Source organism: Rutidosis leptorrhynchoides, chromosome 3, assembly GCF_046630445.1.
Source record: "Rutidosis leptorrhynchoides isolate AG116_Rl617_1_P2 chromosome 3, CSIRO_AGI_Rlap_v1, whole genome shotgun sequence".
In the NCBI taxonomy this organism is placed as follows: domain Eukaryota; kingdom Viridiplantae; phylum Streptophyta; class Magnoliopsida; order Asterales; family Asteraceae; genus Rutidosis; species Rutidosis leptorrhynchoides.
Genome location: NC_092335.1, coordinates 119,414,580 through 119,486,668, shown reverse-complemented (window position 1 = coordinate 119,486,668; position 72,089 = coordinate 119,414,580).

Here is a 72,089-nt window from a genome sequence, read left to right as displayed (position 1 = left end):
AATTGGGTTTGAGACATTTGTCTTTGAAACTAACCAAATTGATCAACGAAAGAGTTAGGCGTACGAGGAACTTGAAACAGACCAAATGGATTCCATTGATATTGAGAATGGATTGTTCGAACTGTACAAGTTATTTGGATGGTTTGCATTATTTTGGTACGACATTTTTGTTGGGGAAGAGCTGAGAGAATTGTTTGAAAATGTGAAAAATGAAAGATTTAAGTTGTATTTACAAGATACAATAGTATTAATTGTATTATTTTTCAATATTATTTATATTTAAAATTCGGATTTTCGAAATTGGCATCCTAACGCCGACCCGGAGTCAGACGACATCCGATGCCGAAGGTCGACTCCTTGTGCTTTAACAACCTGCAAAATTTGGTCATGTAACATCGGTTAGGTCTGAGACCCATCTACCAAACGAAAAATTTTGGGGTCTAAAACCCAAATCTTACAAAGATTTCGGTGAAGGTTTACAGACCTGGTTGTGTCTGGCGTAATCAAACATCAAATGATAACGATGAATATTTGCAAATATATAAAGAAAAAAAAAATTTATGAAAATAAAATTAGGCTTTTTTGCAGGGCCGTGTTATCGATTTTGAAGTCCCTGTTCGCTTCGTAAAATTGGTGTAGTGACTCGTCCTAATCCATCTGGACGAAGTCTTCAACAGCTGATTCCATTGCGATGATCGACTCCAAATAATATCTTTAAAATGAGCAAATGCACAGTGAAATGTTTCTTTCATACATGAGAATAAACATGCTTTAAAGTGTCAACCAAAAGGTTGGTGAGTTCATAGGTTTATCATAACAATCATTTTAATATATTAATAGACCACAAAATTTCCGTTTATAAATATATGTACACTCGCAAGTGTATAAAACCGTTCTGCTTATGTTGAGGCCTCAGTAACCAACCTTAACAATAACATAATAAGTCATCTTCGCAAAGATGGATATGTACAATCGCAAGTGTATAAATAATCCTCGAAGTACTAAACATCCGCCCACTAGTTCTTATGTCTAGTGCAGCCTACAGGATGGGGGTGTTAAGCCCGATAGATCTATCTTTAGGATTCGCGCTTACATGCTCTTATAACATGTAACTAAATTACCTAGCACATCAATCCGCAGAATATTATTTTTAATCACTTGTCTCTATTTCGTAAAGCATTTATAAAAGCAGCGCATGTATTCTCAGCCCAAAATTATATATTGCAAAAGCAATTAAAAAGGGAGCAAATGAAACTCACCTAATGTATTTTGTAGTAAAAATACATATGACTATATTGAGCAATACAGGGTTGGCCTCGGATTCACGAACCTATATTAAATTACATATATTAACACATGTAATGGTAATCGAACAATTTTATATTTTATTTAGTGATTTAATTGTTATTTTAATAAATTATATGTTTTATCAATAATTAATGTAAATATTTTTATTTTATGTATTTTAACTAAATAATTAGTATTTATTATAAAACGTTAATATAGATATGTCATATGTATTAACAATAGTGTTTATATAACTAAAAATCATTTGATAAAATAATATTAATAATATTAACTAAAAAGTTGTATTGTTTTATAATAATAATATTAGTAACTATACTTAATAATGATAATAATAATAATAATTATGATTCTAAAAATAATAATACTTATAATGATAGTAATATTAGTAGTAATGTTGATAATAACAATAATGATAGTTTTTAATGATAATCATACTTATAACAATAATGAAAATGATAATTTTAATAAAAATACTTTTGTTAATAATAATAAAATAAAATAAAATGAATATTTTGATGATAATACTAATAATAGTATTAATAATAATAATAATAGTAATGATAATCATAATACTTATTTTAATGATAATAATAAATATAATATTTATGTTAGTACAGTAATAATAATAATAATAACAACAATCATATTAATAATAATAAAAATATCAAATTATACCTTAGAAGCATAAAAAAAATATAAACAGCCTGGGAGGGGACTCGAACCCGCGACCTCCCGCTCACACAACCACACCCTAACCATTACCCCAAATCTGTCTATCTGTTTATATTTATATCTTGATTTTATTTAACTCGATTTTTCTGTCATCTTCAATACTCTCATTCATGAACATCACATATCATCCTTATCTATTTCGCATCACCATCATCATAAGCTTATCATCTAAACACTATCATCATCATTATCATGTTCTTCATTTCACAAAATCATCATACATCATACGGTATACATATCATCATCAGTTATCATCATTTTCGTTTCCTTCGTATCATCAAGACTCATTTTAATCACTAACATCAACCTCACTATAATCGTTCTTGTATCATATCGCCATCTTTATCATCACAATCATCATCAAGATCATCATCTTAATCATAAATCCTAAAATTATCACCTTTATCTGATCATCATATCATCGTTTATCATCATTTATGTATTTGTATCATTACGCATCGTGTAACAATATCTTCATCATCATATCGTTAACGTCATTCACCATCATAATCTATCATCATAATCCTTGTTGTTCAACGTCATCTTCACAGAAGAAAAAAAAAATATAACAGCTACAAGAGGGATTATTGGGCTAATCTATAATTAATTTAGATTAACTGGTCCGTTTAGAAATTGGATCTCGGCCTAACAATACACAAAAAAAATTCCTCGGCCCATAAAGAAAACATAAGTATGTCGGCCCAAATCTACAAATGTATGTGGTGGGTTCTCGATCAATTTTAGAAACGGCATAGGTAATAAGCAATAGCAACCAAAATATTGATCACCAAGTTGTACAAGTGGGGTTACCACTTTAGGAGCTATCGGTCAAAAGAAAAAGAGAAACACGCACCATTCATTTTATGTACCCTTCATCATCTTTATTCATTGTATAAACATCATCTTTCTTTATACTTTTCGAACAGGGAATAACAAAGCAACAGGTATCCAATATGTGCAGCATCCGAAATAACAAAGTTGGTGATCATGGTTTCTAATCTTCCTCATCATCACTTGTTATGCTCTTCGTTTACAACAAATAAAAAAAATATCTATATAAGAGAGAGAGAGAGAGAGAGAGAGAGGTAAGAGAGACGAAAGAGATGGTGGTAATGGAGGTGGGTCTCGTGGGTGATGGATTACGGTGGTGGCAATTGTTAAGCCTCGGGCAGAAGTATACACGAACCTACTTTGATAGTGGATGTGATTGTGGAAATATAAGAAGAAGAAGTGGTGTTGTTGGCGATATATGTCTTCGATTTAAAATGGAAACGTGTAGCAATCATGTTGATTGTAGAACGGTTTTAAAGAAGAAAATGGTGGTTTCAACAAGACATTATCTAGGAGAGAGATAGATAGGTGGTGGTATCATGATTTTGAGTTGAGAAAATTGATGGGTCTTGATGAGTTGGTTGGTATTCGATTCTGATTAGAACAATAAAAGGAGTTTGAACATATGGTGGTGACAGGTATAGCAATATGTGAGAGTTTAATGATGATTGTGTGGGGTGATAATTGAAATAAAATTAGAGACAAAAGATCACAAGCACAATAGGAAATTAGAAAAAAAAAATTAAAAGTTGAAAGTGATGCTTAACTGATTTTGTTCGTATTGTAAATGTAAATTTGAGTTTGATTGGAACAAGATTTGAGATAGGAACAAAATTCTACACAGTTGATTGATACATGAAATTGGTTTACTTTAAAAAACTCGTTTGTTATCATAAATAAATGTAATAATAATTCTATTAATATTAACAATATTAAATGATATTAATAATTATTAATAATAATGTTAATAATGATATAATAAAGATAATAATAATAATATTACACTAAAAATAATAATACTTATAATAACAATAATATCATTTATTATTTTATTTACATAATTAATTAACTCCTATAATATTTTAATTTTATAATCAATAATATATATATATACGTATATAAATATATGTATCTATTTACAAATAGTGGTTCATGAATCGTCGGGAATAGTCGAAGATTAAATGAATTCATGTAAACAGTTTCAAAATTTTGTAACTCAATATTACAAACTTTGCTTATCTTGTCGAAATCATATAAGATTTAAGTTTATATTTGATCAGAAATTTTCGGGTCATCACAGTACCTACTCGTTAAAGAAATTTCGTCCCGAAATTTGAGTGAGGTGGTCATGGCTAACAATAAAAATGTTTTTCATGACGAATATGAGTTGGTAATTAGAGTTTTATTACCATAGAGTAATAAGGATAAAATAATTCGATTATTCGAAGAGTACGAGTAGTTATCACGAAAGAGTGAAATGAATAAATATAGGTTTGTCTTAACCGGTGACGTAGTCACTATTTATTTCCGGAATTCAAGGGATTCAAAGAAATAAAGAAAATCTTCGAAATCTATAAGATCTGATTCTTCGAGATTTAAGGAGAATTAGGATTTCTTTAATTAAATGCGATGATCTGCCCCGATTGCTATGTCTGATATTTCCATTATAAATTAAACTCTTCCGTTCCATTATTTTCACCATTCCTATACTTTTTCCTCTATTCCTACTTCCAAAATATTGTGGAAATGCTCCATCCAGTTCTGATTCTTGATATTTTCCTAACTATCGCTTCTGTCATTCTTTTGTTCCATTTACCGCCGGAGGAATCTATTCACTTCTACTATTACCTTGGGGTTATTGTGTTCATCATTCTCCCGTGTCTTTATGTTGCGATAAACATTGATATACACGGTTTGTAATTTATGTGTTGTTGTCGGGCTTTATATTTTCCCTTATATTTCGAGGCTCTATGCTTTTGTTTTCTCGTCCCGACTTCAAGTCAAGCGAATAATGGTTCAGAATTCGTAGATATAGAGTTTCGAGTGTTTATAATGTTCTAAGCAGGAAGGAACGTGATAGCACGATTTGATTTTCAAATTTATCAACGTCACGGAAGATAGAACCATCAAGAATACATTTTCTTGATATGTTCAGAAGTTAAGTAGAATGAAAGAGTTATGTAACATGGCACATGATGACGTTATGATCTGTGAATCATCATGTTCCAATAGAACTTCCAGCATGACTTATGTAGTGACCCGAACTTTTCCATGTTTATATATATTAATTGAGATTGATATTTACATGATTAAATGCTTCCAACATGTTAAGCAATCAAACTTGTTAAGACTTGATTAATTGAAATATGTTTCATATAGACAATTGACCACCCAAGTTGACCGGCGATTCACGAACGTTAAAACTTGTAAAAACGACATGACGATATATATATATATATATATGGATATACATATGGTTAACATGAGATTATGATAAGTAAGTATCTCCATAAGTATATTAACAATGAGTTATATACATATAAACCAGACTACTAACTTAAGGATTTCGAAACGAGACATATATGTAACGATTATCGTTGTAACGACATTTAAATGTATACATATCATATTAAGATATATTAATATATCATAATATCATGATAATATAATAATTTAATATCTCATTAGATATAATAAACAATGGGTTAACAACATTAATTGAGATCGTTAACTTAAAGGTTTCAAAACAACACTTACATGTAACGACTAACGATGACTTAACGACTCAGTTAAAATGTATATACATGTAGTGTATTTAGATGTATTAAAATACTTTTGGAAGACTTCAAGACATATATCAAAACACTCATACTTAACGAAAATGGTTACAGTTACTTTCCCATTCTTTTCTTTCATCAAGAATTCTAGTCGTATTCTTACCCGTATTATACACAGCTTCAAAACGTACTTACTATGGGTATATACCAATAGGAACTAGCATGGGATTCCACTCTTGATTATGTCATGTATGACTAATTAATTTTAACTTCTACCATGAGCTAGTCAACTAACTAGAACTCCTTTTAACCCCACTCACCACTCACCAATTACCACTCATCATTCACTCCATTTCACTTCCAATTCTCTTTCTAATTCTCTCTCAACACACACACACACACTATTATGAACGTATTTTTCCAGTAGTTAATCATCATATTCATCAAAAATCACTTCAATAATCAAGCTATAATCATCATAGGAAGAACACTTCAAGAACACTTCAAAAATCCCTTCAAGTTTACTAATTTACTTCTAAGCTTTCTAATCCATTCCAAGTAATCATCTAAGATCAAGAAATCTTTGTTATATACAGTAGGTTATCTTTTTTATTCAAGGTAATATTCATATTCAAACTTTGATTCAATTTCTATAACTATAAACTATCTTAATTCGAGTAAAAATCTTACTTGAACTTGTTTTTGTGTCATGATCCTACTTCAAGAACTTTCAAGCCATCCAAGATCCTTTGAAGCTAGATCATTTCTTGTCACTTCCAGTAGGTTTACCTACTAAACTTGAGGTAGTAATGATGTTCATAACATCATTCGATTCATATATATAAAACTATCTTATTCGAAGGTTTAAACTCGTAATCACTAGAACATAGTTTAGTTAATTCTAAACTTGTTCGCAAACAAAAGTTAATCCTTCTAACTTGACTTTTAAAATTAACTAAACACATGTTATATATCTATATGATATGCTAACTTAATGATTTAAAACCTGGAAACACGAAAAACACCGTAAAACCGGATTTACGCCGTCGTAGTAACACCGCGGGCTGCTTTGGGTTAGTTAATTAAAAACTATGATAAACTTTGATTTAAAAGTTTTTATTCTGAGAAAATGATTTTTATTATGAACATGAAACTATATCCAAAAATTATGGTTAAACTCAAAGTGGAAGTATGTTTTCTAAAATGGTCATCTAGACGTCGTTCTTTCGACTGAAATGACTACCTTTACAAAAACGACTTGTAACTTATTTTTCTGTCTATAAACCTATACTTTTTCTGTTTAGATTCATAAAATAGAGTTCAATATGAAACCATAGCATTTTGATTCACTCAAAACGGATTTAAAATGAAGAAGTTATGGGTAAAACAAGATTGGATAATTTTTCTCATTTTAGCTACGTGAAAATTGGTAACAAATCTATTCCAACCATAACTTAATCAACTTGTATTGTATATTATGTAATCTTGAGATACCATAGACACGTATACAATGTTTCGACCTATAATGTCGACACATCTATATATATATATTTCGGAACAACCATAGACACTCTATATGTGAATGTTGGAGTTAGCTATACAGGGTTGAGGTTGATTCCAAAATATATATAGTTTGAGTTGTGATCAATACTGAGATACGTATACACTGGGTCGTGGATTGATTCAAGATAATATTTACCCATTTATTTCTGTACATCTAACTGTGGACAACTAGTTGTAGGTTACTAACGAGGACAGCTGACTTAATAAACTTAAAACATCAAAATATATTAAAAGTGTTGTAAATATATTTTGAACATACTTTAATATACATGTATATATTGTTATAGGTTCGTGAATCAACAGTGGCCAAGTCTTACTTCTCGACGAAGTAAAAATATGTGAAAGTGAGTTATAGTCCCACTTTTAAAATCTAATATTTTTGGGATGAGAATACATGCAGGTTTTATAAATGATTTACAAAATAGACACAAGTACGTGAAACTACATTCTATGGTTGAATTATCGAAATCGAATATGCCCCTTTTTATCAAGTCTGGTAATCTAAGAATTAGGGAACAGACACCCTAATTGACGCGAATCCTAAAGATAGATCTATTGGGCCTAACAAACCCCATCCAAAGTATCGGATGCTTTAGTACTTCGAAATTTATATCATATCCGAAGGGTGTCTCGGAATGATGGGGATATTCTTATATATGCATCTTGTTAATGTCGGTTATCAGGTGTTCACCATATGAATGATTTTTATCTCTATGTATGGGATGTATATTGAAATATGAAATCTTGTGGTCTATTGTTACAATTTGATATATATAGGTTAAACCTATAACTCACCAACATTTTTGTTGACGTTTAAAGCATGTTTATTCTCAGGTGAATATTAAGAGCTTCCGCTGTTGCATACTAAAATAAGGACAAGATTTGGAGTCCATGTTTGTATGATACTGTGTAAAAACTGCATTCAAGAAATTGATTTCGATGTAACATATTTGTATTGTAAACCATTATGTAATGGTCTTGTGTAAACAGGATATTTTAGATTATCATTATTTGATAATCTACGTAAAGCTTTTTAAACCTTTATTTATGAAATAAAGGTTATGGTTTGTTTTAAAAATGAATGCAGTCTTTGAAAAACGTCTCATATAGAGGTCAAACCTCGCAACGAAATCAATTAATATGGAACGTTTTTAATCAATAAGAACGGGACATTTCAGTTGGTATTAGAGCGTTGGTCTTAGAGAACCAGAATTTTACATTAGTGTGTCTTATCGAGTTTGTTAGGATGCATTAGTGAGTCTGGACTTCGACCGTGTTTACTTGAAAAATGATTGCTTAACAAATTTTGTTGGAAACTATATAATTTTAACATGTGAATATTATGTGATATATTAATCTCTTAACGCGTTTGATATTATGTGATAGATATCTACCTCTAGAACAAGTCCCATTGACTCACCTAATAATAATGAAGAGTCAAATGTAAATTGGAATGATTCGTGGACTGATTCACAAGTTCCCGAAGAGGAACCGGAAGAAGAGTCGAAACCAGAAGAAGAATCGGAACCGGAAGAAGAATCGGAACCGGATGAAGAAATAGAACCGGTGGGGGAAATAATAAAACGGTTGAGTAAAAGAAAATCCTCAACCAACCGACCAAGGTTAATTATGGTCAATGGTGTTTCCGCTAAGGAAGCAAAATATTGGGAGGATTACCAATTCTCCGATGAATCGGATTCTGACGAGAATTCCGATGATGTTATAGAAATTACCCCAACTGAATTTAAAAAGGCAAAAGAAAATAATAAGGGAAAGGGCATAAAAATAGAGAAATCTAATTCCAACCCCGATGAACTTTATATGTATCGTCAACCCCCGAAGTCCTTAAGTTGTAACAATGACCCGGGAACCTCTAAACCACCAGGTTTTTCTAAACCAATGTGGAAAACGACGGCTCGTATTAGGGGAACATCATATATCCCTAGAAACTTGGCAAAACGAAGCAAAACCGAAGAAGAAGAAACAAGCGAGTCGGAATAAGATAGTTGTATTCGTGTGGTGTAATATATGTAATATAGTGTGCTTATGCTTTATGATATATGTAAAAATTGCTTGTATTAATAAGTATTTTTTTTTATGAATCTAACTCTTGTCTATTTTACAGTATAAAAACACAAAATGGATAGACAACCCAATATTTTAAGAGACCTACCCGGAGACATGATTGATGAAATCTTGTCTAGAGTCGGTCAGAATTCTTCGGCACAACTATTTAAAGCGAGATCAGTTTGTAAGACATTCGAAGAACGTTCCAAGAATGCCTTGGTTTATAAAAGGCTTTCGTTCGAAAGATGGGGGATATCACATTGGGAAATCCATAAGTTACGATGTGTTTACTTTGACGCATATATTGCGGGGAACCCAAATGTTATTTTACGCAATGGGTTAAGAAATTATTTTGACTCAATATATCCGAATATTGGACTTCGTGATTTAGAAAAAGCGGCTAACATGCAACATAACGAAGCATGTTATGCTTACGGATTAGTAATGTTCGCTTCTCACCAAAGTGAGAACAAGAACATCGGCCTACAACTATTAAACAAAACGTTTCCACAAGTGACGGAGTCGGTAATTGGGGTAAGAAATGAGGTTTTTAGATTGTTACGGGACTGTTGGACATTACGTAACCCTCGTCCCTTTGACGACGTTACAACACGCTGTCTTATCAACGGCCATAACGGTTATGTTCCACAAGACCAAGGATGGGAAGTAGTCCTAGTAAAACCAGAATGCATGACTTGTTTCTGGACGTATGAATTACATGTCTTTATTGCCTTTGCTGAACGACTTGTGTACTAGCTAGAATTATCTTCACAACTATCTTGTATCAAAGTTATTGTGTGCTATATTTCATGCTTTATGTAAAATAAGCGGTATTGTAAGTTTGTAAAATATTGTATAAAAGTTTGAACGCGAAATATTATTATAATCAGTTTTTCATATAGAATTGTAGTAGTTGAATTGTATATTAGCTACTAAGTACGAACTTAACGGGTAGGTACTACCCGAATTTAAACTTATAAAACGCTAATATGAAGAAAAAGCTTTTATAAATGAGTTCATATTATGCTACGAAATACTATTAACTACTCTTAATATTCTGTATGATTAACTTGTTCCATTTGACTATTTTGAAGGAAATGACACCGACTACTCGACACACCGTGAATATGAATGAAGAGGAATTCCGTACTTTTCTAGCTTCAAACATAGCCGCAGTACAGGCTGCGCTACATACCAACAATAACCTTAGATCTAGCAGTACAGAAAATCGTGTAGGATGCACCTACAAAGAATTCACTGCCTGCAAACCTTTGGAATTTGATGGAACCGAAGGACCGATCGGATTGAAACGGTGGACCGAGAAGATCGAATCGGTGTTTGCCATAAGTAAGTGTACTGAAGAGGACAAAGTAAAGTACGCTACGCATACCTTCACAGGTTCTGCGTTAACATGGTGGAATACCTATCTAGAGCAAGTGGGACAAGACGATGCGTACGCACTACCGTGGTCAGCATTCAAGCACTTGATGAACGAGAAGTACCGTCCCAGAACCGAGGTCAATAAGCTCAAGACAGAACTTAGAGGGTTACGAACCCAAGGATTTGATATTACCACGTACGAAAGACGATTCACAGAATTGTGCCTATTGTGTCCGGTAGCATTCGAAGATGAGGAAGAGAAGATCGATAAGTTTGTGAAAGGATTACCGAAAAGAATCCAAGAAGATATAAGTTCACACGAGCCCGCCTCCATACAACAGGCATGTAGAATGGCTCACAAACTAGTGAACCAGATTGAAGAAAGAATTAAAGAACAGACTGCTGAAGAGGCCAATGTGAAGCAAGTCAAAAGAAAGTGGGAGGAAAACGGTGATAAGAATCACCAATACAACAACAACAGCAATTACAACAATAATCGCAACAATTATCCCAACAATCGCAACATCAATCGCAACTACAACAAATGGCCCAACAACAACAACAACAACAACAACAGCAACTACAACAATCATCCCAACAACAATAATAACCGCAACAACAACAACAATCAGAAGCAGCTATGCCAAAGGTGTGAAAAGTATCACTCGGGGTTCTGCACCAAATTTTGCAACAAGTGTAAAAGAAATGGTCATAGCGCGGCGAAGTGTGAGGTCTACGACCAGGGGTTAATAGAACGAAAGGAACAAATGGTGTTGGAACGAGTAATGGCGGAGCAAGTAGTGTCGGAGCAAGTTATGCCAATGTAGTTTGTTATAAATGTGGAAAACCGGGCCACATTATTAGAATTTGCCCGAACCAGGAGAACACGAATGGATAAGGCTGCGGAAGAGTTTTCAATATTAATGCGGCAGAGGCACAAGAAGACCCGGAGCTTGTTACGGGTACGTTTCTTATTGACAATAAATCTGCTTACGTTTTATTTGATTCGGGTGCAGATAGAAGCTATATGAGTAGAGATTTTTGTGCTAAATTAAGTTGTCCATTGACGCCTTTGGATAGTAAATTTTTACTCGAATTAGCAAATGGTAAATTAATTTCAGCAGATAATATATGTCGGAATCGAGAAATTAAACTGGTTAGCGAAACATTTAAGATTGATTTGATACCAGTAGAGTTAGGGAGTTTTGATGTGATAATCGGTATGGACTGGTTGAAAGAAGTGAAAGCAGAGATCGTTTGTTACAAAAATACAATTCGCATTATACGAGAAAAAGGAAAACCCTTAATGGTGTACGTAGAAAAGGGCAACACGAAGCTACATCTTATTAGTAATTTGAAGGCACAAAAACTAATAAGAAAAGGTTGCTATGCTATTCTAGCACACGTCGAGAAAGTACAAACTGAAGAAAAGAGCATCAATGATGTTCCCATTGCAAAAGAATTTCCCGATGTATTTCCGAAAGAATTACCGGGATTACCCCCACATCGATCCGTTGAATTTCAAATAGATCTTGTACCAGGAGCTGCACCAATAGCTCGTGCTCCTTACAGACTCGTACCCAGCGAGATGAAAGAACTGCAAAGCCAATTACAAGAACTTTTAGAGCGTGGTTTCATTCGACCAAGCACATCACCGTGGGGAGCTCCTGTTTTGTTTGTCAAGAAGAAAGATGGTACATTCAGGTTGTGTATCGACTACCGAGAGTTGAACAAACTTACCATCAAGAACCGCTACCCACTACCGAGAATCGACGACTTATTTGATCAACTACAAGGGTCGTCTGTTTATTCAAAGATTGACTTACGTTCCGGGTATCATCAAATACAAGTGAAAGAAGATGATATTCCAAAGACTGCTTTCAGAACACGTTACGGTCATTACGAGTTTATGGTCATGCCATTTGGTTTAACTAATGCACCAGCTGTGTTCATGGACCTTATGAACCGAGTGTGTGGACCATACCTTGACAAGTTTGTCATTGTTTTCATTGATGACATACTTATTTACTCAAAGAATGACCAAGAACACGGTGAACATTTGAGAAAGGTGTTAGAAGTATTGAGGAAGGAAGAATTGTACGCTAAGTTTTCAAAGTGTGCATTTTGGTTGGAAGAAGTTCAATTCCTCGGTCACATAGTGAACAAAGAAGGTATTAAGGTGGATCCGGCAAAGATAGAAACTGTTGAAAAGTGGGAAACCCTGAAAACTCCGAAACACATACGCCAGTTTTTAGGACTAGCTGGTTACTACAGAAGGTTCATCCAAGACTTTTCCAGAATAGCAAAACCCTTGACTGCATTAACGCATAAAGGGAAGAAATTTGAATGGAATGATGAACAAGAGAAAGCGTTTCAGTTATTGAAGAAAAAGCTAACTACGGCACCTATATTGTCATTGCCTGAAGGGAATGATGATTTTGTGATTTATTGTGACGCATCAAAGCAAGGTCTCGGTTGTGTATTAATGCAACGAACGAAGGTGATTGCTTATGCGTCTAGACAATTGAAGATTCACGAACAAAATTATACGACGCATGATTTGGAATTAGGCGCGGTTGTTTTTGCATTAAAGACTTGGAGGCACTACTTATATGGGGTCAAAAGTATTATATATACCGACCACAAAAGTCTTCAACACATATTTAATCAGAAACAACTGAATATGAGGCAGCGTAGGTGGATTGAATTGTTGAATGATTACGACTTTGAGATTCGTTACCACCCGGGAAAGGCAAATGTGGTAGCCGATGCCTTGAGCAGGAAGGACAGAGAACCTATTCGAGTAAAATCTATGAATATAATGATTCATAATAACCTTACTACTCAAATAAAGGAGGCGCAACAAGGAGTTTTAAAAGAGGGAAATTTAAAGGATGAAATACCCAAGGGATCGGAGAAGCATCTTAATATTCGGGAAGACGGAACCCGGTATAGGGCTGAAAGGATTTGGGTACCAAAATTTGGAGATATGAGAGAAATGGTACTTAGAGAAGCTCATAAAACCAGATACTCAATACATCCTGGAACGCGGAAGATGTACAAGTATCTCAAGAAACATTTTTGGTGGCCGGGTATGAAAGCCGATGTTGCTAAATATGTAGGAGAATGTTTGACGTGTTCTAAGGTCAAAGCTGAGCATCAGAAACCATCAGGTCTACTTCAACAACCCGAAATCCCGGAATGGAAATGGGAAAACATTACCATGGATTTCATCACTAAATTGCCAAGGACTGCAAGTGGTTTTGATACTATTTGGGTAATAGTTGATCGTCTCACCAAATCAGCACACTTCCTGCCAATAAGAGAAGATGACAAGATGGAGAAGTTAGCACGACTGTATTTGAAGGAAGTCATCTCCAGACATGGAATACCAATCTCTATTATCTCTGATAGGGATGGTAGATTTATTTCAAGATTCTGGCAGACATTACAGCAAGCATTAGACACTCGTCTAGACATGAGTACTGCCTATCATCCACAAACTGATGGGCTGAGTGAAAGGACAATACAAACGCTTGAAGACATGCTACGAGCATGTGTTATTGATTTCGGAAACAGTTGGGATCGACATCTACCGTTAGCAGAATTTTCCTACAACAACAGCTACCATTCAAGCATTGAGATGGCGCCGTTTGAAGCACTTTATGGTAGAAAGTGCAGGTCTCCGATTTTTTGGAGTGAAGTGGGGGATAGACAAATTACGGGTCCGGAGATTATACAAGAAACTACCGAGAAGATCATCCAAATTCAACAACGGTTGAAAACCGCCCAAAGTCGACAAAAGAGCTACGCTGACATTAAAAGAAAAGATATAGAATTTGAAATTAGAGAGATGGTCATGCTTAAAGTTGCACCTTGGAAAGGCGTTGTTCGATTTGGTAAACGAGGAAAATTAAATCCAAGGTATATTGGACCATTCAAGATTATTGATCGTGTCGGACCAGTAGCTTACCGACTTGAGTTACCTCAACAACTCGCGGCTGTACATAACACTTTCCACGTCTCGAATTTGAAAAAATGTTTTGCTAAAGAAGATCTCACTATTCCGTTAGATGAAATCCAAATCAACGAAAAACTTCAATTCATCGAAGAACCCGTCGAAATAATGGATCGTGAGGTTAAAAGACTTAAGCAAAACAAGATACCAATTGTTAAGGTTCGATGAAATGCTTGTAGAGGACCCGAGTTCACCTGGGAGCGTGAAGATCAGATGAAGAAGAAATACCCGCATCTATTTCCAGAAGATTCGTCAACACCTTCAACAGCTTAAAATTTTGGGACGAAATTTATTTAACGGGTAGGTACTGTAGTGACCCGAACTTTTCCATGTTTATATATATTAATTGAGATTGATATTTACATGATTAAATGCTTCCAACATGTTAAGCAATCAAACTTGTTAAGACTTGATTAATTGAAATATGTTTCATATAGACAGTTGACCACCCAAGTTGACCGGCGATTCACGAACGTTAAAACTTGTAAAAACGACATGAAGATATATATATATGGATATACATATGGTTAACATGAGATTATGATAATTAAGTATCTCCATAAGTATATTAACAATGAGTTATATACATATAAATAAGACTACTAACTTAAGGATTTCGAAACGAGACATATATGTAACGATTATCGTTGTAATGACATTTAAATGTATATATATATCATATTAAGATATATTAATATATCATAATATCATGATAATATAATAATTTAACATCTCATTAGATATAATAAACAATGGGTCAACAACATTAATTGAGATCGTTAACTTAAAGGTTTCAAAACAACACTTACATGTAACGACTAACGATGACTTAAAGACTCAGTTAAAATGTATATACATGTAGTATATTTAGATGTATTAAAATACTTTTGGAAGACTTCAAGACATATATCAAAACACTCATACTTAACGAAAATGGTTACAGTTACTTTCCCATTCTTTTCTTTCATCAAGAATTCTAGTTGTATTCTTACCCGTATTATACACAGCTTCAAAATGTACTTACTATGGGTATATACCAATAGGAACTAGCATGGGATTCCACTCTTGATTATGTCATGTATGACTAATCAATTTTAACTTCTACCATGAGCTAGTCAACTAACTAGAACTCCTTTTAACCCCACTCACCACTCACCAATTACCACTCATCATTCACTCCATTTCACTTCCAATTCTCTTTCTAATTCTCTCTCAACACACACACACACACTATTATGAACGTATTTTTCCAGTAGTTAATCATCATCTTCATCAAAAATCACTTCAAGAATCAAGCTATAATCATCATAGGAAGAACACTTCAAGAACACTTCAAAAATCCCTTCAAGTTTACTAATTTACTTCCAAGCTTTCTAATCCATTCCAAGTAATCATCTAAGATCAAGAAACCTTTGATATATACAGTAGGTTATCTTTCTTATTCAAGGTAATATTCATATTCAAACTTTGATTCAATTTCTATAACTATAAACTATCTTAATTCGAGTAAAAATCTTACTTGAACTTGTTTTTGTGTCATGATCCTACTTCAAGAACTTTCAAGCCATCCAAGATCCTTTGAAGCTAGATCATTTCTTGTCACTTCCAGTAGGTTTACCTACTAAACTTGAGGTAGTAATGATGTTCATAACATCATTCGATTCATATATATAAAACTATCTTATTCGAAGGTTTAAACTCGTAATCACTAGAACATAGTTTAGTTAATTCTAAACTTGTTCTGAAACAAAAGTTAATCCTTCTAAGTTGACTTTTAAAATTAACTATACACATGTTATATATCTATATGATATGCTAACTTAATGATTTAAAACCTGGAAACACGAAAAACACCGTAAAACCGGATTTACGCCGTCGTAGTAACACCGCGGGCTGTTTTGGGTTAGTTAATTAAAAACTATGATAAACTTTGATTTAAAAGTTGTTATTCTGAGAAAATGATTTTTATTATGAACATGAAACTATATCCAAAAATTATGGTTAAACTCAAAGTGGAAGTATGTTTTCTAAAATGGTCATCTAGACGTCGTTCTTTCGACTGAAATGACTACCTTTACAAAAACGACTTGTAACTTATTTTTCTGACTATAAACCTATACTTTTTCTGTTTAGATTCATAAAATAGAGTTCAATATGAAACCATAGCAATTTGATTCACTCAAAACGGATTTAAAATGAAGAAGTTATGGGTAAAACAAGATTGGATAATTTTTCTCATTTTAGCTACGTGAAAATTGGTAACAAATCTATTCCAACCATAACTTAATCAACTTGTATTGTATATTATGTAATCTTGAGATACCATAGACACGTATACAATGTTTCGACCTATCATGTCGACACATCTATATATATTTCGGAACAATCATAGACACTCTATATGTGAATGTTGGAGTTAGCTATACAGGGTTGAGGTTGATTCCAAAATATATATAGTTTGAGTTGTGATCAATACTGAGATATGTATACACTGGGTCGTGGATTGATTCAAGATAATATTTATCGATTTATTTCTGTACATCTAACTGTGGACAACTAGTTGTAGGTTACTAACGAGGACAACTGACTTAATAAACTTAAAACATCAAAATATATTAAAAGTGTTGTAAATATATTTTGAACATACTTTAATATACATGTATATATTGTTATAGGTTCGTGAATCAACAGTGGCGAAGTCTTACATCTCGACGAAGTAAAAATCTGTGAAGGTGAGTTATAGTCCCACTTTTAAAATCTAATATTTTTGGGATGAGAATACAAGCAGGTTTTATAAATGATTTACAAAATAGACACAAGTACGTGAAACTACATTCTATGGTTGAATTATCGAAATCGAATATGCCCCTTTTTATTAAGTCTGGTAATCTAAGAATTAGGGAACAGACACCCTAATTGACGCGAATCCTAAAGATAGATCTATTGGGCCTAACAAACCCCATCCAAAGTATAGGATGCTTTAGTACTTCGAAATTTATATCATATCCGAAGGGTGTCCCGGAATGATGGGGATATTCTTATATATGCATCTTGTTAATGTCGGTTATCAGGTGTTCACCATATGAATGATTTTTATCTCTATGTATGGGATGTATATTGAAATATGAAATCTTGTGGTCTATTGTTACAATTTGATATATATAGGTTAAACCTATAACTCACCAACATTTTTGTTGACGTTTAAAGCATGTTTATTCTCAGGTGAATACTAAGAGCTTCCGCTGTTGCATACTAAAATAAGGACAAGATTTGGAGTCCATGTTTGTATGATACTGTGTAAAAACTGCATTCAAGAAATTGATTTCGATGTAACATATTTGTATTGTAAACCATTATGTAATGGTCGTGTGTAAACAGGATATTTTAGATTATCATTATTTGATAATCTACGTAAAGCTTTTTAAACCTTTATTTATGAAATAAAGGTTATAGTTTGTTTTAAAAATGAATGCAGTCTTTGAAAAACGTCTCATATAGAGGTCAAAACCTCGCAACGAAATCAATTAATATGGAACGTTTTTAATCAATAAGAACGGGACATTTCAACTTACTGTAATATTATCACGTTGGCCGGACGTCATTATATTATACTAACTCATGCTTCAATTCCCAACACTTCTCCACAATTCATTCATAATTTATATTTCGATTTTACAGAAATTTTCAATATAATGGAATATAGAAAACATGAAGAGGTAGATAATTTCGGATAAGAATATTTATGAAAATATCCTCAGAAATATCGAAGATATTTATGATGATATTTTAGAATTTCTAAATTCGAAAGTTGATAAGGAAAAATTTTCCGCAAGATTTTACATGACTTCGGAGCAAGATATTCTCCAAAGATTTCGGCGGATCCAGAATTACCTGGATTCTTTGAATATCGGGTTTGGTCCTTGTCTTTGTCCTAGGTCTCCTTCATGGTTAGCTCAATTCTTTTTTCAGTACCAAATTTTTCTATCGAGCTTTCCCAATACTCCATTCTTTATCATCGACCTCTTGGCCATTTAGGTCATCTACAATTTTACTGTTTCGTCTGTATTTAATGCATCCATATCTGAATCGTCGGTTATCAATCCAAGGTGGTTTCAAGAGAATTGTGTTTTTAGATGATTAAACGCTGATGGTAGTCTGGTGGAATATGAAAGGTTCTCTGGTAACAATAAAAGAGCACGCATATATATCAAGGTTATAATAAGGTTGTTTTCAATGAAAAGTCGAAGTTGTCTTGCTGGAGCTATGACAAAATTACCTATTTTGAAAAAGAACTGCAAAGTTATTTTCGGTAATAACAATGCCAAAGGAGCTAGCACAGATACGAGTTAAACGTTTACTCAGGTTCCGAGTGTTTTCAGGTGCATAACTATATGCAATAATCTTTTTTTCCGTAGATGAAGTGCAGTTGGTTCATCCTTTCGATTGAGGCGTTTTCAAGAATCATGAAAGATTTGAACACGGATTGTAATCGTCAAGATACAAATGAGGTTTAAGATGAAATCCAGTGGCAAACTTGAAGAATTGTTTAGTTTCATATTTTATAATTAATATTTTAATTCATTTTAATTGTCCAATGTTGGTAGTCCTCAGTTGATAGTCCACAGTTAGCAATTCAATAATTCATATATAGTTTAATATATAACATTCGAATTAATTAATATGTATCGTGACCCCTGTACATGTCTCAGACTCGATCACAACTCAAAGTATATATATTATTGTAGAATTAACCTCAACCCTGTATAGCTAACTCCCGCATTACCGCATATAGAGTGTCTATGGTTATTCCAAATAATATATATACATGCGTCGATATGATATGTCAAAACCTTGTATACGTGTCCCGGTATTTAAAGTGCGTAAAATAAATAACAGAAATTAAATGATGATAAATAAAATTGCGATAATTAAATTGCGATAATTAAAATGTAACCAGTTAGCTAGGAACCGTTAGCGTGGATTCTTAACAATATTTCAAGTAGTTAATTCGTTTGTTTCTAACAAATTTTATTTTGTCCAATGTTTTCTTCATTATGCCACTTGTTGGATTCTGATAGGACAAAATCCAAATATGAAATTGAATGAAAATGGTTATTCTGCGGTGAACAGATACGTGTATCTGTGAATGTAAGTAGGATAGTAAATGACTGTTGAATCAGATTCGAAGAATGTACAGTGTACTTATTAATGTGAAATCTGAATATTTCCTCGGGTATTACCTACCCGTTAAAATATTTTTACCATTAACAGTTTGTACAAAAGAATTTTTAATTACAATCTTTATGAAAATATAGTTACATATATATTTTCTTCAGATGTAATCATGGATTTAATGAGTTAATAGGATATTAAATCTCATTTGATTTACCATCAAAACTGGAATACATAATCTCTAAATCATTAGAGATTACATAATCATCATGAAGAACGAAGATAATTGATATAGAACGATATGTAGAACGATGATTATACTCGAGGTACAGAATGAGTTGTTGAGGCATGGATTGTTGATGGTACTGATGTTGTTATTGATGGTACTGTAGATACTGGTGATGTTGCTGAAGCTGGTACATTTTGCACCATACTCTCCAAATTGATTACTCGAGCGCGAAGTTCGTTGACTTCTTCCATTATTCCGGAGTGATTGTCGGTCGAAACGAGCGAATGAATAAGATCTAGAATTGTGGATAGAATATAATCGTTGTGGGATATCCTGGCAATGAGGGTGAATATGGTGTTTCGAATAGATTCGCCGGTAAGTGCTTCAGGTTCTTCACTAAGAGGTGAATTCGGTTGATGAAAAGGATCACTTTCTTCTTGTCTCCAATGATTAAATAGACTACGTGAAAGGACCCGTCCTAATCCATTTGGACGAAGTCCACATCGATTATAAACGATTCACAACAGTTGATTACATCGCGAGGTTCTTGACCTCTATATGATACATTTTACAAACATTGCTTTCATTTTTAAAAGACAAACTTTCATTTACATTGAAATTTGACGACATGCATACCATTTCATAATATATCTAAACTATAAATGACTTAATAATAATCTTGATGAACTCAACGACTCGAATGTAACGTCTTTTGAAATATGTCATGAATGACTCCAAGTAATGTTTCTAAAATGAGCAAATGCACAGCGGAAGATTTCTTTCGTACCTGAGAATAAACATGCTTTCAAGTGTCAACCAAAAGGTTGGTGAGTTCATTAGTTTAACATAAATAAACATTTCCATCATTTTAATAGACCACAAGATTTTCATTTCTCATAAATATACGTCCCATGCATAGAGACAAAAAAATAATCATTCATATGGATTGAACACCTGGTAACCGACATTAACAAGATGCATATAAGAATATCCCCTATCATTCCGGGATCCTCCTTCGAACATGATATAAATTTCGAAGTACTAAAGCATCCGGTACTTTGGATGGGGTTCGTCAGGCCCATAGATCTATCTTTAGGATTCGGTCAATTAGGGTGTCTGTTCCCTAATTCTTAGATTACCAGACTTAATAAAAAGGGGCATATTCGATTTCGATAATTCAACCATATAATGTAGTTTCAATTACTTGTGTCTATTTCGTAAAACATTTATAAAAATTGCGCATGTATTCTCAGGCCAAAAAAATATAAAGGGTAAAAAGGCAAATGAAACTCACCTAATGTATTTTGTAGTAAAAATACATATAACTATATTGAACAATGCAGGGTTGGCCTCGGATTCACGAACCTATATCATTTGTATATATATTAATACACATAATTGTGATCGAATAAATATATTATTATTATTGATGTAATTCATTTATATAGTAGATTAATATATATTTTCATTTTATATATAGATATATTAATATAGTTAAGTTATGTGTATTGAATATATATTTATATATATAATCTTTATTTTTATGCTAATAACTTTAATAATGTCATTAATACTTTTATTTTCATAATCGTAATTACTTTAATAATAATGATATAGATAATACTGAGATCGATAATAATGATAGTTTTAGTAAAAATAATACTTTTAATAACAATGGTAATTTTTAATAGTTTTAATAGAAATTTCAGTAATCATACAATAATACTTATATAAATGTTTAATTGATAAGTCGATTAATGATACTTTTTAATAATAATAATAATAATAATAATAATAATAATAATAATAATAATAATAATAATACTAATAGTTACAAAAGTGATACCAACACTAATGTTAAGGAAAATAATGATAAATTGTATTATTTTCATAATATTAATAATAATAATAATAATAATCCTAATCATAATAATAATAATGATAACACAACTAATAGTGATAATAATATTCATACTTGTTTTTATAATCATAATAAATGAAAATTTGTATCATAATACATATATTAGTAATCATAATATTAATGATTAATTTTCATAATACTTAATAATAATAATAATTCTAATACTTAATTATACTAATAATATTAACCATCATGATAAGTGTAGTAATAACAATAATAACAATAATCATAATAACAATACAAATAATAATAATAATAATAATAATAATAATAATAATAATAATAATAATAATAATAATAATAATAATAATAATAATAATCATAATCAATTTAAAAGTTGCAAACTACCTCCAATATTCGGAATTACAAAAAAATGCCTCAGCCAGGTCTCGAACCCGAGACCACTCGCTCCCATATCAACCCCCTAACCATTCCTCCATTTGTTTTTCTCTGATTTATACCCAATCCATATATATATAACTCGTATCTTTCCTGTTTCCCATTCCTTCTTCTTCCTCACACTTTCAATCCATCCAACTCATGTTAATTGTAATAACACTTACCAATTCGCTTTTAGAATTTAATATCCAACACATAAATAATTAATTGAGATTAATAGGAAAAAGAAAAAAAATAAAAGAGTAAACCGCTGCTGCAGTGTCGCGGCCTTTTTTAAAAAAAAAATTTGATTTTCGAATTCAAGTACGTAATAGTCTATGATTATAATATGAAATAGTTTAGGAAACCTTCGTGGAAACTTTCCAAATCATCAATTTACCTTGAAACGAAACGAATAACACGAATTTGATTGAAGAACATTAGTTGACTTTTAAAAACCCAAATCTTTGACTTCGAAATTGAAACTCGATAATGAAAATTGGATGTTGAAACTTTCCAGATAGTTTGAATGAATGATTTCTAACAGAATGGCATCATTACATTTTAAAGTTTCATTCGAATTCGAGAATCGAGTAAAAAGTTTCAAGTACAGAGGTATTAAGCTTGTTCTTGAATTTTTTTTTTAAATGGGTTAAATTAAAAAGTTTACTTGTAATGTATAATTTATACTGAATGATAGAAGGGTGCACGAATTTGTATCATCTGAATTGATCAAGTTTTATAGCAAAAATGAAGTAGACAGGATGAATTAAATCAGTAGAAAATAATAAAAAGTGGATGGTGATGTACAACTGATTTTGGATTATGTTAGTGATTGATTCCTTGATTTGTACTGGCTTGGAGACTAAAAACAACACCTAACACAGTAGGATGGTGATGTAAAACGAATTTTGATTCCCAGTTTATATTTATATACAATTTTTATTTATAAAACATAATTTTAATAAAAGTAATTCTATTATTTATTAAATAAATAAAATACTGATTATTATTAATATTGATAACATAATAATAATATTAATACTAATTATCCTAAAAATAACAATTTTTAGAATAATAACACTAATAGTTATAATGATGTTCTTAATGATATTATTAGTAATATTATTAATACTTTGTATTATCGATATATAATAATAATATTAATAATAATACTATCAATAATTATCTTTTTAATATTAATACAGATTTCTTAACATGTATCTGTATATAACAGCATATTTATATATATATATATATATATATATATATATATATATATATATATATATATATATATATATATATATAAATATATCTGCATATCTCTATTTATATCCGTGTTTGTATATTTATATATATTTATTCATAGGTTATATCTAATCTTGTAAATATAACTATAATAATAGTACACTTAATAATGATCATAATACAAATTTATAATAATATAATAGTAATAATAATATTACTAATGATAATAACTACTATAAAATGTATACCATAATATTGTAATAATGATAATACTATTAATACCAATATTATTAATAATAACAATGATATTAATAATAATAATACTATACCAATCATGTTCATATCTTTAGATTATTAATAACACCAATGTTGATATTAATCTTAAAATTAATACAATAAAAATTATATTTATACTTGTTATATATATATATATATATATATATATATATATATATATATATATATATATATATATATATATATATATATATATATATATATATGTATCATTACTTATATAATAAAATATATTATATATTAACCTTTATTGATTAATTATTATCTATACATTCAAAATATATTACAAAATATATATAGGTTCATTCATAAATAATAACTTTTTATTTTTTTGTAATATTTTACATAATTAACTTAATTGATTAAGTTGTATTTTATTATTTCAATTTATTATATAAACTTATATTCGTGTGTATACATACATATATATATATATATATATATATATATATATATATATATATATATATATATATATATATATATATATATATATATATATATATATATATATATATATATATATATATATATATATATGGTTACAACATTCATTCGTGAATCGTTGGGAATAGTCAAAGGTTAAATGCATTCATGTAAACTGTTCAGAGTTTTAAGACTCAACATTACAGACTTTGCTTATCGTGTCGAAAACATATAAAGATTAAGTTTAAATTTGATCGGAAATTCACGGGTCATCACACTACGAACCCATCAGATGAATTGATGATGGCCTATTGGTTGATCCATTCCGGTTATACTGCTTTCGGAGCTCAAGTGTGTTTCCATATCGGAATAACTGTCAAAATAACTATCAGAATAGTTATTGGAATCTGAAGGACTCGAACTGGTTGAGGGATTCATCTCGTACTATTAGATGATGGATTTTCGATAAGAAATAGATTATAGGATGTAGATTAGTACCATGCAATACTTAATTTACATATACATATATAATACTCAAATCCCATAAGTTACGGAGGAATCTACGGAATACGACAGGCAAAGTTTACAGTAACAGGTACGCTAAGATATGGATTAGCAGATACGCTAAGATATGAATTTATCTATACACTGTCTATGCAATAGAGGCAGTAAGACGTGTCTAGACTTTAAGGATGATAAGCAAACAATTTTCGACACGAAATGATAAGCAAAACTTTTGACATGCAGACACAGTCGAAGTCCAGACCCACTAATTCATCTAAACAATTATCAGTTAGACACACTAATGCAAGACCTGGTTCGCTAAGACCACCACTCTGATACCAACTGTAGTCACCCGTCCTAATCCATCTGGATGAAGTCTTCAACAGCTGATTCCATTGCGATGATCGACTCCAAATAATATCTTTAAAATGAGCAAATGCACAGTGGAAGGTTTCTTTCATACCTGAGAATAAACATGCTTTAAAGTGTCAACCAAAAGGTTGGTGAGTTCATAGGTTTATCATAACAATCATTTTAATATATTAATAGACCACAAAATTTCCGTTTATAAATATATGTACACTCGCAAGTGTATAAAACCGTTCTGCTTATGTTGAGGCCTCAGTAACCAACCTTAACAATAATATAATAAGTCATCTTCGTAAAGATGGATATGTACAATCGCAAGTGTATAAATAATCCTCAAAGTACTAAACATCCGCCCACTAGTTCTTATGTCTAGTGTAGCCTACAGGATGGGGGTGTTAAGCCCGATAGATCTATCTTTAGGATTCGCTCTTACATGCTCTTATAACATGTAACTAAATTACCTAGCACATCAATCCGCAGAATATTATTTTTAATCACTTGTCTCTATTTCGTAAAGCATTTATAAAAGCAGCGCATGTATTCTCAGCCCAAAATTATATATTGCAAAAGCAATTAAAAAGGGAGCAAATGAAACTCACCTAATGTATTTTGTAGTAAAAATACATATGACTATATTGAGCAATACAGGGTTGGCCTCGGATTCACGAACCTATATTAAATTACATATATTAACACATGTAATGGTAATCGAACAATTTTATATTTTATTTAGTGATTTAATTGTTATTTTAATAAATTATATGTTTTATCAATAATTAATGTAAATATTTCTATTTTATGTATTTTAACTAAATAATTAGTATTTATTATAAAATGTTAATATAGATATGTTATATGTATTAACAATAGTGTTTATATAACTAAAAATCATATGATAAAATAATATTAATAATATTAACTAAAAAGTTGTATTGTTTTATAATAATAATGTTAGTAAATATACTTAATAATGATAATAATAATAATAATTATGATTCTAAAAATAATAATACTTATAATGATAGTAATATTAGTAGTAATGTTGATAATAACAATAATGATAGTTTTTAATGATAATCATACTTATAACAATAATGAAACTGATAATTTTAATAAAAATACTTTTGTTAATAATAATAAAATAAAATAAAATGAATATTTTGATGATAATACTAATAATAGTATTAATAATAATAATAATAATAATAATAATAATAGTAATGATAATCATAATACTTATTTTAATGATAATAACAAATATAATATTTATGTTAGTACAGTAATAATAATAATAATAACAACAATCATAATAATAATAATAAAAATATCAAATTATACCTTAGAAGCATAAAAAAAATATAAATAGCCTGGGAGGGGACTCGAACCCGCGACCTCCCGCTCACACAACCTGTGAAGACCCGTCCTAATCCATCCGGACGAAGTCCATATCGATTATAAACGATTCACAACAGTTGATTACATCGAGAGGTACTTGACCTCTATATGATACATTTTACAAACATTGCATTCATTTTTGAAAAGACAATCTTTCATTACATCGAAGGTTGACGGCATGCATACCATTTTATAATATATCTAACTATAATTAACTTAATAAAGATCTTGAAAAACTTGACGACTCGAATGCAACGTCTTTTGAAATATGTCATGAATGACTCCAAGTAATATCATTAAAATGAGCAAATGCACAGCGGAAGATTTCTTTCGTACCTGAGAATAAACATGCTTTCAAGTGTCAACCAAAAGGTTGATGAGTTCATTAGTTTATCACAAACATTCATTTCCATCATTTTAATAGACCACAAGAATTTCATTTTTTAGTTCTCATAAATATACGTCCCATGCATAGAGACAAAATATCATTCATATGGATTGAACACCTGGTAACCGACATTAACAAGATGCATATAAGAATATCCCCATCATTCCAGGATCCTCCTTTGGACATGATATAAATTTCGAAGTACTAAAGCATCCGGTACTTTGGATGGGGTTTGTTAGGCCCAATAAATCTATCTTTAGGATTTGCGTCAATTAGGGTGTCTGTTCCCTAATTCTTAGATTACCAGACTTAATAAAAAGGGGCATATTTGATTTTGATAATTCAACCATAGAATATAGTTTTGATTACTTGTGTCTATTTTGTAAAACAGTTATAAAAGTTGAGCATGTATTCTCAGCCCAAAAATATAAAGGGTAAAAAGGCAAATGAAACTCACGCATATAAATATTGTAAATCAGTTAATAAAGCATTTGCATGTATTCTCAGCCCAAAAATATATATAAAAAGGGAATAATGAAACTCACCATACTGTATTTCGTAGTAAAAATACATATAACATCATTGAACAAGTGTAAGGTTGGCCTCGGATTCATGAACCTATATCATTTGTATATATATTAAAACATATACTTGTAGTAGAACAAATATATATATATTATTATTAGTGATTCAACTATTATTTTAATGAGTTATGAGTTCCATTAGTAAGTTAAATATATTTATTTTATATATCATGAAAAATTAAATAATATGATAGTAGAGTTAGGTTATATGTATTAGATATGATTTTATATAATTAATAGTTATTTTAATACTAATAATGATACGTGTAATAAATAAAATGATAATAATAATTAATAACTTACTTAAATCATAAACTCATCCATAGTTTTTAAATCCATAGTTTCATACTCATTACTTAATATTATTTATAGCAATACCTTTAAAATCATGATCTTTACTTATTTTAATTATATCATGCTTAATTCATAACTTAATTATAATACTTTTATTTCATAACACTCTTCCTAATATTTTAATATCTTTATATAAAAATAATACAAATAATGCTTAGTGTTAATACTAATCTTAATAACAACGTTAATAACAGTAGTTTTTAAATGAAACGAAAAGTTTGATAATTATGATAATGAAAATGATAATAACTATAATACTTGTTTTAATACAATCATTAATAATAATAATACTAATAATACTAATGATAATTATAATACTTTTAGATATAAATCTTAATAATAATAATTATAATCTTTATAATAACAATATCAATAACAATATTACTAATGATCAAAATAATAATAATAATTAATATTAACAATAATAATAATTAAAAAAATAAAGTAGGAGTGTATACCATTTAAAAGTCGTTTTAAAAAAGAATTGCCCTGAACCGGGTTTGAACCCGGGACCTCTCGTCAACCCGCTAACACCCACGACCATCCCTCTAATTCATTCTTTCTGTTATGTCACCCAGAAATATATATATAACTCGTCTCTCTACTTATTCATCTTCCTCAAAGTATAAATCAATCCAGGGATCAAGCCATTCCAATAACAGGTAATTACACTGATTGTTGGATGAAATATCCAACTTAGAAATAAGAATAGGTGTTTAATTGTAAAAAAAAAAAAAAAAACAGACAGGTATCCCTGCTGCTGTTCGTCAAAAGTAAATAAAAAATAAAAATTGGTTTTTGATTTTGAGATGGTTTTAGACCATTGTTACAACACGAAGTAATTTTAAAATCATTCCTAGAATCTACTGGGATCATCAATTTAATCTGAAACGTAAACACTAATTCGAATTTCCTTAAGAACATGACGATTGACTTTTTATATTTAAACTTTGACCTCAAAATTCGAAGTTGATATAACGAATTGGGTTTTGATGTTTTGCAGAAAGTTTTAGCAATAAATTCCTCACAAGACCCCATTTACACTTTTTGAAATTTGTTTCGTAATTGTGGTATTTGAAAAACGGATCAAGAACAGGGCAGGGAGCCTGTGTTCTTCATCCTTTCTGATAATTTTTGATTTGTTAGGAGTGGTTAAAGGGTTATGTAGTCTGTAAGTGATAATGGGACATAGTGTGGTATCAATTATCAAATGCACGAATTACTTGATAGCAAATTGTCGACAAAAAATATTTGCTCAGGAATATCTTGAATAAAAAAAAATAAAAGCAGATTCTAATTCATATTTGATTTGTACTATGGAATACGATAGGTAACAGAATTTGGTTAGGAAACAAAATTGAAAATAGTTGAAAGTGATCTGTGTCTTCATTCTATTATTTCTGTTTTCATATATTATATAATTAATATTAATAAATATATTAATAAGACATTTAATATTAGTAATACTAAAAAAAATATAAATGTAAATATCAAGCATAGTGGTAATTTTCAATAATAATTATGTTATTAATAATGATAATAAATAGTTTTATATCGATAGTCATAAAATTTTAATAATCTTAATATAATTTTAATAAATTTAATGTTAATAACAATAATATAAATAACAAGGATAATGATATTTAATAATAATTAGGTTAATAAAAATATTAATAATAACATTAGTAATTATTAATGATAATAACAGTAATAATGATATTAATAATAATAATAATATTGAAAATGTTATAATTATAAAAATACTAATAATAATAATAATAGCAGAAGTAATAATAATATTAATGATAATAATATCAAAACAATACTAATAATAGAAATAAAGATTAAGGGTAATTGAATTAAGGATATTGATAACCTTTAGTAATGATAACAATTTAACAATTTTCATGAATTTGATTTCATATATTATATTATTGAATATAATAACATAACTAATACTGATGTTAATATAAATTTTAATATTGATATTGTTATTAATCATAATAGTGAAAGTAATAATATAACAACTATATTTTTAACTTGTAACTACATTAAATTTATAAATCCTATATATTATTATTTAAGTAGTATTTGTTTTTATTTACATAACATATAATATTGTACATTTTAATATATAACAATATACATAGAATTATTAATTAGGTATATATTTCATATATACGTATATATATGTTCATTTTAATAGCAACTTAATTATTCTGTAAGTTATTTTATGTTTTTAATTCAATGATTAAATTTTATTGTATTAAATCAAATTAATATATATACAATTATATTTATAGTTATATCTATATATATATTTACATATTTATTTACACACAATTGTTCGTGAATCGTCGGGAATAGTCAAGGGTAAATTGATTACATGAACATAGTTCCAACATTTTCGAGACTCACCATTACAGACTTTGCTTATCGTGTCGGAAACATATAAAGATTAAAGTTTAAATTTGATCAGAAATTTCCGGGTCATCACAGTACCTACCCGTTAAAGAAATTTCGTCCCGAAATTTGATCGAGGTCGTCATGGCTAATTATAAAAATGTTTTCATGACGATTATGAGGTGATAATAGAGTTTTATCATCATTGAGTAATATGGATAAAATTATTTGATTTTGTGAAGAGTACGAGTGAAGCTATCACTAAGTGAAATGAGTAGGTATAGATTCGTCATATCTTTTGACGTAGATAGGATTGATTTCCAAGTTCAAGAGATTTGGAGAAAATCTTCGTAATAAGATTTGATTCTTCGATAATCAAGGGAATTAAGATCCGCTTTAAATACGATTATCTGTTTTGATTGCTTTGTCTGGTATCTCACTATAAATGAACTTCTTCCGTTCCATTATTTTCACCATTCCAATACTTTCTTCCTTAATTCATACATCCAAAAGATTGTGAAATTGCTTAATCCAGTTCTAATCCCTGATATTTTTCTAATTATCATTTCCGTCACCCTTCTTTTCAATCTTTCACCAGAAAATCTGTTTACTTCTACTATTTCCTTGGGGTGATACTATTCTTAATTATACCGTGTCTTTATATTTCTATTCGTATTAATATCCACGGTTTGTAACCTCTGTGTTGTTATTGAGCTTTATATCCTCCTTTATATTTCGGAGTCCCTGCTTCCGTCTTCTATAACAATTGTCATTCACAGTTAATCCTTTCTCTTATTTGTTGCGATTTATACCCCCTTTCTATTTTGGAGCTTCATGTTTTTGTTTTCTTTTCGCAAGTAATGGTCCAGAATTCGTAGGTATGAAGTTTCAAATTATCATAATATGCGAAGTAGAAAGGAGAGGTAGTAGCTCGATTTAATTTATCAAATTACCAGAATATCCGAAAAAGACCGAATCATTAAGAAAATATTTTCTTGATATTTTTGAGGTTAAATAGAATACAAGAGCCGTGTAACATGGCACGTGATGATGTTATGATCTGTGAATCATCATGTTCCATTTAGAAACTCAGCATAACTTACTATAATATAATCACGTTGATCAAGTGTCATTATATTATACTAACTCATGCATCAGTTCCCAACATTACTTCAATAACATTCATATTTTAAGCTCGAAAGTTTACAGAATGTAGAAACTAACAGTTTCTATATGATGTAATACTGATAGCACGAAGAGATTAATGATTTCAGATAAGATTAGTTATGAAAATATATTCCGAAATATCGAGGATATTTATAATGAATGATACGATAATATCTCAGAATATCTAAGATCAGAGGATGATAAAAACTATTGTCCGCAAGGGTTTAGAGTAAAGAGCAAGATATTCGCTAAAGACTTTAGCAGACATTAAATCATTTGGATTCTTTGAAGTCAAACTTATTCTTTGTGATTTGTCCACGACTTCCTTCATAGTTTCGCATAATCTATTTTTCGGTACTAAATTTTCTATTGAATGTTTCCAATACTCCATTCTTTATCATCAAACTTTCGACTGTTAAGGTGATTTACAGTTTTTGCTGGTTCCTTCAGCTTTTTTAACATTTAGTGTATAGATTCGTAGACTGGGTGCTTTTCAGAGTTTCAGAATGAAAGATCATAATTCTAAAAGATAAATGTCAAACATATAACTGTTGATATAGATATGCTGTGAGTTTTCAAAGTACTGATTGCTAATTCTCGGTATTTGGTATGGCAATTCTCGTTACAAGGTGCGGATGAGTACATGATGAGACTTCAATAGATAAATTTAGTGATTTGTCGGAGAGTTTTAAACCAAGGAGCGACGAGGTTGCTGGTACGTCTACTGATAATATGATGGGATATAAAAGGTTCTCCGGTAACAATAAAAGAGCACGCATATATATTGAGTTTATAATAAGGTTAATCCAACTGAAAAGTCGAAGTTGACTTGTTGGAGCTGTGACAAAATTTGCTAATTTGAAGAAAGATTGTAAAGTTACTTTTGGTAATAACAACGTCAAGGAGTTAGCACAGATACGTGTTAAATGTTTACTCAGGTTCCGAGTGTTTTCAGGTGTATAACTATATGCATCAATCTTTCTTCTTCCGTAGATGGAGTGCGGTTGGTTCACCCTATCGATTGAAGTGTTTTCAAGAATTATGAAAGGTTTGAATCGCAGATTGTAATCGTCAAGATACAAATGAGGTTTAAGATGAAATCAAGTGGCAAACTTGAAGAATTGTTTAGTTTCATATATTATAATCAATATTTTAATTCATTTTAATTGTCCAATCTTATTAGTCCACAGTCGATAGTCCACAGTTGACAGTCCAATAATTCATATAAAGTTTAATATATAATATTCGAATTAATTAATACGTATCGTGACCCGTGTACATGTCTCAGACTCGATCACAACTCAAAGTATATATATTATTGTAGAATCAACCTCAACCCTGTATAGAGAACTCGATCATTACTGCATATAGAGTATCTATGGTGATTCCAAATAATATATATATATATATATATATATATATATATATATATATATATATATATATATATATATATATATATATATATATATATATATATATATATATATATATATATATATGTGTGTGTGTGTGTCGATATGATATGTCAAAACCTTGTATACGTGTCCCGATATTTAAAGAGCGTAAAATAAATAACAGAAATTAAATGACGATAAATAAAGTGCGTAAAGTAAATAACAGAAATTAAATGACGATAAATAAAATTGCGAGAATGTAAATTGCGATAATTAAATTGCGATAATTAAAATGCAATCAGTTAGCTAGGAACAATTAGCTAGGAACAGTTAGCGTGGATTCTTAACAAAATTCCTCATAGTTAATTTGTCTGTTTCTAACAAATTTTATTTTGTCAAATGTTTTCTTCATTGTGCCACTTGTTGGATTCTGATAGGTCAAAATCCAAATATGAAATTGTATGAAAATGGTTATTAGGCGGTGAACGGATACGTATACCTGTGAATGTAAGTAGGATAGTAAATGACTGTTGAATCAGATTCGAAGAAAGTATAATGTAACTTATTAATGTGAAATCTTAAATATCCCTCGGGTATTACCTACCCGTTAAAATGTTTTCACCATTAACAGTTTGTACAAAAGAATTTTTATTTACAATCTTTATGAAAACATATATACATATATATTTTCTTCAGATGTAATCATGGATTTAATGAGTTAACTTAATATTAAACTCATTTAATCTTCGGTTGGAACTAGAATAAATAATCTCTAAAACTTTAGAGATTACATATTCGCCATGTCGAACGAAGATAAATGAGGTAGAACGATACGTCAAACGAAGATCATACTCGAAGTACAGATGGTGATATTGAGGCATGGATTGTTGATGGTACTGGTGCTGTTATTCATGGTACTGTTGGTGCCGGTGATGTTGCTGAAGCTGGTAGATTTTACACCATATTCTCCAAATTGATTACTCGAGCGTGAAGTTCGCTAACTTCTTCTATTATTCCGGGATGATTGTCGGTCGGAACGAGCGGATGAATAAGGTTTAGAATTGTGGATAGAATATAATCGTGTTGAACTACTCTGGAAATGAGGCTGAAAATGGTGTTTCGGATAGATTCGCCGGTAGATGCTTCAGGTTCTTCGCCAAGAGGGCAATTTGGTGGATGGAAAGGGTCGCCTTCTTCGCGTCTCCATTGTTTAAGTCGACTATGAACTCATCAGATGAATTGAGGATGGCTGATTGGTTGATTCATTCTGGTTATACTGCTTTCGGAGTTCGAGTGGAAATTCATATCGAAATAGCTGTCGGAATAACTATCGAAATAACTATCGGAATCTAAGGGACTCGAACTGGTTGAGGGATTCATCTCGTACGATCAGATGAAGGATTTTCGATAAGAAATAGATTATAGAATGTAGATTAGTACCCTGCAATACATAATTTATATATGCATATATAATACTAAAATCCCACAAGTTACGGAGGAATCTACGGAATCTGTCAGGCAAAGTCTACAGTAACAGATATGCTAAGATATGAATTAGCAGATACGCTAAGATACGAATTTTGTCTATACACTATTCATGCAATCATTGCAGTAAGATGTGTCTAGACTAAGAATAATAAGCAGGTAATTTCCTAAGGATGATAAACAGATGATTTTCGACAAAAATGATAAGCAAAACTTTTGACATGCAGACACGGTTGAAGTCCAGACTTACTAATGCATCCTAACGACTATCAGTTAGACACACTAATGCAAAACCTGGTTCACTAAGACCACCGCTCTGATACCAACTGTGAAGGCCCGTCCTAATCCATCCGGACGAAGTCCATATTGATTATAAATGATTCACAACAGTTGATTACATCACGAGGTACTTGACCTCTATATGATACATTTTACAAACATTGCATTCATTTTTGAAAGGCAATCTTTCATTACATCGAAGGTTGACGACATGCATACCATTTTATAATATATCTAACTATAATTAACTTAATAAAGATCTTGATAAACTTGACGACTCGAATGCAACATCTTTTGAAATATGTCATGAATGACTCTAAGTAATATCTTTAAAGTGAGCAAATGCACAGCGGAAGATTTCTTTCGTACCTGAGAATAAACATGCTTTCAAGTGTCAACCAAAAGGTTGGTGAGTTCATTAGTTTATCACAAACATTCATTTCCATCATTTTAATAGACCACAAGAATTTCATTTTTTAGTTCTCATAAATATACATCCCATGCATAGAGACAAAATATCATTCATATGGATTGAACACCTGGTAACCGACATTAACAAGATGCATATAAGAATATCCCCATCATTCCGGGATCCTCCTTCGAACATGATATAAATTTCGAAGTACTAAAGCATCCGGTACTTTGGATGGGGTTTGTTAGGCCTAATAGATCTATCTTTAGGATTCGCGTCAATTAAGGTGTCTGTTCCCTAATTCTTAGATTACCAGACTTAATAAAAAGGGACATATTCGATTTCGATAATTCAACCATAGAATATAGTTTCGATTACTTATGTCTATTTTGTAAAACAGTTATAAAAGTTGCGCATGTATTCTCAGCCTAAAAATATAAAGGGTAAAAAGGCAAATGAAACTCACGCATATAAATATTGTAAATCAGTTAATAAAGCACTTGCATGTATTCTCAGCTCAAAAATATATATAAAAAGGGAATAATGAAACTCACCATACTGTATTTCGTAGTAAAAATACATATAACATCATTGAACAAGTGTAAGGTTGGCCTCGGATTCACGAACCTATATCATTTGTTTATATATTAAAACATATACTTGTAGTCACAAAAATATATATATTATTATTAGTGATTCAACTATTATTTTAATGAGTTATGAGTTCCATTAGTAAGTTAAATATATTTATTTTATATATCATGAAAAATTAAATAATATGATAGTAGAGTTAGGTTATATGTATTAGATATGATTTTATATAGTTAATAGTTATTTTAATACTAATAATGATACTTGTAATAAATAAAATGATACTAATAATTAATAACTTACTTAAATCATAAACTCATCCATAGTTTTTAAATCCATAGTTTCATACTCATTACTTAATATTATTTATAGCAATACCTTTAAAATCATGATCTTTACTTATTTTAATTATATCATGTTTAATTCATAACTTAATTATAATACTTTTATTTCATAACACTCTTCCTAATATTCTAATATCTTTATATAAAAATAATACAAATAATGCTTAGTGTTAATACTAATCTTAATAACAACGTTAATAACAGTAGTTTTTAAATGAAACGAAAAGTTTGATAATTATGATAATGAAAATGATAATAACTATAATACTTGTTTTAATACAATCATTAATAATAATAATACTAATAATACTAATGATAATTATAATACTTTTAGATATAAATCCTAATAATAATAATTATATTCTTTATAATAACAATATCAATAACAATATTACTAATGATCAAAATAATAATAATAATAATTAATATTAACAATAAATATTAACAATAATAATAATTAAAAAAATAAAGTAGGAGTGTATACCATTTAAAAGTCGTTTTAAAAAAGAATTGCCCTGAACCGGGTTTGAACCCGGGACCTCTCGTCAACCCGCTAACACCCACGACCATCCCTCTAATTCATTCTTTCTGTTATGTCACCCAGAAATATATATATAACTCGTATCTCTACTTATTCATCTTCCTCAAAGTATAAATCGATCCAGGGATCAAGCCATTCCAATAACAGGTAATTACACTGATTGTTGTATGAAATATCCAACGTAGAAATAAGAATAATTGTTTAATTGTAAAAAAAAAAAGAAAACAGACAGGTATCCCTGCTGCTGTTCGTCGAAAGTAAATAAAAAATAAAAATTGGTTTTTGATTTGAGATGGTTTTAGACCATTGTTACAACACGAAGTAATTTTAAAATCATTCCTAGAATCTACTGGGATCATCAATTTAATCTGAAACGTAAACACTAATTCGAATTTCCTTAAGAACATGATGGTTGACTTTTTATATTTAAACTTTGACCTCAAAATTCGAAGTTGATATAATGAATTGGGTTTTGATGTTTTGCAGAAAGTTTTCGCAATAAATTCCTCACAAGACCTCATTTACACTTTTTGAAATTTGTTTCGTAATTGTGCTATTTGAAAAACGGATCAAGAATAGGGCAGGGAGCCTGTGTTCTTCATCCTTTCTGATAATTTTTGATTTGTTAGGAGTGGTTAAAGGGTTCTGTAGTCTGTAAGTGATAATGGGACATAGTGTGGTATCAATTTTCAAATGCACGAATTACCTGATAGCAAATTGTCGACAAAAAATATTTGCTCAGGAATATCTTGAATAAAAAAAGATAAAAGCAGATTCTAATTCATATTTGATTTGTACTATGGAATACGATAGGTAACAGAATTTGGTTAGGAAACAAAATTGAAAATAGTTGAAAGTGATCTGTGTCTTCATTCTATTATTTTTGTTTTCATATATTATATAATTAATATTAATAAATATATTAATAAGACATTTAATATTAGTAATACTAAAAAAAATATAAATGTAAGTATCAAGCATAGTGGTAATTATTAATAATAATTATGTTATTAATAATGATAATAAATAGTTTTATATCGATAGTCATAAAATTTTAATAATCTTAATATAATTTTAATAAATTTAATGATAATAACAATAATATAAATAACAAGGATAATGTTATTTAATAATAATTAGGTTAATAAAAATATTAATAATAACATTAGTAATTATTAATGATAATAACAGTAATAATGATATTAATAATAATAATAATATTGAAAATATTATAAAAATAAAAATACTAATAATAATAATAGCAGAAGTAATAATAATATTAATGATAATAATATCAAAACAATACTAATAATATAAATAAATATTAAGGGTAATTGAATTAAGGATATTGATAGCCTTTAGTAATGATAACAATTTAACAATTTTCATGAATTAGATTTCATATATTATATTATTGAATATAATAACATAACTAATACTGATGTTAATATAAATTTTAATATTGATATTGTTATTAATCATAATAGTGAAAGTAATAATATAACAACTGTATTTTTAACTTGTAACTACATTAAATTTATAAATCCTATATATTATTATTTAAGTAGTATTTGTTTTTATTTACATAACATATAATATTGTACATTTTAATATATGACAATATACATACAATTATTAATTAGGTATATATTTCATATATACGTATATATATGTTCATTTTAATAGCAACTTAATTATTCTGTAAGTTAGTTTATGTTTTTAATTCAATGATTAAATTTTATTGTATTAAATCAAATTAATATATATACAATTATATTTATAGTTATATCTATATATATATATATTTACATATTTATTTACACACAATTGTTCGTGAATCATCGGGAATAGTCAAGGGTAAATTGATTACATGAACATAGTTCCAACATTTTCGAGACTCACCATTACAAACTTTGCTTATCGTGTCGGAAACATGTAGTGACCCGAACTTTTCCATGTTTATATATATTAATTGAGATTGATATTTACATGATTAAATGTTTCCAACATGTTAAGCAATCAAACTTGTTAAGACTTGATTAATTGATATATGTTTCATATAGACAATTGACCACCCAAGTTGACCGGTGATTCACGAACGTTAAAACTTGTAAAAACTATATGATGACATATATATGGATATATATATAGTTAACATGATACTATGATAAGTAAACATATCATTAAGTATATTTACAATGAACTACATATGTAAAAACAAGACTACTAACTTAATGATTTTTAAACGAGACATATATGTAACGATTATCGTTGTAAAGACATTTAATGTATATATATCATATTAAGAGATATTCATACATGATAATATCATGATAATATAATAATTTAAAATCTCATTTGATATTATAAACATTGGGTTAACAACATTTAACAAGATCGTTAACCTAAAGGTTTCAAAACAACACTTACATATAACGACTAACGATGACTTAACGACTCAGTTAAAATGTATATACATGTAGTGTTTTAATATGTATTTATACACTTTTGAAAGACTTCAATACACTTATCAAAATACTTCTACTTAACAAAAATTCTTACAATTACATCCTCGTTCAGTTTCATCAACAATTCTACTCGTATGCACCCGTATTCGTACTCGTACAATACACAGCTTTTAGATGTATGTACTATTGGTATATACACTCCAATGATCAGCTCTTAGCAGGCCATGTGAGTCACCTAACACATGTGGGAACCATCATTTGGCAACTAGCAAGAAATATCTCATAAAATTACAAAAATATGAGTAATCATTCATGACTTATTTATATGAAAACAAAATTACATATCCTTTATATCTAATCCATACACCAACGACTAAAAACACCTACAAACACTTTCATTCTTCAATTTTCTTCATCTAATTGATCTCTCTCAAGTTCTATCTTCAAGTTCTAAGTATTCTTCATATATTCTACAAGTTCTAGTTACATAAAATCAAGAATACTTTCAAGTTTGCTAGCTCACTTCCAATCTTGTAAGGTGATCATCCAACCTCAAGAAATCTTTGTTTCTTACAGTAGGTTATAATTCTAATACAAGGTAATAATCATATTCAAACTTTGGTTCAATTTCTATAACTATAACAATCTTATTTCAAGTGATGATCTTACTTGAACTTGTTTTCGTGTCATGATTCTGCTTCAAGAACTTCGAGCCATCCAAGGATCCGTTGAAGCTAGATCCATTTTTCTCTTTTCCAGTAGGTTTATCCAAGGAACTTAAGGTAGTAATGATGTTCATAACATCATTCGATTCATACATATAAAGCTATCTTATTCGAAGGTTTAAACTTGTAATCACTAGAACATAGTTTAGTTAATTCTAAACTTGTTCGCAAATAAAAGTTAATCCTTCTAACTTGACTTTTAAAATCAACTAAACACATGTTCTATATCTATATGATATGCTAACTTAATGATTTAAAACCTGGAAACACGAAAAACACCGTAAAACCAGATTTACGCCGTCGTAGTAACACCGCGGGCTGTTTTGGGTTAGTTAATTAAAAACTATGATAAACTTTGATTTAAAAGTTGTTATTCTGAGAAAATGATTTTTATTATGAACATGAAACTATATCCAAAAATTATGGTTAAACTCAAAGTGGAAGTATGTTTTCTAAAATGGTCATCTAGACGTCGTTCTTTCGACTGAAATGACTACCTTTACAAAAACGACTTGTAACTTATTTTTCCGACTATAAACCTATACTTTTTCTGTTTAGATTCATAAAATAGAGTTCAATATGAAACCATAGCAATTTGATTCACTCAAAACGGATTTAAAATGAAGAAGTTATGGGTAAAACAAGATTGGATAATTTTTCTCATTTTAGCTACGTGAAAATTGGTAACAAATCTATTCCAACCATAACTTAATCAATTTGTATTGTATATTATGTAATCTTGAGATACCATAGACACGTATACAATGTTTCGACCTATCATGTCGACACATCTATATATATTTCGGAACAACCATAGACACTCTATATGTGAATGTTGGAGTTAGCTATACAGGGTTGAGGTTGATTCCAAAATATATATAGTTTGAGTTGTGATCAATACTGAGATACGTATACACTGGGTCGTGGATTGATTCAAGATAATATTTATCGATTTATTTCTGTACATCTAACTGTGGACAACTAGCTGTAGGTTACTAACGAGGACAGCTGACTTAATAAACTTAAAACATCAAAATATATTAAAAGTGTTGTAAATATATTTTGAACATACTTTGATATATATATATATATTGTTATAGGTTCGTGAATCAACCAGTGGCCAAGTCTTACTTCCCGACAAAGTAAAAATCTGTGAAAGTGAGTTATAGTCCCACTTTTAAAATCTAATATTTTTGGGATGAGAATACATGCAGGTTTTATAAATGTTTTACAAAATAGACACAAGTACGTGAAACTACATTCTATGGTTGAATTATCGAAATCGAATATGCCCCTTTTTATTAAGTCTGGTAATCTAAGAATTAGGGAACAGACACCCTAATTGACGCGAATCCTAAAGATAGATCTATCGGGCCCAACAAGCCCCATCCAAAGTACCGGATGCTTTAGTACTTCGAAATTTATATCATATCCGAAGGGTGTCCCGGAATGATGGGGATATTCTTATATATGCATCTTGTTAATGTCGGTTACCAGGTGTTCACCATATGAATGATTTTTATCTCTATGTATGGGATGTGTATTGAAATATGAAATCTTGTGGTCTATTGTTACGATTTGATATATATAGGTTAAACCTATAACTCACCAACATTTTTGTTGACGTTTAAAGCATGTTTATTCTCAGGTGAATATTAAGAGCTTCCGCTGTTGCATACTAAAATAAGGACAAGATTTGGAGTCCATGTTTGTATGATATTGTGTAAAAACTGCATTCAAGAAACTGATTTCGATGTAACATATTTGTATTGTAAACCATTATGTAATGGTCGTGTGTAAACATGATATTTTAGATTATCATTATTTGATAATCTACGTAAAGCTTTTTAAACCTTTATTTATGAAATAAAGGTTATGGTTTGTTTTAAAAATGAATGCAGTCTTTGAAAAACGTCTCATATAGAGGTCAAAACCTCGCAACGAAATCAATTAATATGGAACGTTTTTAATCAATAAGAACGGGACATTTCAGTTGGTATCCGAGCGTTGGTCTTAGAGAACCAGAATTTTGCATTAGTGTGTCTTATCGAGTTTGTTAGGATGCATTAGCGAGTCTGGACTTCGACCGTGTTTACTTGAAAAATGATTGCTTAACAAATTTTGTTGGAAACTATATATTTTTAACATGTGAATATTATGTGATATATTAATCTCTTAACGCGTTTGATATTATGTGATAGATGTCTACCTCTAGAACAAGTCCCATTGACTCACCTAATAATAATGAAGAGTCAAATGTAAATTGGAATGATTCGTGGACTGATTCACAAGTTGCCGAAGAGGAACCGGAAGAAGAGTCGGAACCGGAAGAAGAATCGGAACCGGAAGAAGAATCGGAACCGGATGAAGAAATAGAACCGGTGGGGGAAATAATAAAACGGTTAAGTAAAAGAAAATCCTCAACCAACCGACCAAGGTTAATTATGGTCAATGGTGTTTCGGCCAAGGAAGCAAAATATTGGGAGGATTACCAATTCTCCGATGAATCGGATTCCGACGAGAATTCCGATGATGTTATAGAAATTACCCCAACTGAATTTAAAAAGGCAAAAGAAAATAATAAGGGAAAGGGCATAAAAATAGAGAAATCTAATTCCAACCCCGATGAACTTTATATGTATCGTCAACTCCCGAAGTCCTTAAGTTGTAACAATGACCCGGGAACCTCTAAACCACCAGGTTTTTCTAAACCAATGTGGATCACGACGGCTCGTATTAGGGGAACATCATATATCCCTAGAAACTTGGCAAAACGAACCAAAACCAAAGAAGAAGAAATGAGCGAGTCGGAATAAGATAGTTGTATTCTTGTGGTGTAATATATGTAATATAGTGTGCTTATGCTTTATGATATATGTAAAAATTGCTTGTATTAATAAGTATTTTTTTATGAATCTAACTCTTGTCTATTTTACAGTTTAAAAACACAAAATGGATAGACAACCCAATATTTTAAGAGACCTACCCGGAGACATGATTGATGAAATCTTGTCTAGAGTCGGTCAGAATTCCTCGGCACAACTATTTAAGGCGAGATCAGTTTGTAAGATATTCGAAGAACGTTCCAAGAATGCCTTGGTTTATAAAAGGCTTTTGTTCGAAAGATGGGGGATATCACATTGGGAAATCCATAAGTTACGATGTGTTTACTTTGACGCATATATTGCGGGGAACCCAAATGCTATTTTACGCAATGGGTTAAGAAATTATTTTGACTCAATATATCCGAATATTAGACTTCGTGATTTAGAAAAAGCGGCTAACATGCAACATAAAGAAGCATGTTATGCTTACGGATTAGTAATGTTCGCTTCTCACCAAAGTGAGAACAAGAACATCGGGCTACAACTATTAAACAAAACGTTCCCACAAGTGACGGAGTCGGTAATTGGGGTAAGAAATGAGGTTTTTAGATTGTTACGGGACTGTTGGACATTACGTAACCCTCGTCCCTTTGACGATGTTACAACACGCTGTCTTATCAACGACCATAACGGTTATGTTCCACAAGACCAAGGATGGGAAGTAGTCCTAGTAAAACCAGAATGCATGACTTGTTTCTGGACGTATGAATTACGTGTCTTTATTGCCTTTGCTGAACGACTTGTGTACTAGATAGAATTATCTTCACAACTATCTTGTATCAAAGTTATTTTGTGCTATATTTCATGCTTTATGTAAAATAAGCGGTATTGTAAGTTTGTAAAATATTGTATAAAAGTTTGAACGCGAAATATTATTATAATCAGTTTTTCATATAGAATTGTAGTAGTTGAATTGTATATTAGCTACTAAGTATGAACTTAACGGGTAGGTACTACCCGAATTTAAACTTATAAAATGCTAATATGAAGAAAAAGCTTTTATAAATGAGTTCATATTATGCTACGAAATACTATTAACTACTCTTAATATTCTGTATGATTAACTTGTTCCATTTGACTATTTTGAAGGAAATGGCACCGACTACTCGACACACCGTGAATATGAATGAAGAGGAATTCCGTACTTTTCTAGCTTCAAACATAGCCGCAGTACAGGCTGCGCTACATACCAATAATAACCTTGGATCTAGCAGTACAGGAAATCGTGTAGGATGCACCTACAAAGAATTCACTGCCTGCAAACCTTTGGAATTTGATGGAACCGAAGGACCGATCGGATTGAAACGGTGGACCGAGAAGGTCGAATCGGTGTTTGCCATAAGTAAGTGTACTGAAGAGGACAAAGTGAAGTACGCTACGCATACCTTCACAGGTTCTGCGTTAACATGGTGGAATACCTATCTAGAGCAAGTGGGACAAGATGATGCGTACGCACTACCGTGGTCAGCATTCAAGCACTTGATGAACGAGAAGTACCGTCCCAGAACCGAGGTCAATAAGCTCAAGACAGAACTTAGAGGGTAACGAACCCAAGGATTTGATATTACCACGTACGAAAGACGATTCACAGAATTGTGCCTATTGTGTCCTGGAGCATTCGAAGATGAGGAAGAGAAGATCGACGCGTTTGTGAAAGGATTACCGGAAAGAATCCAAGAAGATATAAGTTCACACGAGCCCGCCTCCATACAACAGGCATGTAGAATGGCTCACAAACTAGTGAACCAGATTGAAGAAAGAATTAAAGAACAGACTGCTGAAGAGGCCAATGTGAAGCAAGTCAAAAGAAAGTGGGAGGAAAATGGTGATAAGAATCACCAATACAACAACAACAGCAATCGCAACAATTATCCCAATAATCGCAACATCAATCGCAACTACAACAAACGGCCCAACAACAACAACAACAACAACAACAACAACACCACCAACAACAACAACAACAACAACTACAACAATCATCCCAACAACAATAATAACCGCAACAACAACAACAATCAGAAGCAGCTATGCCAAAGGTGTGAAAAGTATCACTCGGGGTTCTGCACCAAATTTTGCAACAAGTGTAAAAGAAATGGTCATAGCGCGGCGAAGTGTGAGGTCTACGGACCTGGGGTTAATAGAACAAAAGGAACAAATGGTGTCAGAACGAGTAATGGTAGAGCAAGTAGTGTCGGAGCAAGCTATGCCAATGTAGTTTATTATAAATGTGGAAAACCGGGCCACATTATTAGAAATTGCCCGAACCAGGAGAACACGAATGGACAAGGCCGCGGAAGAGTTTTCAATATTAATGCGGCAGAGGCACAGGAAGACCCGGAGCTTGTTACGGGTACGTTTCTTATTGACAATAAATCTTCTTACGTTTTATTTGATTCGGGTGCGGATAGAAGCTATATGAGTAGAGATGTTTGTGCTAAATTAAGTTGTCCATTGACGCCTTTGGATAATAAATTTTTACTCGAATTAGCAAATGGTAAATTAATTTCAGCAGATAATATATGTCGGAATCGAGAAATTAAACTGGTTAGCGAAACATTTAAGATTGATTTGATACCAGTAGAGTTAGGGAGTTTTGATGTGATAATCGGTATGGACTGGTTGAAAGAAGTGAAAGCAGAGATCGTTTGTTACAAAAATGCAATTCGCATTATACGAGAAAAAGGAAAACCCTTAATGGTGTACGGAGAAAAGGGCAACACGAAGCTACATCTTATTAGTAATTTGAAGGCACAAAAACTAATAAGAAAAGGTTGCTATGCTGTTCTAGCACACGTCGAGAAAGTACAAACTGAAGAAAAGAGCATCAATGATGTTCCCATTGCAAAAGAATTTCCCGATGTATTTCCGAAAGAATTACCGGAATTACCCCCACATCGATCCGTTGAATTTCAAATAGATCTTGTACCAGGAGCTGCACCAATAGCTCGTGCTCCTTACAGACTCGCACCCAGCGAGATGAAACAACTGCAAAGCCAATTACAAGAACTTTTAGAGCGTGGTTTCATTCGACCAAGCACATCACCGTGGGGAGCTCCTGTTTTGTTTGTCAAGAAGAAAGATGGTACATTCAGGTTGTGTATCGACTACCGAGAGTTGAACAAACTTACCATCAAGAACCGCTACCCACTACCGAGAATCAACGACTTATTTGATCAACTACAAGGCTCGTCTGTTTATTCAAAGATTGACTTACGTTCCGGGTATCATCAAATGCGGGTGAAAGAAGATGATATTCCAAAGACTGCTTTCAGAACACGTTACGGTCATTACGAGTTTATGGTCATGCCATTTGGTTTAACTAATGCACCAGCTGTGTTCATGGACCTTATGAACCGAGTGTGTGGACCATACCTTGACAAGTTTGTCATTGTTTTCATTGATGACATACTTATTTACTCAAAGAATGACCAAGAACACGGTGAACATTTGAGAAAGGTGTTAGAAGTATTGAGGAAGGAAGAATTGTACGCTAAGTTTTCAAAGTGTGCATTTTGGTTGGAAGAAGTTCAATTCCTCGATCACATAGTGAACAAAGAAGGTATTAAGGTGGATCCGGCAAAGATAGAAACTGTTGAAAAGTGGGAAACCCCGAAAACTCCGAAACACATACGCCAGTTTTTAGGACTAGCTGGTTACTACAGAAGGTTCATCCAAGACTTTTCCAGAATAGCAAAACCCTTGACTGCATTAACGCATAAAGGGAAGAAATTTGAATGGAATGATGAACAAGAGAAAGCGTTTCAGTTATTGAAGAAAAAGCTAACTACGGCACCTATATTGTCATTGCCTGAAGGGAATGATGATTTTGTGATTTATTGTGATGCATCAAAGCAAGGTCTCGGTTGTGTATTAATGCAACGAACGAAGGTGATTGCTTATGCGTCTAGACAATTGAAGATTCACGAACAAAATTATACGACGCATGATTTGGAATTAGGCGCAGTTGTTTTTGCATTAAAGACTTGGAGGCACTACTTATATGGGGTTAAAATTATTATATATACCGACCACAAAAGTCTTCAACACATATTTAATCAGAAACAACTTAATATGAGGCAGCGTAGGTGGATTGAATTATTGAATGATTACGACTTTGAGATTCGTTACCACCCGGGGAAGGCAAATGTGGTAGCCGATGCCTTGAGCAGGAAGGACAGAGAACCCATTCGAGTAAAATCTATGAATATAATGATTCATAATAACCTTACTACTCAAATAAAGGAGGCGCAACAAGGAGTTTTAAAAGAGGGAAATTTAAAGGATGAAATACCCAAAGGATCAGAGAAGCATCTTAATATTCGGGAAGACGGAACCAGGTATAGGGCTGAAAGGATTTGGGTACCAAAATTTGGAGATATGAGAGAAATGGTACTTAGAGAAGCTCATAAAACCAGATACTCAATACATCCTGGAACAGGGAAGATGTACAAGGATCTCAAGAAACATTTTTGGTGGCCGGGTATGAAAGCCGATGTTGCTAAATACGTAGGAGAATGTTTGACGTGTTCTAAGGTCAAAGCTGAGCATCAGAAACCATCAGGTCTACTTCAACAACCCGAAATCCCAGAATGGAAATGGGAAAACATTACCATGGATTTCATCACTAAATTGCCAAGGACTGCAAGTGGTTTTGATACTATTTGGGTAATAGTTGATCGTCTCACCAAATTAGCACACTTCCTACCAATAAGAGAAGATGACAAGATGGAGAAGTTAGCACGACTGTATTTGAAGGAAGTCGTCTCCAGACATGGAATACCAATCTCTATTATCTCTGATAGGGATGGCAGATTTATTTCAAGATTCTGGCAGACATTACAGCAAGCATTAGGAACTCGTCTAGACATGAGTACTGCCTATCATCCACAAACTGATGGGCAGAGCGAAAGGACGATACAAACGCTTGAAGACATGCTACGAGCATGTGTTATTGATTTCGGAAACAGTTGGGATCGACATCTACCGTTAGCAGAATTTTCCTACAACAACAGCCACCATTCAAGCATTGAGATGGCTCCGTTTGAAGCACTTTATGGTAGAAAGTGCAGGTCTCCGATTTATTGGAGTGAAGTGGGGGATAGACAGATTACGGGTCCGGAGATTATACAAGAAACTACCGAGAAGATCATCCAAATTCAACAACGGTTGAAAACCGCCCAAAGTCGACAAAAGAGCTACGCTGACATTAAAAGAAAAGATATAGAATTTGAAATTGGAGAGATGGTCATGCTTAAAGTTGCACCTTGGAAAGGCGTTGTTCGATTTGGTAAACGAGGGAAATTAAATCCAAGGTATATTGGACCATTCAAGATTATTGATCGTGTCGGACTAGTAGCTTACCGCCTAGAGTTACCTCAACAACTCGCGGCTGTACATAACACTTTTCACGTCTCGAATTTGAAGAAATGTTTTGCTAAAGAAGATCTCACTATTCCGTTAGATGAAATCCAAATCAACGAAAAACTTCAATTCATCGAAGAACCCGTCAAAATAATGGATCGTGAGGTTAAAAGACTTAAGCAAAATAAGATACCAATTGTTAAGGTTCGATGGAATGCTCGTAGAGGACCCGAGTTCACCTGGGAGCGTGAAGATCAGATGAAGAAGAAATACCCGCATCTATTTCCAGAAGATTCGTCAACACCTTCAACAGCTTAAAATTTCGGGACGAAATTTATTTAACGGGTAGGTACTGTAGTGACCCGAACTTTTCCATGTTTATATATATTAATTGAGATTGATATTTACATGATTAAATGTTTCCAACATGTTAAGCAATCAAACTTGTTAAGACTTGATTAATTGATATATGTTTCATATAGACAATTGACCACCCAAGTTGACCGGTGATTCACGAACGTTAAAACTTGTAAAAACTATATGATGACATATATATGGATATATATATAGTTAACATGATACTATGATAAGTAAACATATCATTAAGTATATTTACAATGAACTACATATGTAAAAACAAGACTACTAACTTAATGATTTTTAAACGAGACATATATGTAACGATTATCGTTGTAAAGACATTTAATGTATATATATCATATTAAGAGATATTCATACATGATAATATCATGATAATATAATAATTTAAAATCTCATTTGATATTATAAACATTGGGTTAACAACATTTAACAAGATCGTTAACCTAAAGGTTTCAAAACAACACTTACATATAACGACTAACGATGACTTAACGACTCAGTTAAAATGTATATACATGTAGTGTTTTAATATGTATTTATACACTTTTGAAAGACTTCAATACACTTATCAAAATACTTCTACTTAACAAAAATGCTTACAATTACATCCTCGTTCAGTTTCATCAACAATTCTACTCGTATGCACCAGTATTCGTACTCGTACAATACACAGCTTTTAGATGTATGTACTATTGGTATATACACTCCAATGATCAGCTCTTAGCAGCCCATGTGAGTCACCTAACACATGTGGGAACCATCATTTGGCAACTAGCAAGAAATATCTCATAAAATTACAAAAATATGAGTAATCATTCATGACTTATTTACATGAAAATAAAATTACATATCCTTTATATCTAATCCATACACCAAAGACCAAAAACACCTACAAACACTTTCATTCTTCAATTTTCTTCATCTAATTGATCTCTCTCAAGTTCTATCTTCAAGTTCTAAGTGTTCTTCATATATTCTACAAGTTCTAGTTACATAAAATCAAGAATACTTTCAAGTTTGCTAGCTCACTTCCAATCTTGTAAGGTGATCATCCAACCTCAAGAAATCTTTGTTTCTTACAGTAGGTTATCATTCTAATACAAGGTAATAATCATATTCAAACTTTGGTTCAATTTCTATAACTATAACAATCTTATTTCAAGTGATGATCTTACTTGAACTTGTTTTCGTGTCATGATTCTGCTTCAAGAACTTCGAGCCATCCAAGGATCCGTTGAAGCTAGATCCATTTTTCTCTTTTCCATTAGGTTTATCCAAGGAACTTAAGGTATTAATGATGTTCATAACATCATTCGATTCATACATATAAAGCTATCTTATTCGAAGGTTTAAACTTGTAATCACTAGAACATAGTTTAGTTAATTCTAAACTTGTTCGCAAATAAAAGTTAATCCTTCTAACTTGACTTTTAAAATCAACTAAACACATGTTCTATATCTATATGATATGCTAACTTAATGATTTAAAACCTGGAAACACGAAAAACACCGTAAAACCAGATTTACGCCGTCGTAGTAACACCGCGGGCTGTTTTGGGTTAGTTAATTAAAAACTATGATAAACTTTGATTTAAAAGTTGTTATTCTGAGAAAATGATTTTTATTATGAACATGAAACTATATCCAAAAATTATGGTTAAACTCAAAGTGGAAGTATGTTTTCTAAAATGGTCATCTAGACGTCGTTCTTTCGACTGAAATGACTACCTTTACAAAAACGACTTGTAACTTATTTTTCCGACTATAAACCTATACTTTTTCTGTTTAGATTCATAAAATAGAGTTCAATATGAAACCATAGCAATTTGATTCACTCAAAACGGATTTAAAATGAAGAAGTTATGGGTAAAACAAGATTGGATAATTTTTCTCATTTTAGCTACGTGAAAATTGGTAACAAATCTATTCCAACCATAACTTAATCAATTTGTATTGTATATTATGTAATCTTGAGATACCATAGACACGTATACAATGTTTCGACCTATCATGTCGACACATCTATATATATTTCGGAACAACCATAGACACTCTATATGTGAATGTTGGAGTTAGCTTTACAGGGTTGAGGTTGATTCCAAAATATATATAGTTTGAGTTGTGATCAATACTGAGATACGTATACACTGGGTCGTGGATTGATTCAAGATAATATTTATCGATTTATTTCTGTACATCTAACTGTGGACAACTAGTTGTAGGTTACTAACGAGGACAGCTGACTTAATAAACTTAAAACATCAAAATATATTAAAAGTGTTGTAAATATATTTTGAACATACTTTGATATATATGTATATATTGTTATAGGTTCGTGAATCAACCAGTGGCCAAGTCTTACTTCCCGACAAAGTAAAAATCTGTGAAAGTGAGTTATAGTCCCACTTTTAAAATCTAATATTTTTGGGATGAGAATACATGCAGGTTTTGTAAATGTTTTACAAAATAGACACAAGTACGTGAAACTACATTCTATGGTTGAATTATCGAAATCGAATATGCCCCTTTTTATTAAGTCTGGTAATCTAAGAATTAGGGAACAGACACCCTAATTGACGCGAATCCTAAAGATAGATCTATCAGGCCCAACAAGCCCCATCCAAAGTACCGGATGCTTTAGTACTTCGAAATTTATATCATATCCGAAGGGTGTCCCGGAATGATGGGGATATTCTTATATATGCATCTTGTTAATGTCGGTTACCAGGTGTTCACCATATGAATGATTTTTATCTCTATGTATGGGATGTGTATTGAAATATGAAATCTTGTGGTCTATTGTTACGATTTGATATATATAGGTTAAACCTATAACTCACCAACATTTTTGTTGACGTTTAAAGCATGTTTATTCTCAGGTGAATATTAAGAGCTTCCGCTGTTGCATACTAAAATAAGGACAAGATTTGGAGTCCATGTTTGTATGATATTGTGTAAAAACTGCATTCAAGAAACTGATTTCGATGTAACATATTTGTATTGTAAACTATTATGTAATGGTCGTGTGTAAACAGGATATTTTAGATTATCATTGTTTGATAATCTACGTAAAGCTTTTTAAACCTTTATTTATGAAATAAAGGTTATGGTTTGTTTTAAAAATGAATGCAGTCTTTGAAAAACGTCTCATATAGAGGTCAAAACCTCGCAACGAAATCAATTAATATGGAACGTTTTTAATCAATAAGAACGGGACATTTCAAAACATATAAAGATTAAAGTTTAAATTTGATCAGAAATTTCTGGGTCATCACACAACCACACCCTAACCATTACCCCAAATCTGTCTATCTGTTTATATTTATATCTTGATTGTATTTAACTCGATTTTTCTGTCATCTTCAATACTCTCATTCATGAACATCACATATCATCCTTATCTATTTCGCATCACCATCATCATAAGCTTATCATCTAAACACTATCATCATCATTATCATGTTCTTCATTTCACAAAATCATCATACATCATACGGTATACATATCATCATCAGTTATCATCATTTTTGTTTCCTTCATATCATCAAGACTCATTTTAATCACTAACATCAACCTCACTATAATCGTTCTTGTATCATATCGCCATCTTTAACATCACAATCATCATCAAGATCATCATCTTAATCATAAATCCTAAAATTATCACCTTTATCTGATCATCATATCATCGTTTATCTTCATTTATGTCTTTGTATCATTACGCATCGTGTAACAATATCTTCATCATCATATCGTTAATGTCATTCACCATCATAATCTATCATCATAATCCTTGTTGTTCAACGTCATCTTCACAGAAGAAAAAAAATAATATAACAGCTACAAGAGGGATTATTGGGCCAATCTAGAATTAATTTAGATTAATTGGTCCGTTTAGAAATTGGATCTCGGCCTACCAATACACAAAAAAAAAAAATTCCTCGGCCCATAAAGAAAACATAAGTATGTCGGCCCAAATATACAAATGTATGTGGTGGGTTCTCGATCAATTTTAGAAACGGCATAGGTAATAAGCAATAGCAGCCAAAATATTGATCACCAAGTTGTACAAGTGGGGTTACTACTTTAGGAGCTGTCGGTCAAAAGAAAAAGAGAAACACGCACAATTCATTTTATGTACCCCTTCATCATCTTTATTCATTGTATAAACATCATCTTTCTTTATACTTGTTGAACGGGGAATAACAAAGCAACATGTACCCAATATGTGCAGCATCCAAAATAACAAAGTTGGTGATCATGGTTTCTAATCTTCCTCATCATCACTTGTTATCCTCTTCGTTTACAGCAAATAAAAAAAAATATCTATATAAGAGAGAGAGAGAGAGAGAGAGGTAAGAGAGACGAAAGAGATGGTGGTAATGGAGGTGGGTCTCGTGGGTGATGGATTACGGTGGTGGCGATTTTTAAGCCTCGGGCAGAAGTATACACGAACCTACTTTGATGGTGGATGTGATTGTGGAAATATAAGAAGAAGAAGTGGTGTTGTTGGTGATATATGTCTTCGATTTAAAATGGAAACGTGTAGCAATCATGTTGATTGTAGAACGGTTTTTAAGAAGAAAATGGTGGTTTCAATAAGACATTATCTAGGAGAGAGATAGATAGGTGGTGGTATCATGATCTTGAGTTGAGAAAATTGATGGGTCTTGATGAGTTAGTTGGTATTCAATTGTGATTAGAACAATAAAAGGAGTTTGAACATATGGTGGTGACGGGTATAGCAATATGTGAGAGTTTAATGATGATTGAGTGGGGTGATAATTGAAATAAAATTAGAGACAAAAGATCACAAGCACAATAGGAAAATAGAAAAAAAATTAAAAGTTGAAAGTGATGCTTAACTGATTTTGTTCGTATTGTAAATGTAAATTTGAGTTTGATTGGAACAAGATTTGAGATAGGAACAAAATTCTATACAGTTGATTGATACATGAAATTGGTTTACTTTAAAAAACTCGTTTGTTATCATAAATAAATGTAATAATAATTCTATTAATATTAACAATATTAAATGATATTAATAATTATTAATAATAATGTTAATAATGATATAATAAAGATAATAATAATAATATTACACTAAAAATAATAATACTTATAATAACAATAATATCATTTATTATTTTATTTACATAATTAATTAACTCCTATAATATTTTAATTTTATAATCAATAATATATATATATATATATATATATATATATATATATATATATATATATATATATACGTATATAAATATATGTATCTATTTACAAATAGTGGTTCGTGAATCGTCGAGAATAGTCGAAGATTAAATGAATTCATGTAAACAGTTTCAAAATTTTGTAACTCAATATTACAAACTTTGCTTATCTTGTCGAAATCATATAAGATTTAAGTTTATATTTGATCATAAATTTCCGGGTCGTCACAATTGGGCCCTCATTATTTGGGTCAAGACAGAGCTTTTTAGTAGGGGGTGATACTTACACACTGTTTTTTGATCCATACACACTTTCTGTCATAAAACTTACAATTATATCTCTAAGTTTATCTAAGGTTTTGAGCCTACATTATTGTATATAAGGGTATAATAGTAAGTTAGTGTGTATGGATTAAAAAGGAGTGTGTGAGTATCACCTCCCTTTTCAGTAGGAGAGGGTCGTAACTCAACTATCTCGTGAATAGCCCAATTTTTTATATATATAATAATAAGTTCAGTAATACAAAAAATGAGATCCGTATAAGTAAAATAATAATAGATTTTTTTAATATAATAATGTTATTCTTAGAGTATTATAAGATTTATCTAAGACATAATCTCTTTATAAAATTACTAATATTAATATAATTATAAGGAATAATTATAAGTAAAATAATAATTATTAGTTCATCCCTGAATAATATGGATGAATTCGAAGGAATCGAGTCGGAGGCACTCACACACGATTGCAAAGACTCAACGTATTGTTATTAGTGTACTGTTTTAAGAATCATATTCAAATTAAATATTAACAATATCAATATCTATATTCAATAAAAAATATAAATATAATAAAAAAGAATACTTTAATTAATAACTAGTTATTGAACCCTCGCTTCGCGCCGGGGGTTCGATTTTTAATGTATTTTATTGCATTTAGTAAAATTATTTTGTGGCTAACGATGATGTCGTTGAAGCGCAACTCGAGTCGAACTAAAAGGTATAACCCGTGAGAGATTTAAATGTTATTTTAAATTAACAATATATGTGCATCTCCGCGTTTCGCTATGGAATTGTCGACTTTTATAAATTTAACGCAAAATCAACGTGTATGAAAAGTACCCCAAATATTTAGCGTTTTTTAAAAAACGTCTGTTTTGCGTATAGCTAGTGACATTGTGTTCCTAAAATTATTTCGAGTTTAACGATGGTGTCAGAAAAATTTAACTCGTTGCGAGCGAGAAGATATGACCCGTTAAATATTTGGGTGGAGTTTATTTAAGATTTTTTATGAAAATTGTTATTTGACACTTTACCCCCTGTTTGGGGGGTCGATTTGAATTTTTCAAAAAAGTGTGGGGGCGTTTGTTGGAAAAATGAAATTTAGTTAAAATTAAAAAAAAGGTGAAAAGTTGAAAATGCCCCTAGAACTATTCATAACTTTTGTCTATTAGTTAATACTAGTTATTGAACCCTCGCTTCGCGCAGGGGGTTCGATTTTTAATGTATTTTATTGCGTTTAATAAAATTATTTTGTGGCTAACGATGATGTCGTTGATGCGCAACTCGAGTCGAACTAAAAGGTATAACCCGTGAGAAATTTAAATGTTATTTTAAATTAACAATATATGTGTATCTCCGTGTTTCGCTATGGAATTGTCGACTTTTAAAAATTTAATGCAAAATCAACGTGTATGAAAAGTACCCCAAATATTTAGCTTTTTTAAAAAGCGACCGTTTTGCGTATAGCTAGTGACATTGTGTTCCTAAAATTATTTCGAGTTTAACGATGGTGTCGAAAAAATTTAACTCGTTGCGAGCGAGAAGATATGACCCGTTGAATATTTGAGTGGAGTTTATTTAAGATTTTTTATGAAAATGGTTATTTGACACTTTACCCCCTGTTTGGGTTGTCGATTTTAATTTTTCAAAAAAGTGTGGGGGCCTTTGTTGGTAAAATGGAATTTAGTTAAAATTTAAAAAAAAGAAGTGGAAAGTCAAAACTGCCCCTGGTACTATTCATAACTTTTGTCTATTAGTTAATATGTAAATGTAAATGTAAATTATGTAATACAATACCTTTTAAAGAATCGATGGTGTGGTTGTTAATAGGGGTGTTCAAAACCGGATATTCGAATTTCGGATATCCGAAAATTCGGATAGTGTTTTTGGCCATCCTAAATCCGAATCCAAAATTTCGGATATCCGAAATTTTGGATTCGGATTTCGGATTATCCGAATATTCGAACTTTTTTAAGTTTCTTTGTTGTCTTGTTGTCTTTGAGTATCACAGAACTTTAGAATCCAATTATATCATTCTTTTGTATTTGTTTATGTGGTCTTTGATTACCCCAACTTGAATCCAGTTGCAAAATTGGGAGTTGTTGTATATAATATACTAAAATAAGCACCATGAACGAAGTAATCAATTCTTCAAAAATGTACTTGCAAGCTACAGGTACATCTTCTACAAGAGGAAAAATAAATAATTAATTCAATTGTCAAATATTGAATTGCCAACCACAGCTTTTGTCATACTAAAAATTGGTCAGCTTTGGCCAATTACCAAAACACACCGAAACTGAAGCTAGCCACAATAACAGAAGCTAAACAATATATGAAATCTTTACCGTCACACTGCGTAATGCCTGAGCTTCAACTTGATACAATACCGAGAAATCAGAGATGAAAGATTGAAGATGAGATGAAAGGATGAAGATTAGATGAGAGTCGTCAAGTTGAAGTTCGATTGATTGGTGCAGATGTTTTAGATCTAGGGTTACATTTGGGTAAGTGGAACTCTGGAAGACTCTACAGCCCATTATAGTTATATATTAATTAAATTTTAAAGTATAAAGTATAATAATAACATATTAATATATATCGACAAAGTATACTAAAATTCGGATATTCGGATATCTGAATATCCGAAAATTTAAGAAAGTGCTATCCGAAATCCGAATCCGAAAAATCGGATATCCGATTTTCGGATATCTGAAAATTCGGATATCCGATTTTTCGGATATTTTCGGATCGGATTTTCGGATATTTCAGATTGCGGATTCGGATTCGGATATTATGAACACCCCTAGTTGTTAAGCTGATCATAAAGATTCGGAAAGGTATAGGTAAAGGTAAAGCGGTTGTCGAGTAGTTTTTTGAGAGTTTTTGGTTTGTAGTTTTTTGTTAGATTTGGACTTTGTATTGGTTGTTGTAACGACCCGACTTTTTCGACTTACTTTTGTGCTTGTTGCTTTATGTGAAACTGCGTATTTGTGCGTACTAAGCTATATTATATTCTGGGATCTTATTTCATGATTAATTACTTTCGTTCACACCATATAACATGCCATTAAGTATGTAGTTACTTAACTTGATCCCCGAATGCTTTTACGACCGTTAGTGTCACTTGAAGTTGAGAACGAGCTATGTATTTTAATACACGTTTGACTTTGGTCATAATTGGAATATTATGACTACGTAATAGTAATTGTTATTTTATAATAACAATTACTTGGGCTTTTGGTTGCTTAATTACGCTTAGTAATTTACTTATGCTCACTAGTTAGTCTTGTTGGACTTTCTACCTTGTTGGACTCAAGCTCACCCTACTCTAGCTAATGGACTATTTAATTAGCCCAATTTTAATAAGTGTATGACCCATATAAATGTAAGACAAATGCCCATTTATTTGAGAGAACATACTAGCATTTTTGTTAACCATAATCACAATTGTTGCATGGGATCCAAATATAAGCACCAACTTTAGACAACCATTAACCAAAAAGCAAAAGTTGTCTCCCCCCTTGTCCCCCCTAAACCTACGGCCAACCCACCCCCACCCCCACCCCCTATAAATACCACACAAACCTCACCCATTTTACACTTGATCTCATTCACAAATTACACACACTTACTCTCTAATTCTCTCTCTAGTCTTTCTTACTCTAAAAAGTGTAAGTTTTAAATTTTCTTCTTCTTCTTCTTCTTCTTCTTCTTCTTCTTCTTCTTCTTCTTCTTCTTCTTCTTCTTCTTCTTCTTCTTCTTCTTCTTCTTCTTCTTCTTCTTCTTCTTCTTCTTCTCCTTCTTCTTCTTCTTCTTCTTCTCTTCTCAATGTCGACATCATCATCATCATTAAAGGATCTAGCTTTTTAGCTTTTTGATCTTGTTATATCTTGTAGATTCAAACTTGGGTTTGAATCCTTCAAGAACATGAAAGATTCAAGCTTTCTAGCTTTGAATCTTCATTTACTTGTTAGATATAGGTTTTCTAGCTTATGATTTCTTTATTTTGTAATAAAGATCAAAACTTGTGTTTATGATCCTCATGTAACTTGAAGATCTAGTCTTTTGCTTTAAGGATCTTCAAGAACATTAAAGATCCAAGCTTTCTAGCTTAGGGTTTCATTATTTTGTTAAAGATCTTAGCTTTTTAGCTTATGGTCTCATTACTATCATTAGATCTTAGCTTTCTAGCTTATGGTCTCATTAATCTTGTAAAGATCTAAGCTTTCTAGCTTAGGGTTTTCTTAATACTTGAGATCTAAGTTATCATTGTAGATCTCACTTACTTGGAATCTTTTTGTGATTGTTGTGATGATAAAGATTAAGTCTTCCATCTCATATGATGAAGATGCATAAACTTGTGTAAAAAGGACATAGGTTGAAGCTTTATTGGGTTTATGCAATAAAGAGGCAACCTTGATGTTCAAAACTTGTAGAATGATAGCTTTTACTCTTAGTTGTGTGTTGATGGTTGAAACTTGTTCAAAGTGATGCTAAAACATCAAAGAGTTGTACACTTGAAGCTTATGTGCATCAAGGATGAGAACCGTGATGAGCATCAAGCACCAAGGAACCCACCGGAGCACTTGTTTGCTATTTTTCGGGGTAGACTCCTGGACTTCTGGAAAATTGTTTTTCAGATAGTTCGTTTCGAGTAGATGACTTTTCATTTAGGCCTTGCCTAAATCCGATACACAGTTTAGGATTTATAGCCTTCCGAAATTCACTACGCCTTTGTAACGACGTGCTGAAAAATTCTGACCTACTCGCACTTAAACCGTCGCCACGGTCAAACGAAGACAAGTTAGGTTCTGAATATTGGACAGCAGATACGCTAAGATATGAATTTTTTCTGTACACTATTCATGCAATCAATGCAGCAAGACGTGTCTAGACTTAAGAATGATAAGCAGGTAATTTTCTACGGATGATAAGTAGATGATTTCCGACACAAAATGATAAGCAAAACTTTTGACATGCAGAAACGGTCGAAGTCCAGACTCACTAATGCATCCTAACGACTTATTAGTTAGACACACTAATGCAAACCTGGTTCGCTAAGACCACCGCTCTGATACTACATGTAAAGACCAGTCCTAATCTATAAGAACGAATACAATAACATATGATTACATCGCGAGGTATTTGACCTTTATATGATACATTTTATAAACATTGCATTCGTTTTAAAAGACAAACTTCCATTACATCAAAAGTTGACAGGTATGCATACCATTTCATAATATATCTATAAATGATCTAATCTGTCATTTACTTAATCATAATCTTTACTGAATTCAACGACTTGAATGCAACGTCTTTTGAAATATGCCATGAATGATTCCAAGTAATATCTTTAACATGAGCTAATGCACAACGGAAGATTTCTTTAATACCTGAGAATAAACATGCATAAAGTGTCAACCAAAAGGTTGGTGAGTTCATTAGTTTATCATAATCATTCATTTCTATCATTTTAATAGACCACAAGAATTTCATTTCCAGTTCTCATAATATACGTCCCATGCATAGAAACAAAAATCATTCATATGGATTGAACACCTGGTAACCGACATTAACAAGATGCATATAAGAATATCCCCTATTATTCTGGGAAATTCTTCGGACATGATAAAAACGAATTCGAAGTACTAAAGCATCCGGTACTTTGGATGGGGTTCGTTAGGCCCAATAGATCTATCTTTAGGATTCGCGTCAATTAGGCGTGCACTAATTCTCAAAATTAGTGATGTTCCCTAATTCTTAGGCTACCAAGCAAAAAGGGGCATATTCGGCTTCGATCATTCAATCATATAATGTAGTTTCGATTACTTGTGTCTATTTCGTAAAACATTTATAAAAATTTCGCATGTATTCTCAGCCCAAAAATATAAAGGGTAAAAAGTCAAATGAAACTCATCATACTGTATTTCGTAGTAAAAATACATATAACGTCATTGAACAAGTGCAAGATTGGCCTCGGATTCACGAACCTAAATTAATTAATTATATATATATATATATATATATATATATATATATATATATATATATGTTGGTCAATATTTGTCTATCAATTTAGGTCAAGTCATAGTGTACCACAATCCTAATGCTCGAGTCTAATATGCAAAAGTCAACAAAAGTCAATTTGACTCAAAATGATTCCCAAAATTTATACATGATTATTATATAGTTTAAATATCGTCGTTTTATATTTTTAAATATTTTTAAAAGATTTATTATAGTAAATAATATTATTCATTTATTAATAAATAAAACTTTATATAAAAATATACTTTTATATATTTTAAGTAATAAAGTTCATTAATATCATAAAAAAATATTATGATAGGTTTTATTAAGGTAAATATATTATTTGTATTACATATTTATTTGATAAAATAACATTGATAATAATAATAAGTAAAAGTTGTATTATTTTTTAATAATTATTATTATTATTCTATTAATAAAAATATCAATATTTATATTCACTAAAAAATGATATTATGATAAAATGATAATTCTAATTATAATAACTTTAATATTTACGATACTTTTAAATATTAACTTTAAAGTAATAATTTTATTTAAAATGATAATAATAATGATAATAACAATGACATTTCATTTAAAATGATAATTTTTGTTAAAATGATAGTTTTAATAATAATATTATTAATAAAAATAATAAGAACGATAATTTTATCTAAATCAATATCTTACAATATTTTAATTTTCATCAGGATACCCATACTCATTATTCCCTAATCGATTCATTTAATAGCTTTTAATCGTCTTTTATATCTCGTTCATGTTAATGATAATGATAGTAATCATATTAATTAGGTATTACTAATATTAGTTTTTAATTATAATAATACTAATGATAATAAATATTATAATAATATTAATGATAATATTAATTATAACTTTAACGATAATAACGATAATAATAAAAATAATAATTTTTAATGATAATACTACTTATTGATAATAATAATAATAATAATAATAATAACAATAATAATAATAATAATTAGATAAAAACTATAAAAACGATAATAACGACGATAATAATAATCATTTTTATTAATAATACAAAAATTCAATTGATTATAACTTCTAATCCGTTCATCGAAACCATTCGATATCTAAATGAAAATTTCTTAATTTTTCGCTAGCTTTTCAACGACATGCATATCTTATATCTTATCTCAACCGCATATGTAACTAATTCAGGATTTAACATAACCTAACTAAAGGCAATATCAAAAGTACAAGCATGCATAATCCTATATACTCGAGCACTAGTCAGGGATACACTATTAGTATGTAAAAATTAAATTATGAGTGCTTACGTATCAATATTGATATTCAATATTGCATGAAATGTACGTAGACGCAACGGAGATGCTAACCACTAAATTGACCTCACGAGCATACCCATGAACCATATCCATCATCTCCATAGCTATAACCCATAATTTCCTTAGCCCTATCCTACTCGCAACCCGTTTTGAAAATTACCCGAACATCACTCCGTCGTAGTATTTTATGTATAAATACTATAATAATACTAACACTAATACTACTAATAAGAAATATTAAGATTAATAATAATAATAATCTTAATAATAATAATAATAGTAATAATAATAATAATAATAATAATAATAATAATAATAATAATAATAATAATAATAATAATAATAATAATAATAATAATAATAATAATAATAATATAAATATATATAGATATATAGTACGAGATAAATGGATGATGAAAAATGAAAACGAATCCAGATCGAGTGAGACTTTAAGGACTTCACCTCACCAAACTCCCCATGCGATCGCATGAGGATGTGAGAGTTAATTCATGAGGTCGTATGACCGTAGCCACCAGCTGGTATCCATCTCAAAACTTTGCCGACACTCGTTTATATATTTATTTATATATATAATATATTTAATTTATATAATTAATTATATATTATATTTTATTTACACTCATGGTAAAAATGTAATTTTTATTCAAATGATTCGTACGTTGTCACTCGACTCATGTACCACTTTCAGTTTTTCGAACGCACTTTCGTACGTTTAGAAAACTAGCCTTTTACGTTACGCGACGTGTACCCTTAATAATAATTTGACTTACTCATCAATAAATTATCTTATAAAAAACGTAACTTATAAAATTGAGCGTTGTGGTCATTTGCTTCTATAAATCAGTGACTCGTTGTTTGTCAAAATATATTATTTTAAATCAGGACGTTTTATGACTAAATTAAAATATATATATATATATATATATATATATATATATATATATATATATATATATATATATATATATATATATATATATATATATATATATATATATATATATATATATATATATTTATTTAGAATTGTAAATTTGTACATAATATATGTTTGAAATATTTATCTAATGATACAATATTTAGTCTTTCAAAACCAATTATTTTTCAAAGTTCGTTTTAAAATCGTTCAGAAAAATATTATAACTCATAACGTTTTCATTTAAAAACTTAATTAAATATAATTCATTTATGTATTAACTTTTTAAATATGAATCGCATCACTAAGCGAATGTTACTATCGTGTACTAAACTAATTTAAAAACATATATATTTAATGAACATGTTTTAATGTACGTTGCAAGTTATTCATATATCTAACAACTAATATTCCAACTTACGTTATTTAAACATATACATTAATAAACTAGTTCTATTATGTCGAAAAACGTTTTTACTTAAGAGAGTAAAATAATAAATAAATCATAACAGGTTTCAAGTTATTAACTTACAGTTTATTCATGAGTTGTAGGATTAGATCAAATGGATAAATGTACGTATAAAATCATCTTAACATGACAAATGGTTTTATCTTGCCGACGAACATTAATTCAATTATTTACTCTTCATGATAAAATATCATTAAAGACTAGTAATTAACTTATCAATAGTCACGAGAAAATTATTGTAAGGCATATATTGAAAATCAAATAGGAGCCTCCACTAATCCGACTAGCTCTCGCTATTTGACACTTTGTCCTTACTCAAAGATCACTTTACCATTTATTCTGAATATCGTTAAAAAGAAATGTTTTCCAAATCAAAGTGGACCTCCTAACAGAGACTCGTAATCGTAATTCAATGTATCTGATGAATCAATCATTTGATATATCTTTTAATTCCATAGATAACTATTTGAATATATTAAGAAACAAATACGTTTATGTAAAGTATTATACGTCTAATAATTTGTTAATGTTTTCAAGTTATAATATATACACATATACATATATAATCATATTCGTTCATATAATGGTTCGTGAATCATTGGAATTTGGTCGAGGTTAAATGAGTGTATGAACACAGTTTAAAATTCTTGAGATTCAACTTACAAACTTTGTTTATTGTGTCGGGAATATATAAAGATTAAAGTTTAAATTTGGTCGGAAATTTCCGGATTGTCACAGGAGCCACAACACCATTCCGGTGGTACTGTGATCCCTGGGGGAAACGGAGACGGTCCCTTCCGTAACGAGCATGGACATTGGGCTAGACGCACCGCTGACGGACATGTCGTACCGATTACACCTGGCAGATATCGACTCATGACCACCGGCCAGACACATCCACCCGTACATGATGTACCTGCACTACCTTCAGACGATTCAGACGATTCATCATCCGATGACACCAGCGAGGAGGATTCCGAGGAGGATTCTAAGGAGGATTCCGAGGAGGATTCTGAGGAGGATTCCGAGGAGGATCCCGTGCAGCCACCCTCTACCCCACCGAAGAAGCGGTACCGCTTCGATAGTACTGTTATTCCAGGGGTTAATGGAGGAAATCCGTTCATGAACGCACATAGACAATTGGTTAGGATTACAGCCCGTAAGAGGGTTGTACCGTATCCTACCGATCCATTTATGCGTAAGGTCGCCCACACTGTGCCGTCTACTTCTAGTACTACATCCATATCATTTGTACCATCTGCACCGCCGACACCATCTGCACCACCTGCCCCACCAACATCTCCTACCGTCGAGGAACTGACGAGGGAAGTGCATGCCCTCCGTGCTCGGGTAACTGAGCTCGAGGACCAGATGGCCTACCTGATGGACATCGTTTACCAACCCTCGCCCTAGTACTATTGTATTAGATTTATTTATGTATTCCGTTTGTAGTTTCCAGTTTTTCATTTATGTATTGTACGAACCTCATGTCGTCGTATGCAACTTCTTATTTTGAATGGAATTACTGTTGTTGATTTATTGTACGGCGTTTTATTACATATTGGCTTTTATGTTATCTGCTGCTTGTTGCGATGCTTAGTTATCGTGTACTGTGTTGTTTTCATGTTGTTTACCATATGTCGTGACGTTGTTGGATTTAAACTTAAGTCGAAACTTTATTTGGAAGATCGATGGCTAACGGAAGAGGTCTGAGAGAAATGCCCACCAGAATGGGTGTACTTTCAAGGAATTCCAGAGCTGCAAGCCCCACAATTTCAGTGGAACAGAAGGGCCAGTTAGGTTGACGAGATGGTTTGAGAAGTTGAAATCTGTGTTTCGTGTGAGTAACTGCTCCGAAGGGAATAAGACTAAGTTCGCATCCTGCACTTTGTCGGATGGCGCTTTGACTTGGTGGATGTAACGATCCAAACCAAACCACGAACAACCCGCGTAAAAATATCAAATAAAAAAAAAAATTGCTGGAACAGCATATGGCGCGGCGCGCCATATGGCCGCGCGGCACGCCAAACTGGTCTGTCCAAAAAGTCATGAAACGCGAAAAAGATCGGCCACTTCCCGACATAATTAGACAAAATGGTTTTAACAACATATTCAAACATGTAAAACTAACACAATTCAAACATAAAATAAGTTTTACAAAGCAGGGCCCACTTCGGCCGTTTTATGAGTTTAATACCAAATATGAGTTTCGACCATCAAAAAGTTTAAGTACCAAACTACACTACGAGCATGGTGTTTGGGATTAAACTACCCAAGTCTCGGTCAAACTCCAAAAGATAATATCCCAAAAGCGTTCTCTAACAACAACGGGATCTTTAATCCGAGATGATGCACTTACCCTTGTCCACAACCGAACCTATAAAAAGGCAAACAACGAGAGGGTAAGCTAACGCTTAGTGAATGCAATAATTATACACATACATATATAATATACCTACTTGCAAATCACTTACTCAAACACCGCATACATGCTAGCAACACAATTAGCTTATAATCTCGAATACAAGCTAGAAATCTCCAATACCACAAGCTAGCATAGCAACGCATATAAATATAATTCGAATAATATATTATGCTTACACTTACAACACTATAACCATGGTTAACCAATCGTACAAGGGAATGGCGCTCGCGAAAACGCCATCGGTGTTCATAACATCCGTTAGGGTACTTAACACCTCGTATCACTAACCCCTAGGGTGGCACCTTAACACCTCGGTACTTCACCCCGAGTGGCATCTTAACACCTCGATACTTCACTCATTATGTTACGGAGTGGTGTCTTAACACCTCGACACTACACCCCTAGGTGGCATCTTAACACCTCGATGCTTCACCCCGAGTGGCATCTTAACACCTCGATGCTTCACTCATCACGTGAAATGTGGTGTCTTAGCACCTCAACACTACACAATTCACGCTACAACAAATAGATACATTATATACCTACACATATAATTATTCTACTCACCTCAAAATCTCTTGTGAAAAGATGCCCGAGCTTGCAAAACCTCAATGTAACGTACCTATCACATTATACATATTATCAATCACAAACTCAAATTGGTCAACCAATTCTTTCACCATTCTAAAGCCATTTTGACCCAAAGTGCAATTTCAACCCATTTACACCCTTAACCCTAATTTTGGGTCAACTCATACCAAAACCCTAACATTAGCCAAGATAGGTTTAAAACACATTTCAAAACAAGGTTTAGGCATTAATCACAAACATTAACTAACTTAGGTCCACTTTGACCCATTTGACCAATTTAAGGTCTACACACCCATTTCGGGTCATCCACTAACCCACTTAACACCCCTTTACATATATATAAGTGTGCTAGTAATTCGACTAACCAATTTAAGCTCATAAACATAAATTAATACTTTGAAAACCTTAGTTAGTCAACTTTGAGTCTACATGACCCAAATTCACCCAAAACCCCTAATTCACTAACAAATGGGTTTTATGTGCAACACTACCCAAACCCTAACCCTTAATACAATTAAAGTAAGAAATTAGGTTTTATAACTTACCAACACAATCACCACGTAGCTAGCGACCAGATGAACGACTTTAGAACTCGCACTAAGACCCGATTCAACCTCCTTCTTCCTTTAATGGAGCTCTCTCACTCTAGAACTTCCTCTCTCTAGGATTTAAATGGAAAGTGATAAGGTAGATGGAAATAGAGTAAATGAGACTCCAACAACTGATCCCAAGCCTTAAAGTCGGGTCCCATGTGAATTTACCAAAAAGCCCTTAAAATATCTAATTTAAAAGAAAGTGATGGGCTGTCAGCCCGTAATGGCGCGGCGCGCCACTGGCCCACGCGACGCGCAGATTGCCTAGGCCAGATTCTTTTCTATTTTAAATTACACAATGAAAACCCCCACAACTTGAATAACTTAAATACACATACGTACAATGAAATATTAGGGTCTTACAGTGGAATACGCTTGCCCAGGCGCAAGAAATTGACGAAGCTTATGATACACCTTGGGAGGAGTTTAAGAGGGCTATGATCGAGGAGTACTGCCCTAGAATCGAAATTCAAAAAATGGAAGCGGAGTTTTGGGAACTGAAAGTTGTAGGAACTGATCTTGATGGCTATAACCGAAGGTACTTGGAGTTAGCGTTGATGTGCCCCACAATGGTTACACCTGAGTTCAAGTAGATGGAGAGGTTTCTGTGGGGACTCCCCAAGGACATACATGGAAATGTCACTTCTTCGAAACCAGCGAATGTCCCGGAAGCTATGCGTATGCGCACACCCCGATGAATCAAATTACCCGCCAAGAGCCAGAGAAGGCGAAATCAGAATTGGGAGCTAATAATGGGAAACGTAAGTGGGACGGAAGTAAGAGAAAAGGTTTTGACCAGAACCCAGCTAAGAGGTATGAGAATTTCAAGGAAAACAACGACGAGAGGAACCTTAACCCGAACCCTAGCTCTAACCCTAACTACAAAGGTAGTCTTCCCCAGTGTAAGAGATGCTACAAGCATCACACTGGATACTGCAACGTAGAGTGTGAGAAGTGTAAAAGGACTGTAAACATTGACAGAGATTGTAAGATCACCGCCCCAGCTTTGGTTACAAACCCAAGTGGACCAAGGAAGTGTTTTGAGTGCGGTCAGCAGGGCCACTTCAAGAATGAATGTCCTAACAAGAAGAAGGATGGCGGGCCAGCACGTGAAAGAGTCTTCAACATGAATTCCATAGATGCCCGTGAAGATCCTGACTTGGTTACAGGTACATTCACTATCAATAAAGTATTAGCTTCTGTCCTATTTGATACTGGTGTCGATAGGAGTTATGTATGTAGACACTTTTTCTCTAAGATAGATTGGTCGTTAGTGCCTTTGGACGAGAGTATTCTTGTCGAGGTTGCCAATGGAAAACTTGAGAAATTTGACCAAATTGGCCGAGGAGGTATTATAAACTTAGCTGGTGTGGATTTCAAGATTGATTTGATACCCATTAAGTTAGGGAGCTTTGATGTGATAGTCGGTATGGACTGGTTGTCCAAAGTAAGAGAAGAAGTTGTTTGTGGAGAGAAGATTCTTCGGATACCTTGCGAAGAAGGAGAAACACTGATTGTTTACGGAGAGAGATGTAGCCCGAAGCTAAACCTTATTAGTTGTGTGAAGGCACAAAAGGTTATGAAGAAGGGGCGTTTTACTGTACTGGTGCACGTGAAGAAGCTAAAAACTGAGGAGAAGAGTGTGGATGATGTGCGAATTGTGAACAAATTTCCCGACGTCTTTCTAGAAGAGTGTCATGGATTACCGCCGTCGAGATCAGTGGAGTTTCAGATTGATCTAGTGCCAGGAGCTGCACCTGTAGCTCGCGCACCTTATCGACTAGTACCTTCCGAACTGTAAGAGTTGCAGAGTCAACTGCAGGAACTGCTAGACCGTGGATTTATCCGACCGAGTTCATCGCCTTGGGGCACACTTGTTTTGTTCGTGAAGAAGAAGGACAGATCTTTCCGCATGTGTATCGATTATCGTGAACTGAACAAGTTGACGATCAAGAATCGGTATCCCCTTCTCAGGATTGACGATCTTTTCGATCAGCTGCAAGGATCCAGCGTTTACTCCAAGATTGATTTACGATCAGGTTATCATCAGTTGAGGGTGAAGGAGAGCGATGTGATGAATACTACGTTCAGAACCCGTTATGGTCACTATGAATTTCTTGTGATTGCATTTGGTTTAACCAACGCACCTGTCGTGTTTATGGATCTCATGAATCGCGTATGCAAGCCGTACCTGGACAAGTTCGTTATCGCATTCATAGATGATATCCTCATCTATTCCAAAAGCGAAGAAGAACATGAGCAACATCTTTGACTCATGCTTGAACTCTTGAGACAAGAGCAACTCTATGCCAAATTCTCCAAGTGTGAATTTTGGTTGAAGGAAGTCCAATTTCTTGGTCATATCGTGAGCGATCAGGGTATCAAGGTTGATCCCGCTAAGATCGAAGCCATCAGCAAGTGGGAAACCCCCAATACTCCTACTCATATCCGCCAATTTTTAGGCCTCGCCGGTTACTATCGTAGATTCATCGAAGGTTTATCTTTGATTGCGCGTTCTTTGACTGCGTTAACTCACAAGGGGAAGAAGTTCGTTTGGGAAACTGAGCAAGAGTCGGCATTCCAAACCCTGAAGCAGAAGTTAACCACAGCTCCTATTATGTCCCTTCCTGAAGGCGGTGATGATTTCGTTGTGTATTGCGATACCTCCCGACAAGGTTTTGGGTGTGTATTGATGTAACAGAAGAAGGTTATTGCTTATGCCTCTCGACAACTAAAGATTCACGAGCGAAACTACACTACTCACGATCTTGAGCTTGGATCCGTTGTCTTTGCACTCAAACTGTGGAGACACTATCTGTATGGAACCAAGAGTACTATCTTCACCGATCACAAAAGCCTCCAACACATATTCGATCAGAAGCAATTGAATATGAGAAAACGACGGTGGATCGAGACATTGAACGACTTTGATTGTGAACTTCGTTACCACCCTGGCAAGGCAAACGTTGTAGCCGATGCCTTGAGCCAAAAGGAAAGAATGGTACCACTTCGTGTTCGAGCCTTGAACGTCACCATTCACATGAATCTCAATAGACAAATCCGTGTAGCTCAAGAGGAAGCTCTCAAGGAGGATAATATTGATCAAGAGCACTTAAACATTTTTTTTCTAGATTCGAGGTCAAGGAGACTGGACTCTCATACTTTGCCGGAAGAATCTGGGTGCCTAGTTATGGGGATTTACAAAGCCTAATTCTAGATAAAGCCCACAAGTCAAGGTATTCGATTTATCCAGGAGCTGGTAAGATGTACCATGACCTCAAGGTTCAATATTGGTGGCCAAACCTTAAGAAGGATGTTGCGACTTACGTCGAAAAGTGTTTAACTTGTTCCAAGATCAAAGCCGAACATCAGAATCTATCTGGGTTACTTCAGCAACCCGAAATCCCGCAATGAAAGTGGGAATGAATAACAATGGACTTCATCACGAAGCTACCGAAGACGGTAGGCGGTTATGATACCATCTGGGTTATCATTGACCGTCTTACCAAATCCGCTCACTTCCTAGCCATGAAGGAAACTGATACGATGGAGAAACTCACGCAATTATACATAAAGGAAGTTGTATCTCGATACGATGTACCCTTATCGATTATTTCAGACCGAGATGCCCGTTTCGCTTCTAGATTTTGGCATTCTTTACAAGAAGCTTTGGGAACACATTTATATATGAGTACTGCGTATCACCCACAAATGGATGGACAGAGCGAACGCATAATTCAAACCTTGGAGGACATGTTGTGTGCTTGTGTAATTGATTTCGGAAAGGCTTGGGAGAAGCATTTGCCGCTAGCCGAATTCTCTTACAACAATAACTATCATGAAAGCATTAAGTCTACACCTTTCGAAGCCTTGTATGGCCGCAGATGTCATTCTCCTATCTGTTGGGCCGAAGTAGGTGAAAAGCAGATCATCGAACCCGAACTCGTCCATGAAACAACCGAGAAGATTGTCCAAATTCAAGCGAGGCTCAAGACAGGCAGTGATCGTCAGAAGAGCTATGCCGACCTTAAGCGTAGAGATCGTGAATTTCAAGTAGGTGACTGAGTGATGTTGAATGTCGCTCCTTGGAAAGGTGTAATCCATTTTGGAAAGCGTGGGAAGCTAAATCCACGATATATTGGTCTTTTTGAAGTCTTGGAGCATGTTGGACCCGTTGCTTACCGTTTGGATCTTCCGACTCAGTTTAGTGCAGTTCATCCCACTTTCCACGTGTCGAATCTGAAGAAATGTCTTACAGGACCGGAACTCGTCATACCACTCGAGGAGCTTACGATTAATGTCAAACTCCACTTCGTGGAAGAACCTGTTGATATTATGGACCGTGAGGTCAAGACCTTGAAACGCAATAAGATTCCAATTGTCCGAGTTCCTTGGAATGCTAGACGAGGACCTGAGTTTACTTGGGAGCGAGAGGATCAGATGATGCAGAAGTATCCTCACCTCTTCACAACTCTACCGTCTACCTCAGCTTAAAATTTTGGGATGAAAATTTCATTAACAGGTGGGTAATGTAACGACCCGACTTTTTTGACTTACTTTTGTGCTTGTTACTTTCTGCAAAATTGCGTATTTGTGCGTACTGAGCTATATTATATTTTTGGATCATATTTCATGATTAATTACTTTCGTTCATACCATACAACATGCTATTAAGTACGTAGTTACTTAACTAGATCCCCGAATGCTTTTACGACCGTTAGTGTCACTTGACGTTGAGAACGAGCTATGTATTTTGATACACGTTTGACTTTGGTCATAATTGGAATATTATGACTACGCAATACTAATTGTTATTTTATAATAATAATTACTTGGGCTTTGGGTTGCTTAATTACGCTTAGTAATTTACTTATGCTCACTAGTTAGTCCTGTTGAACTTTCTACCTTGTTGGACTCAAGCCCACACTACTCGAGCTAATGGACTATTTAATTAGCCCAATTTTAATAAGTTTATGACTAATATAAATGTAAGACAAATGCCCATTTATTAGAGAGAACATACTAGCAATTTTGTTAACCATAATCACAATTGTTGCATGGGATCCCAACATAAGCACCAACTTTAGACAACCATTAACCAAAAAGTAAAAGTTGTCTCCCCCTTGTCCCCCCTAAACCTACGGCCAACCCACCCCCATCCCCCTATAAATATCACACAAACCTCACCCATTTTACACTTGATCTCATTCACAAATTACACACACTTACTCTATAATTCTCTCTAGTCTTTCTCACTCTAAAAAGTGTAAGTTTTAAATTTTCTTCTTCTTCTTCTTCTTCTTTTTCTTCTTCTTCTTCTTCTTCTTCTTCTTCTTCTTCTTCTTCTTCTTCTTCTTCTTCTTCTTCTTCTTCTTCTTCTTCTTCTTCTTCTTCTTCTTCTTCTTCTTCTTCTTCTTCTTCTTCTTCTTCTTCTTCTTCTTCTTCTTCTTCTTCTTCTTCTTCTTCTTCTTCTCTTCTTAATGTCTACATCATCATCATCATTAAAGGATCTAGCTTTTTAGCTTTTTGATCTTGTTATATCTTGTAGATTCAAACTTGGGTTTGAATCCTTCAAGAACATGAAAGATTCAAGCTTTCTAGCTTTGAATCTTCATTTACTTGTTAGATCTAGGTTTTCTAGCTTATGATTTCTTTATTTTGTTATAAAGATCAAAAATTGTGTTTATGATCTTCATGTAACTTGAAGATCTAGTCTTTTGCTTTAAGGATCTTCAAGAACATTAAAGATCCAAGCTTTCTAGCTTAGGGTTTCATTATTTTATTAAAGATCTTAGCTTTTTAGCTTATGGTCTCATTACTATC